General features: G+C 41.1%; 2 protein-coding genes and 1 non-coding gene across 4 annotated transcripts in view; all 3 read left to right on the top strand.

Moving 5' to 3' along the window:
* Nucleotides 1-5,497, top strand: part of LOC110589436 (tyrosine-protein phosphatase non-receptor type 20-like) — a 41,605-nt gene extending 36,108 nt beyond the window's left edge. Inside the window, exon 7 of the mRNA XM_044916216.1 lies at nucleotides 5,313-5,497. Coding sequence (XP_044772151.1) covers nucleotides 5,313-5,497 — 185 coding nt within the window. The remainder of the gene's footprint in view (nucleotides 1-5,312) is intronic.
* Nucleotides 5,498-27,711: 22,214 nt separating this feature from the next.
* On the top strand, nucleotides 27,712-40,761 carry LOC110589706 (tyrosine-protein phosphatase non-receptor type 20-like). Of its 2 annotated transcripts, XM_021700279.1 has the most exons (4): nucleotides 27,712-28,053; nucleotides 31,888-32,103; nucleotides 39,745-39,807; nucleotides 40,696-40,761. In XM_021700279.1, exons 1-4 carry the CDS (start codon nucleotides 27,712-27,714, stop codon nucleotides 40,759-40,761), a joined length of 687 nt encoding a protein of 228 aa, XP_021555954.1. The 2 variants fall into 2 exon arrangements, with proteins under 2 accessions (XP_021555954.1, XP_021555955.1); XM_021700280.1 differs by lacking the exon at nucleotides 31,888-32,103 and having other exon boundaries at nucleotides 27,859-28,053.
* LOC123325221 lies at nucleotides 35,164-35,296 on the top strand. Its single transcript, XR_006540320.1, has one exon. It is a non-coding gene; the product is annotated as a small nucleolar RNA SNORA42/SNORA80 family (small nucleolar RNA).
* Nucleotides 40,762-72,089: the final 31,328 nt, after the last annotated feature.

The raw sequence follows: 72,089 nt of genomic DNA, 5'->3' as shown, positions 1-72,089 counted from the left end.
TGGTTCTTTTGATTGCTTTATCTCTTGACCTTTTTTTTTTTTTTCTTCTTTTACTTGCTTCTTAGTGTGCATATAATTTCTTTGTTGAAATCTGGATGTCTTGTGTTTTAGAGACTGAGGTAAACAGGAATAGACATACCTCTTCCTTTTGTAGGCCTTCAGTTTGATGAGTTGAGTCAATTTAGTCAGGAATTGAGCAGGGTTTGGGTTTTGATGTTGCTGTGCTTACTCTTAGTGTATCACTGTCTTCAAATTCCTGTATTGTTACTTTGTGCTTAGAATGGAAAATGCCAGAGGGTTTATTTCAATGTCTACCCTTTGCTTAAATGTCCCCAATACACCTGCACCTCAGAGAAGGTTCCTGTCCATGACCTTGTTTATTCCCCAGCAATAGAGTGCTCTTATTGGTAACTATGTTACTTGCTCACCTAATTGGGTGTGGGAGTTGATTCTCTGTTGTCCTTGTTCAGCATCAGTTGCAGGCAGGTGCATTGTCTCTGGTTCATCCCTGGTCAGGGATGGTGCCTTCTTAATTACCTGTCCTTTCTTTAGGGGTAGAGGATATGGGCTGAGCAGAGGATGCTTTTCTCCCCTCCTAATTCCCAATGTTATTGTGTCTTAACCTGTACTTTGTGGATAATAGGGTTTGCTGCCCCTTTCCCAACTTCTTATGCTTTTGATCCTTAGGGGAGATAGAGAAAAAGGAACAGAATGAGGCATCGTACTTTTCCTACCTGGAAGCTGCTGCTTCCCTCTCCAAGCTTGTACCATGAGGGGAAGATTTCTTGAGTTCCTCATCCTATCTTAAGTTTTTCTTCTGAACTTCTAATGAGGCCCTTACATGCACTATCTTTTGTATTTTTGTCTTTTCTTCTCTTCATTAATTTATGTACACGTCTTTGTCCTATGAATAAGCTCATTTTCAGCTGTCTACTTTGTTTCTTGTAGTTTTTGATTTAATTATTAATTCTATAATCATGTACTTTTGACCTTTGTTTTCTTAGGTCTATAAACTTATTTTTCACCTCATTCTGTTGTTTTTGTTGTTGTTGTTTTTTAAAGATTTTATTTACTTATTCATGAGAGAGAGAGAGAGAGAGGCAGAGGGAGAAGCAGACTTCCCGCAGAGTGGGGAGCCCGATGTGGGACTCGATCCCAGGACTCCGGGATCATGACCTGAGCCGAAGGCAGACGCTTAACCATCTGAGCCACCCAGGCACCCTGTTGTTGTTGTTTTTTAATTTAATTTTTATTTAAGGTTCTGATTCAGCCTTTCTTGGCTTAGAGCCAGGAACCCCTATTTTCAAGGCACTTCCTAGATGATATTGATACAAATGTAAATGTGGCCTCTTTTCTGATGCCTCCCCATGTCTTACCCGACAGTAGTCAGGGAGGTCACATTTTTGGGGGGACAGGGGAGTAGATGGAGAAGGCATCAGAACTGAGATGTAGGGAAGTGTCACTAGCACTGGGAGCGGACAGCTGGGGAAGGGCTGGAAGAATGGCTTGAATTTTGCACACAGATTTTACACCCTAGTCTGTGCACTTGAGTCAAGGTTGCTGTGGATGTTGTGTAGAGGCAGTAGTGACCACCGTGGCTGATTCTTCAGCACTCCTGTTGTCTCATTTCCATCGAGTTACAGCAAGGCAAGTTGGGGAATTGCTCTCAACTCAAGGTATGACCCTGACTGGTCTGAGGATAAACCTATCCCTTTTACCGGGTATAGTTCAGATACCCAACTTGCCTGAAATTCAAGTAAAGGTTTGTTGGAATCTTTTGGGAAACTTAGTCCTTGCTTTATTAAGAGAGAGCTTGTAAGTAAGAAAATGTGTGGCTCTGATATAGCTGTTGACAATTTTCTCATGAGCGTGAGGAGAATCTAATCTTATAATAGCAGCTGATCTCTGGGTAACAGACTGCAGTGATGCAAAGAATCTCGCTTGTTAGTGGCATCTTAAAAAATTGTGGTAAAATATACAGAACATAAAATTTACAATCTTCACCATTTTTCAGTGTACAGTTCAGTGGTATTAAGTACATCTTTATTGTTGTGCAACCAACACCACCATCCATCTCTGGAACTTTTTCCTCTTCCTCACCTGAAACTCTGTACCCATTAAATACTAACTCCCCATTCTCCCTCCCCCCAGCACCTGACAACCACTATTCTACTTTCTGTATCTACAAATTTGACTACTCTAGGAACCTCATGTAAAAGGTCATTCTGTTTTTTTAATCTTACTTTTAAACTCATTTAAAATAATTTATATTCTGAAGGTGCCTCGGTGGCTCAGTCAGTTAAGCATCTGACTCTTGATCTCAGCTCAGGTCTTGATCACAGGGTCCTGAGTTCAAGCCCTACATTGGGCTCCATCTGGGTGTGGAACCTACAAAAAAAATAATAAAATAAAATAATTTATACTCTTATTACTTCTTCCTACAGATGATAGATCTACAATTTAGGTAATCCATTCAGAATGGATTGAAATTATTTGCATACCATATTGCATTACTCATTTTTTTCTTCATTTTGTGTTTTATTTCCAGCTTGTTCACTAACATATATAGTTCTGCATCTCTTTGATTTTGCTGTTTGAGCATGAATGCTTTTTTTTTTTTAAGATTTTATTTATTTATTTGACAGAGAGAGAGAGTGTGTGTACACAAGCAGGGGGAGTGGTAGGCAGAGGGAGAAGCAGACTCCCTGCTGAGCAAGGAGCCGGATGTGGGACTCCATCCCAGGACCCTGGGATCATGACCTGAGCTGAAGGCAGACGCTTAACCCACTGAGCCACCCAGGCGCCCCGTCATTAATGAATTCTTGTTGATTCCCATTCTATTTGATTTGGTTTGATTAGTTATCTTCTATTATAAACTACGCTTTGAGGGCTGGATTTTGCCTGAGAGGATAATGACAAGTGTTTAGAAGGGTTGGGGGAAAAGAGCAGAAAACTCAATGGGTATGGATGAGTTGTGTTGCAGATGTTAAAGACTAGTTTACTCAACATTAATCACATTCTCCTCCTAGTGTGTCTTTCTGTAGGGTCCAGGCAAGAAAACTGAAAATTACATTTCCCAGAAATCCTGGTAGTTAGTATGGGTTTGGCCAATCATATGCACTTAGCCAAGACTGAAATGTGAAGAGAAGCATCCGTGTTGCTGATACACACCATAACAGGCGTGGCATTCCTAGTGTCTCATTATAACTAAAGTGGTACATTATGAGCCAGCAGGTGTAGTGGTGACTTTCTAATTCCTCCATGGTTGCTAAAGTAGTCGCATCCAGGAGCTAGTGGTTCCAGCAGTGGTGTCCAGCTCCCTCAGATTCCTCATTACAGCAGAGCTAGCTCCTCTTGTGGAAGACCATTTTGTGGTGTTATTTTTGGACCATGATATGGGGAAGAACCTGCTCTTCTAACCTGTCCAATGATGTCAGCACCAAACAGCTAGATAAATCCCTTCCTGTAAACTGCCTTTCTGCAAAAACTCCCCTCCTGCGATGATTGCCATGATCTGTAGCTGAGGCCTGACTTATTAACCTTGATTGGAATTCTTGGGCCAGGCTGCAATAAAAAGAAACCAAATTGAAAATGATGTTAACGATAAAGAAACATATTTTCTCCCATAATGGAAGTACAAAGGTAGGCAGTATTCCAAGTTCAATATGATCACATCGCTCAGTGATGTCGTTAACACCATAGGTTTTTTATGTTTTCTTTTTTTCATATTTGCTGTACTCAGTTCATTCTTTTTATGTCACAGCAAGGCTGCTTGTAATAATCAGGGCCATAATTATACTCTGGACTTATGTCTGGACAATGGATGGAGATGGGAGAAAGGCTTGCTTCTTTTGCCCATAAGCCCTGAGTAAACTTCTCCTTACTTCCCATTGGCTCAAATCACCTATATATTGCTGAATTATTCACTGGCAAGGGAATTATTGTGGAATGATCACATATGGCTCTAACTAACCATCAGGGTAGAATCAGTGTTGGGAAAGCAATGACAGGGTCCATTACCGTCATTTTACGTTTTTATTCCTCTTCTCCTTCCCTGCTCTCAGCTTCTGTTCCAGCAGTGCTGGAATACATGGGGAGAGCTCTAAGGATTTTTCTGTTTGGGATCAAAGATGATCAAAATGGCTTCTACTCTCGTGGAATTTTATTTCCCCCTCTGGGCTTCCTAGACCTCCTCTCATACAAAGGTTAGAGATATTTGTGAGAAATTTTAGGATTTCTGTGACTGTCTTTCCCAACCCAACAGTCCCTTACTCCCACCCCTGTAGAGAGCTTTTGGTTAAATAGGGTTCCAAGACAAGAAGAGTTTTACAGCACTGTGCATATTTTTAGAAGCTTTTATCTTTTTTATGCCCATTCTTTTGTGGAATTGCTTCTTGTATATATTTTTTTTGCTAATATTAACTTGATTTTTGTTCATATTAGTTGGCTTTGGAAAGAGATTTTGAGAACTGGCTTCACTTGAGCACATTACCTCAAAATTCTGAAATTTGAAAAATATTCTTTTAATATTGACTTCTAGATTTATTGCATTTTGGTCAGTGGACATGATCTGTAAAATTTCAGATATTTGGAATCTAGACTGTCAACATGGCCTAAAAAATCATCTTTAAAATAAAAAACCTCCATGTGTACTATTAAATAGCATGTATTCTCTTCTATTATTATTGGTTATACATGTGTAACTATATAATGTATATCAAAATATTTATTATATATAATTATGTTGCATATTATATATATTTTTAGTCTTATTAATTATATAGAGCCTCTCTATCCTTGGCGGATATGTGTATGTGTGTTGTGTGTGTGTCTGTATGTGCATATGTGTGCTTGATCTGTTTTAGAGTAAGAGGTGTGTTAGACTGTCCACATCCTCTCATCTAAGGCTCCAGGGGCTTTCAAATACTTGGTCTGAGGGAGGGCAAAAGTTCTCACTTTTTCCCATCCAAGTCTTGTTTGTATATGCTTGCCTTGGCACAATTGTCAGTACATATACTTAATTCACACTATAAAGCAGAATACTTCTCAGTCTATAGCATCTTTTATATTTATAGCACTTAACAGTTTTTTCTAAGAATAGTGGGTTTTGTGTAATTTCAAGGTACATAGTCATGATTTTTCTAAAACAAGGATTCTTTCTTTCAAGGTAATAGACTCTTCACTTCTGGAAAAATAAATTTCCATTAATCCTTAAGTGGCTGTGCCTTCACTTAAGAGAAAACACAACAAAATAAAATCTTCCTTCACATACATATGAGTAGCTTAAAAATGTGAATTTTTCTTTTTCTTAGGTATACAAATTGTTTCTGAAAGGGAGCTAGCTCAGTTGGCTCAGGTTCGACCATTACTATTCAATTTTCATGAGCAATCAGTCATCAAGGATTGTTTTAAAATGCTTGAGAAAAAAGTAGCAGAATATGAAATCCTCCAGGAATTTATGGTAAATATTTTGGTCTTAACAAAAGTCTGTATGTGATTTTCCACATTACTAACAGAGGGGTTTTTTCTTTTTCCTTTTTAATCTTTTCTTTTAGGTTGAGTACTTTGTTTTTTGTTTTTAAATATTGTTTGTTTTTAAAGTAATAGGTTTATATAGTAAAAGAAAAGTTAAATAGCATAAAAGGTTATAAAAGGATAGTCTCTTTGTTTTTCTCTCTTGAGTTCCTAGGCCCCCTTTCCACTATTTAAGTTTGTCATATAAGTGTCTAGAAAACTATCAGCATGTACTTTGGTAACTATTCTACCCTTTCTTTCCTTTTTTTTTTTTAGAAAAATATTTCACATAGGAAATAATTTCCAAATATATTATTGGTACATATAGCTCTATCTCATTTTTTTATCTCATTATTTTTAAGTATTTCATAGTATAGTTAATTATATAGATAAAGACTTTTTTTCTTTAAGTAGGCCCCTGTGTTGAACATTTAGATTTTTCTAGTCTTTGTTATTTATGAGCAGCAATTACCCCTCTTCATATGGCTGTGCATATGTATGAGTATTCTTATAACAAGTTACTAGAAACACAACCAGTATTTTGTGCTGTCAAATTTTTGGATCTTTGCTTATGTCTTATATGACAAATGATTCCTTGTTGATTTATATTGACACTTATTTGAGAACAAAGGAATAGCTTTCCATATGTTTTTAAGCTTTTTATATTTATTTTTGGTGAACTGTTCTGATTCTTTGCCCAATTTTCTGTTTATTCTTTTTCTTATTAATAGTTTTATATAATGAAGAAACTGTCTCTTTTGCATGTGCTATATATGGTAAAATTTCCCCCTTGTTTGTGCTACACAGAAGTGTGCATGTGCACATATACACATTTAGTAAGAAGAAATAGCTAATTTGTAGTGGCCAGATATGACAATCTATTGGGACTTCAGGGTTTTCTGTATCCTGTAGGTGCCCTTTTCACTCTAGGATCATAATAATTACTTCATGTCTTTTTCTAATATTTTTGTGATTTTTTAAAATGGATCCAGCTAGAATTTAAGGTATTTGGTAGGGACTCAGCATTATATAGCTATCCTGTTGTCCCCAGATCCTCTTGAAATTGTTCTTCAGTGATGTAAAAGGCCACTTTTATTACATACTGAAGTTCTACATAAATTTTAATTTATTCTTGGACTTCTTCCATTGATTTGTTTATTCATGTACTAGTACCAAGCTCTCTTAATTAGTGTAGCTTTATGTTATCTTTTACTGTTTGTTAATACTAGTCTTCCCTCAGTTCTCTTCTTTTACAAAATTGTTCTAGTTTTTCCTACAGATATTTTTCCAAATTAATTTTATAATTGGCTTGCATAAAGATAAGAAAGGTAAAAATCTGATCATATTATCCTACTTAAAACCTTCACTAGCTTCTCATTTGCCACGCCAGTAGTTGCCAACACTTATTTAAAGACTGGTGGTGCCAAGTTGGCTACCCAAGGGTTACTGAAGAGCTTTTGAAAAGTACGGATTCTCGGCTTTATCCACAAATATTCTAATAGACTAGGGCTGGATACATCTCCACTTCTTTTGTATATGAAACAAGGCCTTCCTAGGTAGTTTTAGTTTCCCTCTGGGCTAGATCATGTTCTCTCTGCTCTTGTTACCATGCTATTCACTGTTTCCCCAAGAGGAGATGTATGCCCCCCTGCCTTTATTCCTGTCCTTTCCACCTGGTGTGATAACCTGCTCACCTCAGCTCTCCTTTCCTTCCACACATACAGACTTTCATATGACTAACTTCTGATGGCAGTCATCAGCACTACCATTGTACTAACATCTCTGTGGCATTGATTACCCCTCAGACTGCTCTGATAGCTCCTTAAGGAGGGGGCCATTTTCAGATTCATCTCTTTATTCCAATATCTAGAAGAGTGCTAAGTATGTATTAAATGTTCAGTCATGTTTATTGAATTCATACTTGGTAATGAATTTTTTTTGAAAGGAAGAAATCTTTAATTGGTATCCTGGCTATAATTCCTTCATGGGGCAAGGAGTAAATTATGAGACTTTTTTTTCTTTTTGGTTTATATATTTATATATTTTTCTTGCTGTTATTTTATTATTTTTGTTTATAAAATGATAGATTAATGAGTAGGTCCTAAGAGGTGAATGTTCTTTATTGTTTTTTTTTAATGAAAAGGAAAATACTGAAGTTCAAGGGAAAAAGTATGTCCAGAGAGATTAGTATTTTCTTTTTTTTTTTAAAGATTTTATTTATTTATTTGTCAGAGAGAGAGAGATACAGAGAGAGAAAGAGCACAAGTGCGGGGGGGGAGCGGCAGGCAGAGGGAGAAGCAGGCTCCCTGCTGAGCAAGGAGCCTGATGCAGGAGCCTGATGCGGGACCTGGTCCCAGGACCCTGGAATCATGACCTGAGCTGAAGGCAGATGCTTAACAACTGAGCCACCCAGGCATCCCAAGATTAGTATTTTCATATCAAGCAACTTGTTGATTGACATCTCAAATTTGAGATATTTTATTATTTTTTTCTTTCTTTATTTTTTTTAATTTTATTTTATTATGTTGTGTTAGTCACCATACAATACATCATTAGTTTTCGATGTGGTGATCCACGATTCATTGTTTTCGTACAACACCCAGTGCTCCATGCAGTATGTGCCCTCCTTAATACCCATCACCGGTCTAATCCATCCCTACCCCCGTCCCCTCTGAAACCCTCAGTATATAGTATTTTTAATGGGATTCTGACTTCACTTATCATACAACACATTTAACACCAGGTCATGCCATATAGAGGTTTAAGGATCATGAACACTAAGCAAGAGCAGATTTTTTTTCTTTATCTTTTTGTTATAGTAAATACATGACTTATATTTCTTACCTTTTAAAGACTTTAGATTATAAGAACATACCGGATGCGTTCAACTCTGGGAATGAACTACGCAACAGAGAAAAAAACAGATATCGGGATATTCTTCCATGTAAGCTAAAAATGGTTTTGATTATTTTCCTGTTTGCATTTGGGAAAAGATGGGTTGTATGGCTTTCAGTACTAGGCATTTTGACCTGTGACCATGATGAAGAGCTCTGATAGCTAGCAGTGGGTAGCCTGGGCATATTCTTGAATATGCTAGAATACATGGTGAATTTCAAGTCTTACATTCAAGCAACTATCATAGGGTTATTTATAGAAGTCCCTCAACCTTGTCCTTATGCACGTGCTACTTCTCAGAGCATGAGCCATCTAAAATATAAAGTCTAGTAGCCTAAGACATTGTCACTTTTGGTAACCCAACCCCTGATCACCTTTCTTGGCTGTTTTGTTTAGACATACAGAGGCAATGGGGCTATTTATATCCTTTCTCCTGGACAATAAAACTGCCAATCTACCCTCCCAACAGGAGGCTGCTCTTTGTTTGTCTCTAAGGGCCCTCCACATTGCTTCCCTGTGCTGGGTGAAGCTAGTGCCCCTCTCCTCCCCAGCCAGTTACTTACAGGATTTCTCTATCCCAGGCCATCCAAAGAGCAGAAACAAAATACACCGCATTTTTAATCTTAGGTAGGAAATCTCATTTTATGCCTCACGTTCCTTTCAAAGTAAAAAATTTTCCAAGTTACTTTACCATTTTTCCTCCTCCATCTTGACCTTTCCTCCTTTATTCTCTATCTTATTTAATGTAACCACCCCATTGTCCAAGCCAGAAAACTTTGAGTCACCAGTGATATTTAAAAGTGGTCATAAAGTCCTTTTGATTCTACTTCCTTAATACCTCCAGAATCCTCCCCCATCTCTCAGTTCCCACTGCTGCTAACTTAGATTGAATCTGCCTGTTTCATCTCTCAGCTGGTCTGTCTTCACTGCCTCCATGCCCATCTACTCACAGTGGCTACTGAAATGATTTTCCTAAAACACAAATCCCTTTAAAACTCTTCTTTGGCTCTCTGTAATGATCATGGTAAAGCTCTTTAGCATCATGGCATAAATTTCATCTTTCTTGTCTCAGCTCTTTCACAGACTTCTTTTTGTTTCTGGAATTCATTCTCTTTCTCCTGTCTCCAAGCCTCTGAACCTGCAGTTCTTGCAAGAACCATACATTCTCCCTTTTTTGCTGAGGTAATTCCTGCTGTCTTTCAGAGCTAGCTCAGCCAGACCTTTCTTGTTTTCCTCAAAGCTAGGTTTGACTGTTTCTCCGATAGCCTCATACTGTCTTGTGACTGCTCTTCCCAACTTAACAAATTATATTTTAATTATCTATTTGTGTTCGTTTCTTGCACTAGACTTGAGGTGGTTATGATAGAAATTAGGGTAAGACAGTGACTGCCATAATTGGATCAATACCTTTATGTTTAGTTGGTTCATTCAAATCTAAGACAACTTTATTTTTTTAAAGATTTTATTTATTTATTTATTTGAGAGAGAGAGAGAGAGAAACAGCATGAGAAGGGATAGGGTCAGAGGGAGAAGCAGGCTCCCCGCCGAGCCGGGAGCCCGATGTGGGACTCGATCCCAGGACTCCAGGATCATGACCTGAGCCGAAGGCAGTCGCTTAACCAACTGAGCCACCCAGGCGTCCCTAAGACAACTTTATGATTATAAAAGTAATGAATACCTTCCCAGATAATTAAAATAATTTATTCTACTACCTTCTGTGGGGAGAATGTACCGAAATACATTGATGAATATTTCTGAAATCATGGTAATGAACCACTATTAGACATTTTAAGAGATAATGCCAACAATTTGGTGCTACTCTGAGAGTCAAAGTTCCCAATTATATAATTCCCATCCCTGCATGTGCAATTAGCCCCCAAGAAACCGAATGCAAACAAGCCTTTAAAATGAGGCTCCGGGGGTGCACCTGGTTGGCACAGTCAGTTAAGAGTCCGACTCTTGGTTTCAGCTCAGGTCCTGATCTCAGGGTTGTGAGATAGAACCCCACATCGGGCTCTACGCTCAGGGTGGAGTCTGCTTGAGATTCTATCTCCTTCTCCCTCCGCCCTTTCTGCTCGTGCTCTCTCTCTCTCTCTCAAAATAAAATAAAAATCATTTAAAAAATGAGGCTCCGGGGATTGTAAGAAGCTTGTTTTAGGATATGGGGTACATTTAACATTTGATCTGGCTTGAACTCTTTACTCTGGGTACAAGAAGAATAATAACTATAGAGAAAAGAGATGCAAAGATATGAACAATAAAGTTCAATGATTAAAACTGGGGAAAATCATGTAAACCTTTTTACTTTTCTGTTAAAATCAACAGTTATTAAGCCAAATTCTGTTTTAAAGTCCACTGATTTATCTACCTTATACCACAGTGTAATTTAATCTCAATAAGCCTCCTTAAGTGACAATCATAGAAAGTTTCTTTGATTTCTTTACCACACATTTCTTGAATTAATAGAGAAGTTTCCTAAGGAATCACATCAAGAAAGCCAGAGAAATAGTTAATTTTTCCCTCTTTTTAAATGCTGAGAAGACTAACTGGAGGATTCATACATCTTAGGACATTGCAAGTGTATGTGGTCCTCACTTTCCATGGCTCCGGTATGCAAAAATTTCAGTTAGTGTGGTTTAAAGAACACCAGTCCCTCAACAATACAATTCAAATTTCAGTAATCACAAGATATTAAGTGAGAGTAATTGCATAAAGTACAAATGTCACGTCTAACTCTTCAGTCTGCAAATTACTATGTAAATAACAGGTGCTCATCATGATCACTGACTAATCATGTCACTTCTTTTCTTCTTTTTTTTTACTCCTTTTAAAATAGGTCTACAGTTGGTCACTCTGTGTCTGTTATTCAGCTCACGCACAGATAGCAAAGCATGTAGTTGTGTTGCCTCCTTATTTTTCGGTGATAAGCCCCACATTACATTTTATAAAAATGGATTATCAAAAGTTGATTGGTCAACAAAGATGAAATTGAAGCAAAGAAAGGAAAAGTAGTAATACTAGGAGTGAGATTCTAATAGAATGTGAATAGTTATAGAATAAATAGCTGCCCTGGAAAAGATTATGGAACAATCATAATTTGTCCTATTGATTATTAAGATCTTTTGTACAGCTTCAGCTTGCACGGTCATATTTATGGCCCTATACTACTATGCAAGGCAGGAATGGGCCTCATTATGTAGTCCAGGGATTTTTAGATATAAAGACAACATCTTGGATTTCTATAATGCTTTATAATTTGCAAAGCATTTTAAAATGCATAATCTTATATAATCTTCATAAAATATCTCTGAAGTAAACCATTGGATACCATAATTCCTACTTCACAGAAGAGGGAATAAGTTCTGGGATAAAAGGTGTTTTGAAGGCTAATAAAGGAGTAGGGACAAACCACAGGTCATGCTCTCTGACTTCTGGCCTAATACTTTTTCTGTTACTCATCTTTGGGTTAGGATCTACTCAGAACTAACTAATAACAATAGTGACTTAGATTTCTAGTAGTTTTCCACTTCACAGAGCATGCTTACAGATATCTCATTGAGTGCTGTCTACAGTCATTCAAGGAAGGCAGCGTAGATGATAATGTCTGAATTTAAGGATGTAAGCAATGAGGAAAGGAGAATTTCAACAAATGGTTCTGGACAACTGCATATTCCTATATTAAAAAATGAACCATACCGTTACCTCACACCTTATATAAAAATTAACTCAAAATAGATCATAGGCCTAATTTGAGTTAAAACCATAAAACTTCTGAAGAATACTTGAGAAAAATTTAGTGTCCTTGAGTTTGGAAGAGTTTTTCTTAATAGGACAAAAAACCCCCAAACTATAAAAGAAAAAAACAAATTAGACTTCTGTGATTTAAAAAAATATATATTGCCCTTCAAAGTACACTGTTAGGAAAATGAAAAGGCAAGCAACAGGCTGGGAGAAAAATACATTCAAAACATTTATTTGACAAAGGACTTGCATTTAGAATATATAAAGAATTTCTACAACTCAGTAAGAGGACAAATAACCCAAAAATAAGTGAGCAAAAGACTTGAGTGGCCACTTCAAAGAAGATATATGGGTGACAAATATGTGAAAAGATGTTCAACATCATTAATCATTAGGAAAACACAAATTAAAACTATAATAAGATACACTTCACACCTGCTACGATGGAAGAGAGTTTAAGTTTCTTATAGTATTAAGCATATATCTACAACATGAGTCAGCATTTCTACTCCTGTGTATTTACCTAAGAGAAATTGAAACTTGTATCTGCATATAGACATGTATATGAATGTTCATATCAGTTTTCTTTGCAAAAGCAAAAACCTGAAAACAACCCAATATCCATCAACGGGAGAGTGGATAGACAAATTTGATATGCCCATATCATAGTAAACTAATGATATAGGCAGCAACATGGATGAATCCCAAAATAATTATGTGGAATGAAAAAAAGCAATTGAAAGAATATATACTGTACATTATCTACTGAATTGTGTTCCCTCAAAATTCCTATGTTAAAGTCTTAACACCCAGTACCTCAGAATGTGACTGTTCTTGGAGATAGGGCCTTTAAGGAGGTAATTAAAACAAAATGAGGAGGGCGCCTGGGTGGCTCAGTCATTAAGTGTCTGCCTTCAGCTCAGGTCATGATCCCAGGGTCCTGGGATCGAGCCCCGCATCGGGCTCCCTGCTCGGCGGGAAGCCTGCTTCTCCCTCTCCCACTCCCCCTGCTTGTGTTCCCTCTCTCTCCCTCCCTTGTATCTCCCTCATTTGTATCTCTCTCTCTGTCAAAAAATAAATAAAATCTTAAAGAAAAAAAAGATTAAAAAAACAAAAAACAAAATAAGGCCCTTCAGGTGTTCCCTGATCCAATCTGACTTTTTTTCTTGTAAGAAGAGGAGTTAGGACACTCAGAAGACACCAGGGATATATGGACACAGAGGAATGTGGGGCCACATGAGAACATGACAAAAGGCAGGCCTGTTCAAGCCAAGGGGAGGCCTTAAAAGAAACCAACCCTTCTGATGCCTGGATCTTGGACTTCTAGCCTCTAGCCACCAGAACTATGAAAATAAATGTCTGTTCTTGAAGCTATCCAGTCTGTGGTATTTTGTTATGGCAACCTGAGCAGACTAATACACCGTATTACTCCATTTACATAAAATTCTAGAAAATTCAAAGTAATTCATAAAGTTTATCAGTGGTTACCTTGAGGGCAGGAGTGGAGCAAGCAGGATAGATCACCAAAGAGCATGAGAAAATTTTAGCAGTGCTGGAGAGGTTCAATGATCTCTCTTGTAGTATTGGTTTCATGGGTGTGCGTGTATAACAGTTATACCACAATACACTTTTAAAAATGGTTCATGAGTGAGTATAAAAGATATATCACACTTTTAATATTTTGTATAGTTTACCATTATAATATATAGACAGCTGGGAAAATACAGCTCTCTAAGGGAGAGATTTAACAAGCATCCACACGCATACATTAGGTGAGGTCACTATATGTTTGTTTGTTTCTTTTTTTTTTTTTAGATTTATTTATTTGAGAGAGAGAGAGCAGGGGAGGGCCAGAGGTAGAGGAAATGAGAGAGAACTTCCAGCAGACTCCCCACAGAGCTCAGAGCCCAAGTGGGGCTCAATCCCACGACCCCAAGATCATGACCTGAGCCGAAATCAAGTCAGACATCCAACCAACTGAGCCACCAGGCACCCCAGTATATTTGTTTCTATTATTACCACCACCACCGCCACCAATAACAGCAGTAGTAGTAGCAGTAATATGTTTGTATGTTCTCAGTGCCGATCTAAGTCCTTCATAGGTAGTAGCTCATTTAATCCTCACCACAAACCTATGATGTTGGTACTCTTAGTATCTTTGCTTTACAAAAAAGTCTAAAATAAATTAATTACCTTCCCCCCAGTCAACACTGCAAATAGGAGGCAGATCTAGGATTCAAACCTAGGTTTAACCACTATGCAATAGTGCTTCTCTTTGTTCTTTTTCTAGACTATTAAAAGATTTTCTTGTGCTATATGTTATTTTCTATTTCAAGAACGATTTTTAGCACTTAACAATAGATTCTCAGTCATTCTTTATATAGATATAAAACTATATTTTGCAAAGCTTGTTGCTCTCTATTATTTCCCTTTCTTTCCATCTTCCCTTAATTTGAGGTCTCTGTTCTGATTCATTAGTTGTTTGGTTAGAGATAGGCTATGTAGTTGATATAGTTGCCTCAGACTCTATCTGCAGCTCTGTCTCCCTTCCCCCCCAATAAATGAATATCTTTGTTGATTTTAGAATTGTGGGATTCCAGTCCTTTTGTCTTAAGTTCTTCTGAGTGTTACTTCATTGTCCTCCAGCTTCCAGTGTTTTAGGTGATAAATACAATGGTAATGTGACCTTATTCTATAAAAAACATATTCTTTCATTCTGAAACCTTATAACATTTTAATTTTTTCTTGAAGTTTGGGAACATTACCATGTATGTTTCATTTCATTGGTCTTACCTAGAATCCATAGAGCCTTTTAATCTTCAGATTCAGTCTTCCTTTAGCTATAGGAGAGCTTCTTCAGTTATTTAGTAATTGCTCTTCCTCTCTCTACTCTGTTTTTCTTCTTCTGGAGCTCCTATGATTTATAGGGCAGGTCTCTTGGATCTGTCTTCTAAGGCTTTCATCTTTTCCCTATTTATTTCATTACTTTTGCCTCTTGGTAGTTTGGCACATGCTCCCCCCACCCCCATTTTTATTGTTAACTTTCTTTCACTTGGTCTTCTAGGGAACTAATTTAAGTTTCAAGAGAGCCCTTCCTCCTTCAAATCATCCACTAAAATTTTTAGCTTGTGTGATGCTTAGTCCTATGTGTCAACTTGGCTAGGCCATACTACCCAGTTACTTGGTCAAACACTGGTCTAGATGTTGTTGTAAAGGTATTTGTAGATGTAATTAGTATTTAAATCAGTGGACTTTGAGTAATTCAGATTACCCTCTATAATATGGATGAGCTTCATCCAATCAGTTGAAGGCTTTAAGAGAAAAAGATTAAGGTACCCCAAGAAAAAAGCCATTTTGCCTCCAGATTGCCTTTGGATTTAAGACTGCAGCATCAACTCTTTTCTGGATCTCCAGCCTGACAGCCTGCCCTGAAAATTTCAGACTGGCTAGTCCTCACAGTCGTGTGAGCCAATTCCTTAAAATAAATCTCTCTTATTTGTGTGTGTGTGTGTGTGTGTGTGTGTACATACATAGCCTATAGATTCTGTTTCTCTGAGAACACTGACTAATACAAATTTTGATACCAAGAGTGATTCTAGAGGAACAGAATCTTAAGGATGAGTTTTATGAATTGGTTTTGTACTCTGATAAAATTTAAAGGCATTAGTGACTCTATTTCCAGTAATAAAGAGAGCAGTGATAATCCATGGTGCAATAATGGCAGTAGAGATACACAGAATCTCATCACTGGGTATTCCTTCTCAAATACGTATAAGAAGCAAGGTCTGGATGACTGTGCATTCCATACCTTAGAATGTTTTTGTCAAACTAACAAGTGTAATGAGATTGGCTGGTTGCTTCTAATTGTGCTGGGCAAAGTAGGGAAAGAAAAGGATGGTCTCAGGATGACAGTAGATTATTATAAACATAAGCAGGTGGTGACTCCAACTGCAACTGTTGTACCAGATGTGATTTCGTTGCTTTAGAAAATTAACACATCCCCTAGTAGCTAGTGTATACCTATTGATCTGGCAAGTGTTTTTCTCCATACCTCTTGGTAAAGACCACCAGAAGCAGTTTGCTTTCAGCTGGCAAGGCCCACAGTACACCTCCACTGCCCTATCTCAGGAATAGATCCATTCTCCAGCCCTTTATGTCATAATTCCCAGGGATCTTGATTACATTTCCCTTACTTAAGACATCACACTGGTCCATTATATTGATGACATTATGCTGATTGAGTCTAGGGAATACGAAGTAGCAATTAACTACTCCAGACTTATCCATAAGACATTTGTGAGTCACAGTGGGGAAAATGAGTCCAATAAAAATTCTACCTCATTGAAATTTCTAGAGGTCCAGTGGTGTGGGGAATGCCAAAATAATCCCTCCTAAGGAGAAGGATAAGATGTTGCATCTGGTCCCTCCTATAGTCCAAAGAGGTAAAATGCCTAATGACCTCTTTGGACTTTGTAGACAACATATTCCTCATTTTGGTGTGCTGCCCTGGCTCATTTTACTAAGACTCATTTTGAGTGATTCCCAGAATAAGAGAAAGCCCTACAACAAGTCCAGGCTGTGCAAGTTGCTCTGCCACTTGGGCCATATGATCTGGTAGATGCAGTGTCAGTGGCAGCCAGGGATACTGTTTGGAGCTTGTGACAGGCCCCTACAAGTGAATCTCAGCTCATGCCATGGGCTTTTAGAACAAAGCCCTGCCAATCTCTGTGTATAACTACTGTTGTTTTAAGGAACAATTTTTGCCCTGCTATGGGGTATTAGTAGAGACTGGACACTTAACCATAGGCCATCAAAATGGAAAGTAGAGTGTGCACAGCAGCATTCCATCATCAAATGGAAGTGGTATATACAAGGTTGGGTTTGAGCAGGCCTTGAAGGCATGAGTAAGTTAGATGAAGAAAGCAAAATGTCTGAGGTCCCCTTTCCTGCTACATTACCTATTCTCTTCCAGCCTACATCTGTGGCCTCATAAGGAGTTCCCTATAATTAGTTGACCAAGGAAGAGAAAACTAGGATGTGGTTTACAGATGCTTCTGCACCATATGGAAGCACCACCTGGAAGTAGACAGCAGCAACATTACAGCCTTTTTGGAGGGGACATCCCTGAAGGACAGTGAATAACGGAAATCCTCCCAGTTGGTAGAACTTTTAGCAGTATACTTGGTTGACCATTTTGCTTAGAAGGAGCAATGGCCAGAGGTATAAATCTGTACCAGTTCAGGGGCTGTGGCCAATGGCTTCACTGGATGGTCAGGGACTTGGAAGGAACATGATTGGAAAGTTGGTTACAAGGAGGTCTGAGGAAGAGGTGTGTGGGTAGACCTCTCTGAATGGGCAAAAAACATGAACGTATTTGTGTCATATGGGAATGTTCACTGAAAGGTGACTTAAGGAGAAAATTTTAATAATCAGGTGTATAGAATGACCTATTCTGTGCATACCAGTCAGTCTCTTTCCCAGCCAATCCTGTCATTACCCAGTGGATTCATGAACAAAATGGACATGCTGGTGGGAATAGAAGTTATGAATAAATAGGGTCAGCAATATGAACTTCTAGGCACCAAGGCTGACCTTGTTATGGTCACTGCTGAGTGTCCAGCGTGCCCACTGCAGATCTCAACACTGAGGCCCCAACATGGCACTGCTTCCCAGGGTGTTCAGCCAATACCTGATGACAGGTTGATTATATTGAACTACTTCTATCATAGAAGAAACAGTTTTTTTTTCAGCGCTTCTCTTACAGAATAGACACTATATGGATTTGCCTTCCCTGCATGCAGTACTCCTACCAAATCTGCCATTCATGGACCCACAGAATGCCTTATCTAACATCATGGTAGTCCACACAGCATTGCTTCTGTCCAAGGAGCTCACCTTAAGGCAAGTGGTTTGTGGCAGTGGGCTCATGCTCATGGAGTTCACTGGTCTTAACATATTCCTCATCCTTCTGAAGCAGCTGGCTTGATAGAGCAATGAAGTGGCTTTTTACAGTGCCAGCTAGGTGGCACTACCTCAAAGGGCTGGGACAGTGTTCTCTCGGAGGTTGTATATGCTCCAAATTAGCATCCAGTGTACGTTGCTATTTCTGCCATAGCCAGGATTCAGGAATTGAAGACTGGAAATGGGAGTGGTACAACTCATTGAGACCTCTAGTGATCCAGTAGCAAAGTTTTGCTTCCTGTGTCTGGGACCTTATGCTCTGCTAGTCTTGAGGTCTTAGTGGCTGTCTTCAGTAATTTTGTCTGGCTTTTGATGTGGTCTTTCCATCTGCAAACTTGGTCTTCCTTGAGGGGCAGCAAATCATGGACTTATTTGTGGACTGTGGCGTCTAGAAGAATTGCTACATAATACGGAACAAATTACTTAGCCACTTTGAGTAAGGGTTTCTCATCTGAAAAGAATGAATAATGTGCTTCATTCAAATGGTTGTTTTGAAGTTCCAATGAGGTGATGTATGCAGAGTACATACAGAGTACATACATACAGAGTACGTACATTGCCTGGATCCGTGCATATTTGCACTAAATTGTACAATTATCTCTTCTCTCGGGGGAACATTTCTCCTGTGATCACTTGAGTTATTTCTTTCCTGCTGTGTATTCCATAGTTTGCTTCTGAAATTCCTTCTATGTATTTTCTTTACATGCTCTGTACCCTTTAACATTTTAATATTATCATCATGTTTTTCATCTTTTTTCCTGAGTTCTGGGAAAATTCCTTAAGCTGGTTTTATAAATCACTGATTTTTTTTTCCCCATTCACTTCTCACTTTAGGGGTTTTAAATGAGTAATTGTGGTTTTTATTTGAAAGCAAGCTTTTAGACAGGGAGCAAGATGGCGGAGGAGTAGGAGACCTGGATTTCGTCTCCTCTCAGGAATTCAGCTGGATAGGGATCAAACCATTCTGAAGACCTACAAACTCAACAGGAGATCGAAGAAAAGAATAGCAACAACTCTCTGAACAGAAAAGCGACCACTTTCTGGAAGGTAGGACGTGCGGAGAAGTGAATCCGAGGCAATATTCGGGAGGATAGACGGTGGGGAAGGGGCCTCCGTCGGCCGCTTCTGGCAAGTGATAGAACCACGGAACACAAAATCGGAACTTTTAGAAGTTGGCTCCGCTGAGGGACGTCACTCTGGTGGCTAAGCGTGGGGTGGAACCCTCATGGGACAGTGTGGTCTCAGGACCCTCGGGGTCACAGAAAGACCAGGGGTGCCTGAGTGTGGCAGAGCTCCCAGGTACCAGAGCGGGGAAGCCGGCTGCAGAGACAGAGCCCCAGGCGCGGGCTCTCAGCTCGGCGTTGCCATAAACCGTGATCCGTGGCAGAGTCGGGCCACTGCTCTTCCAGGAGGGACCCAACAAACGGCAGATCCGGGAGGCTCACCTTCTTCCCCTGGGAGGAGAGGTGCGGGAGTGCACCGCAGGGATCTGCTGGGTTTGGAGACTCCACACGGGGTCAGGTGCCAGAGATAGAAACGCGCGGTCACAGGCTGGGTGAGCATGGAGAGCGGACGGAGACCGGGGAGACAGGAGTGACTGACGGCTTTTCTCTGGGGGCTCACTGAGGAGCGGGGCCCTGAGTTCTCGGCTCCTCTGGGGCGGAGATTGGGAGGTCGCCATTTTCACTCTCCGCCTCCAAAGCTGTACGGAAAGCTCGCAGGGAACAAAAGCTCCGGAGAGCAAACCCGAGCAGATTACTTAGCCCGGACCCGGCAAGGGCGGGGGAATTCCGCCTCCGGCAAAGACTTTTGGAAACCACGGCAACAGGCCCCTCCCCCAGAAGATCAGCGAGAACAGCCAGCCAAGACCAAGTTTACCGATCAATGAGAACGGCAGAACTCCAGCGCTAGGGGAATACTGGACATAGAATCCATGGCTTTTTTACCATGATTCTTTAGTCTTTCAAAGTTAATTTTTTTTAACTGTCTTTTTTCTTTTTTTTTTTTTTGAATTTTTCTTTTTCCCTTTTTCAACCAACATCTTATCAATCCCTTTTTTAAAAAACATTTTTATTTTTCATTTTTAGAGTCATATTCTATCCCTTCATAGTAGTTACCCGTATTTTTGGCATATATATATATATAAGTTGTTCTCTCTTTAAAATTTTGAGATAGTTTCTTTTAACAGATCAAAATATACCCTAAATCTCTAGTGTATGGTTTTTTTCTACTCCCCTGCCTGATCACATTCTCTCCCTTTTTTTCTTTTTTTTTTTAAATCCTCTTCTTTCTTTTTTCAAACAACTTCTTATCAATTCCTTTTATAAAATTTTTTATAACTTCCATCTATACAGCATATTCCATCCCTTCATCATATCAACCCTTATTTTTGTACATATATAAGTTTTTCTTTCTTTAAAATTTTGGGAGGCACTTTCTTCTAACAGACCAAAATACACCCAAAATCTAGTGTGTGGCACTGATCTATATACCAGCCTGATCATATTTGATCACATTCTGTTTTTTTTGTTTTGTTTTGTTCTGTTTTTATCTTATCTTTTTCTTTTTCTTTTTTTTTCTTTTTCTTTTTTCTCTCTTTCCCTTTCTTTTCCCACTGCTTCAGGTCTTTTCTGATTTGTTTAGAGTATATTTTCTGGGGACGTTGTTACCCTGCTAGCATTTTGTTCTCTCATTAATCTATTCTCCTCTGAACAAAATGCCAAGACGGAAAAAATCACCTCAACAAAAAGAACAAGAGGTAGTACCGACTGCCAGGGACCTACTCAATACAGACATTAGTACGATGTCAGATCTAGAGTTCAGAATCATCACTTTAAAGATACTAGCTGGGCTTGAAAAAAGCATGGAAGTTATTAGAGAAACCCTTTCTGGAGAAGTAAAAGAACTAAAATCCAACCAAGTAGAAATCAAAAAGGCTATTAATGAGGTGCAATCAAATATGGGGGCGTTAACTGCTAGGATAAATGAGGCAGAAGAGAGAATCAGTGATATAGAAGACCAAATGATGGAAAATAAAGAAGCTGAGAAAAAGAGAGCTAAACAACTACTGGATCACAAGGGCAGAATTCGAGAGATAAGCGATACCATAAGACAAAACAACGTTAGAATAATTGGGATCCCAGAAGAAGAAGAAAGAGAGAGGGGGGCAGAAGGTATAATGGAGCAAATTATAGCAGAGAACTTCCCTAATTTGGGGAAAGAAACAGGCATCAAAATCCAGGAGGCACAGAGAATGCCTCTCAAAATCAATAAAAATAGGTCAACACCCCGACATCTAATAGTAAAACTTACAAGTCTCAGAGACAAAGAGAAAATCCTGAAAGCAGCTTGGGTCAAGAGATACGTAACCTACAATGGTAGAAACATTAGATTGGCAACAGACCTATCCACAGAGACCTGGCAGGCCAGAAAGGACTAGCATGATATATTCAGAGCACTAAATGAGAAAAATATGCAGCCAAGAATACTATATCCAGCTAGGCTGTCATTGAAAATAGAAGGAGGGATAAAAAGCTTCCAGGACAAACAAAAACTAAAGGAATTTGCAAACACGAAACCAGCCCTACAAGAAATCTTGAAAGGGGTCCTCTAAGCAAAGAGAGAGCCTAAAAGCAACATAGACCAGAAAGGAACACAGACAATATACAGTAACAGTCACCTTACAGGCAATACAGTGGCACTAAATTCCTATCTTTGAATAGTTACCCTGAATGTAAATGGGCTAAATGCCCAATCAAAAGACACAGGCTATCGGATTGGATTAAAAAACAAGACCCATCGATATGCTGTTTGCAAGAGACTCATTTTAGACCCAAAGACACCCCCAGATTGAAAGTGAGGGGGTGGAAAACCATTTACCATGCCAATGGACACCAAAAGAAAGCTGGGGTGGCAATCCTTATATCAGACAAATTAGATTTTAAACCAAAGACTGTAATAAGAGATGAGGAAGGACACTATATCCTACTTAAAAGGTCTATCCAAGAAGAAGATCTAGCAATTGTAAATATCTATGCCCCGAACATGGGAGCAACCAATTATATAAGGCAATTAATAACAAAAGCAAAGAAACACATCGACAACAATACGATAATAGTGGGGGACTTTAACACACCCCTCACTGAAATGGACAGATCGTCTAAGCAAAAGATCAACAAGGAAATAAAGACTTTAAATGACACACTGGACCAAATGGACTTCACAGACATATTCAGAACATTCCATCCAAAGCAGCAGAATACACATTCTTCTCTAGTGCCCATGGAAAATTCTCCAGAATAGAACACATCCTAGGTCACAAATCAGGTCTCAACCAGTACCAAAAGATTGGGATTATTCCCTGCCTATTTTCAGACCACAATGCTTTGAAACTAGAACTCAATCACAAGAGGAAAGTCAGAAAGAACTCAAATACATGGAGGCTAAAGAGCATCCTACTAAAGAATGAATGGGTCAACCAGGAAATTAAAGAAGAATTTTTTAAAATTCATGGAAACAAATGAAAATGAAAACACAATTGTTCAAAATCTTTGGGATGCAGCAAAGGCAGTCCTAAGAGGAAAGTATATAGCAATACAAGCCTTTCTCAAGAAACAAGAAAGGTCTCAAGTACACAACCTAACCCTACACCTAGAGGAGCTGGAGAAAGAACAGCAAATAAAGCCTAAACCCAGCAGGAGAAGATAAATAATAAAGATCAGAGCAGAGATCAATGAAATAGAAACCAAAAGAACAGTAGAACAGATCAATGAAACTAGGAGCTGGTTCTTTGAAAGAATTAACAAGATTGATAAACCCCTGTCCAGACTTAACAAAAAGAAAAGAGAAATGACCCAAATAAATAAAATCATGAATGAAAGAGGAGAAATCACAACCAACACCAAAGAAATACAAACAATTATAGGAACATTTTATGAACAACTCTATGCCAGCAAATTAGATAACCTGGAAGAAATGGATGCATTCCAAGAGATGTATCAACTACCAAAACTGAACCAGGAAGAAATAGGAAACCTGAACAGACCTATAACCACTAAGGAAATTGAAGCAGTCATCAAAAATCTCCCAAAAAACAAAAGCCCAGGGCCAGATGGCTCCCCAGGGGAATTCTACCAAACATTTCAAGAAGAATTAATACCTATTCTTCTGAAACTGTTCCAAAAAAATAGAAATGGAAGGAAAACTTCCAAACTCATTTTATGAGGCCAGCATTACCTTGATCCCAAAACCAGACAAAGACCCCATCAAAAAGGAGAATCACAGACCAATATCCCTGATGAACATGGATGCAAAAATTCTCACCAAAATACTAGCCAATAGGATCCAACAGTACATTAAAAGGATTATTCACCACGACCAAGTGGGATTTATCCCTGGGCTGCAAGGTTGGTTCAACATCCACAAATCAATCAACGTGATACAATACATTAACAAAAGAAAGAACAAGAATCATATGATCCTCTCAATAGATGCAGAAAAAGCATTTGACAAAGTACAGCATCCTTTCTTGATCAAAACTCTTCAGAGTATAGGGATAGAGGGTACATACCTCAATATTATAAAAGCCATCTATGAAAAACCTACAGCGAATATCATTCTCAATGGGGAAAAACTGAGAGCTTTCCCCCTAAGGTCAGGAATGCGGCAGGGATGTCCACTATCACCACTGCTATTCAACATAGTATTGGAAGTCCTAGCCACAGCAATCAGACAACAAAAAGAAATCAAAGGCATCCAAGTAGGCAAAGAAGAAGTGAAACTCTCACTCTTTGCAGATGATATGATACTTTATGTGGAAAACCCCAAAGACTCCACCCCAAAACTGCTAGAACTCATACAGGAATTCAGTAAAGTGGTAGGATATAAAATCAGTGCACAGAAGTCAGTGGCATTCCTATACACCAACAACAAGACAGAAGAAAGAGAAATTAAGGAGTCGATCCCATTTACAATTGCCCCCAAAACCATAAGATATCTAGGACTAAATCTAACCAAAGAGGCAAAGGATCTGTACTCAGAAATCTATAAAATACTCATGAAAGAAATTGAGGAAGACACAAAGAAATGGAAAAATGTTCCATGCTTATGGATTGGAAGAACAAATATTGTGAAGATGTCAATGCTACCTAAAGCAATCTACACATTCAATGCAATCCCCATCAAAATACCATCCACTTTTTTCAAAGAAATGGAACAAATAATCCTAAAATTTGTATGGAACCAGAAAAGACCCTGCATAGCCAGAGGAATGTTGAAAAAGAAAAGCAAAGCCGGTGGCATCACAATTCCGGACTTCCAGCTCTATTACAAAGCTGTCATCATCAAGACAGTATGGTACTGGCACAAAAACAGACACATAGATCAATGGAACAGAATAGAGAGCCCAGAAATGGACCCTCAACTGTATGGTCAACTAATCTTTGACAAAGCAGGAAAGAATGTCCAATGGGAAAAAGGCAGTCTCTTCAACAAATGGTGTTGGGAAAATTGGACAGCCACATGCAGAAGAATGAAACTGGAGCATTTCCTTACACCACACACAAAAATAGACTCCAAATGGTTGAAAGACCTCAATGTGAGACAGGAGTCCATCAAAATCCTAAAGGAGAACACAGGCAGCAACCTCTTCGACCTCAGCCGCAGCAACTTCTTCCTAGAAACATCGCCAAAGGCAAGGGAAGCAAGGGCAAAAATGAACTATTGGGACTTCATCAAGATAAAAAGCTTTTGCAAAGCAAAGGAAACAGTCAACAAAACCAAAAGACAACCGACAGAATGGGAGAAGATATTTGCAAATGACATATCAGATAAAGGGCTAGTATCCAAAATCTATAAAGAACTCATCAAACTCAATACCCAAAGAACAAAGAATCCAATCAAGAAATGGGCAGAAGACATGAACAGACCTTTTTCCAAAGAAGACATCCAAATGGCCAACAGACACATGAAAAAGTGCTCAATATCGCTCAGCATCAGGGAAATCCAAATCAAAACCTCAATGAGATACCACCTCACACCAGTCAGAATGGCTAAAATTAACAAGTCAGGAAATGACAGATGTTGGCAGAGAAAGGGGAACCCTCCTACACTGTTGATGGGAATGCAAGCTGGTGCAGCCACTCTGGAAAACAGTATGGAGGTTCCTCAAAAAGTTGAAAATAGAGCTACCATATGACCCAGCAATTGCACTACTGGGTATTTACCCCAAAGATACAAAAGTAGGGATCTGAAAGGGTATGTGCACCCCGATGTTTATAGCAGCAATGTCCACAATAGCCAAACTGTGGAAAGAGCCAAGATGTCCATCGACAGATGAATGGATAAAGAAAAAGTGGTATATATATACAATGGAATATTATGCAGCCATCAAAAGGAATGAAATCTTGCCATTTGCAACGACATGGATGGAACTGGAGGGTGTTATGCTGAGTGAAATAAGTCAAACAGAGAAAGACCTGTATCATATGACCTCACTGATATGAGGAATTCTTAATCTCAGGAAACAAACTGAGGGTTGCTGGAGTGGGGGGTGGGGTGGGAGGGATGGGGTGACTGGGTGATAGACACTGGGGAGGGTATGTGCTCTGGTAAATGCTGTGAATTGTGCAAGACTGTTGAATCTCAGAACTGTACCTCTGAAACAAATAATGCAATATATGTTAAGGAAAAAAAAAAAGAAGAAGAAGGTAGCAGGAGGGGAAGAATGAAGGGGGGAAAATCAGAGGGGTAGATGAACCATGAGAGATGATGGACTCTGAAAAACAAACTGAGGGTTCTAGAGGGGAGGGGGGTGGGAGGATGGGTTAGCCTGGTGATGGGTATTGAGGAGGGCACATTCTGCATGGAGCAATGGGTGTTATGCACAATGAATCATGGAACACTACATCTAAAACTAATGATGTAATGGATGGGGATTAACATAACAATAAAAAAATTTAAAAAAAAAGAAAGCAAGCTTTTATTATTTTAAATTGTTTAACTTTCACACATTTAACCTCCCTTTTAAAAATAAAAAAATGCGGGGGCATCTCGGTGGCTCAGTCCTTAAGCGTCTGCCTTCGGCTCAGGTCATGATCCCAGGGTCCTGGGATCAAGCCCCGCATCGGGCTCCCTGCTCGGCGGGAAGCCTGCTTCTCCCTCTCCCACTCCCCCTGCTTGTGTTCCCTCTCTCGTTGTGTCTCTCTCTGTCAAATAAATAAAATCTTAAAATAAATAAATAAATAAATAAATAAATAAATGCTTTTCTGCTATAAAATAGTATATGTTCACTATAAAAATTTAGATAACAAAATAGCCCCTGCTAACATTTTGGTGAATACTTGCCAGGTTTATTATTATTACATGTTTATATATGATGTATTTGTATATATGTGTGTATATATATATATGTACATACATGATGAAAGATCTCACTGTAACGCTTTTGTTACCTCCTTTATAATTTAACAATATGTCAGTAACCATAGATGTATGTTATTCTTTTAAATAATGTCCTTTCAGATTTTGTTTTAAATAAAAATAGGAGTTTCAAAGTATTCTTCTCTCTTATAGAAAGGAAAACATTTGCTGTGATTTTTAAAAATTGTCTCCTTTTGTGAAGAACTGGCTATCTTTATATATCTAGTGATTGTTTTTCCAATTTATTCATATTTACAAGGGGAAGTTTACATTTGCTGTGTTGGAATCTGAAAATGGTTCTGTCAGAAACTGTGTAAGGCCCTGTTCAGTTATCTTGGTCATACCCTATTGGCCAAATAAGTGGTCCACAGGACTCTTGAGTAGTAGAGAGGAGCTATTGGTGAGACCGCTGCATGTCAGGGAAGGTCCATCCTTTACTGAGGGCATTTATTGTCTGTGTGGGAGCAGTGGTTGAACCAGAGGTCCAGCTGTCTATGTAAAATGAATAAAGAGCTCCGGGGCCAAGTAGCGGGCTTCCTCTTTCATATTTGTTGCAAGAGTCCATGTTAGATGAGTTCCATGTTACTTGGACCAAATCCCTTCATAGCATCATTTGCCACAATATCTTTGCTTTGATTAGCATGCTGTTTTACCCAGTGAATGCTGAGGATGGACATAAAAATTGGCTGGCATGTATTTGGGGCATTGGTAGAATTCCATTAATCCTTGGGTTTGTAACTGATCAGCTATCACAGTCAAATTTTTTTTTTTCCTGGCCCCTACTGCTCTGGGCTTGCAAGTTCTCTGGATTTGTAGGAGAATGGCATTCACTTACTCCCTCAGAGGGTTCCTCCTTTGCTGTGTTCAGTTGCAGACTAGTAGGTAACTCCCTTGGCCTAATCCTACCTGTGCCATATCTAATAGAAATCTCCCAAAGTGTCTGGACACTGATGGCATCCTTCTCTGTTTAATAGAAACAGATGAAAACAAAAAACACTCCTCATTGTGTATTTTGTAGGTCATGCCAATAGTTTTGGAGGAGGGAAGAATTGAAATTCATGGACTCATGTGATTCCTCCTGGTCAAAGAGAGAAATGGATTTACCAGTGTGAAATACATTCATGAATCCAGGGTATATTGTATCTCCTACTTTTCCTTTATCTACCAGATATTTCTGTTTTTATGATAGATGATTCAACACGTGTTCCTCTTGGAGAAAACAAGGACTACATCAATGCTAGCTATATTAGAATAGTCAATTCTGGAGAAGAGTATTTTTATATTGCTTCTCAAGGACCACTGCCAAGTACCACAGATGACTTTTGGCAAATGGTTTTAGAGAATAACTCTAATGTTATTGTCATGATAACCAGAGAGATAGAAGGTGGAATTATCAAATGCCACCATTACTGGCCCATTTCTATGAAGAAGCCTTTGGAATTGAAAAACTGTCATATCTTCCTGGAAAACTACCAGATACTTCAATATTTTATCATCCGAATATTTCACGTTGTGAAGAAGTCTGTAAGTTTTAAAAAATCAGCATGAGATATATATTTGCTTAGATAAGCCACATGTCAGGATGAGAAGTTAGGATTAGGATGTGTTACAGACTGGGGATACTTTTTTGAGTAATTTGTTTTTAATTCTCACTGGTATCAGAAACTAAGACACCACTGTATCTGCTTCTGCTTAACCAAACTCTGACTGGAGAGATGAAAAACCTAAACAGGGGAGGTGGGGCAGGGAGTGACAGTATTGGAAGTTGCCTAATCCTGGAATATCCTTTGGCTGCTTCTGCTGAGTGTGACAGAGATGTATTGAGTCTTTAAAGTATATTGCTAACCACTGTGCCAGGCACTATCACCACCTTACTTATTGGAGATTTGGGTATGCTTACTGATACTTCCAGTTACTGTGCTCCATGATAATATGGGATGCTTTGAGGGTCTGGAAGGGAAGTACGTAGCTTCATGTAGGGCTTAGGGGAAGGTTTGCTGGAGGAGGGAACATCTGGATTGAGAACTACCCAAATGACAAAGATGGAAAGAAAAAGTAGGTAATCAAGATCTAAAATAGCATGGGGTATATATAGAGAATTGTAGGTAGTTAAGTGTTTCTGGAATGTAAAAGTTTAATGCCAGGGAATAATGAGAGGTGAGATGAAGCTATATAAAGTAAGCAGGGACCAGTCAGAACATGAAATATCTTGGATGTTGACTAAGGAGCATGAACTTCATTATGAAGATAATTGGGAGATGAAGAATTTCAATAAGCAGGTGCCATGATTAACCAGGGCAGTTGGCATTGAGATGGAATGCAGAGACTTTGGTGTTTTTTCATATAAAATTGGCAGACTTTATATGTGACTTATGACTTGTGGCTTACAAGTGACCAGAAGGAGTGGTCAGAATTAAACTATTCAATACAATAGCCACATGTGGCTATTTAAGCTTAAATTTAAATTATTTAAACTTATATGAAACAACAAATTCAGTGTCTCACTTGCAGTAGCCACATATCTGGTGTTTAGTTACATGTCACTAATGGCTATCATACTGGCCAGCACAGAGGTAGAACATTTGCATCATTGTAGAAAGTTCTGTTGGGAAGTGTTGATCTAGAATAACTCCTAGATTTCATGCTTTAATAGATTCAAAAATAGAAAAGGAATGGTTTATAGGAAAAAAAGTGATGAGTTACATTGCTCTAAGTGGATTTGATTAGCAAGTAGGTGATACATGTGTTCAACAGGAATGAAGGGGATGGGTGTTAAACAGGAAGCCTGACAAGAGTGACGAGTCATCACCAAAGAAGTTGATTGGAGTCCAAACAGTAACTAGGAAAAGGGTTGCTGGAAGCGCTGAAGTTGGAACCCATAAATTTTCAATAGCAATAAAATATGTACCTACAGATTATTTTCTTCCCAGCATCCTAACTATGGGATTCCTGAACACAGGTTATGGGACTGACCCAGGGTAAGACTATGTGTGGTAAAATTCAAAGGATGAAAGGTCGTAACAGTTTGGTAAGAAAATGATTCAGATAGTCAGCCATGAAGTCTAAATTTAGGGGGACAAATGGAACCAGGAACCAGTCAAGTAGGAGTAAGGGGAGGGCGTAAAGGACAGAGGGGCTCCATTTGGTCACATTGTTGTTGGAGTAGAAGTGGGGCACAAATGAGATGGTAGCATATGAACTTCTGGTCAGAAAGTGATGTTGGAATTTAAGAACTGGAAGATTTTTAATACTGGACATTATAGGTAATGCTAAGTTCAAGGAGTGACCATCACTGTGAGGACTAGAAGAAAGAAGTAGTCTCTTCTGCAAGAGAGAAATACAAATGCTGTGAGGTTAGAGTGTCTGTTGGGCTGTTGAGACCCAGGTTTGCCCTGGATGATGTCAGAGTCTGTGGGAGAAGGAAGGTCAGGGTCTTCAGTGAATGTGGCAGATTGACTGGAGGCTAAAGCCACTTGGTAATAGTAATGAGAGGGTGAAGGTATGAAGCTAAGAGGTATGAAACTCAAAAGGGAAAGGGTTTTTACACAAGAAGAAATGATGGATTGGAAACAGGACTGGGCAGCAAGGAGTACACAACCTAATCTCTATGCTCTGTGGGACCTGGAGAACGGGAGAGTAGGTGGCCTTCATGGGAGGGAGGGGCTGCAGAGAGTGAAGTGCTGTAGAAGGCAAGGAAGGAAATGGAAGGAGCATTTAGGGAAATGATGAGGGTTTCGAAGAGTTTACTATGGGATGGGGCACCTGCTTGCAAAGGGAGAAGTTGATGAGTTAAAGGAGTAGGATCGGAGGGAAAGCTGGAATTGAAAAGTATGAGGAGGATCGGCGCATGGGTGGTGACCAGGGAGGCCAAGAATGATGGCTGACACTTGCTAGCTGTGTGCTAGGCCTTGCACTTGGTTGTGCACTTGGGGACTCGCCTCAGCCCTCACTCCCCTTATACTTGTTGATTCCCTCCTGTATTAACCAGGTGTTGTGCCAGGTGCTAAGACAAAACGCATACACATTCTCAGCTCTTAGAGTGCTTATAGTCTAGTGGGAAAGGAAATTCCAACTGACTTGTGAGGCACATGTTATGGCAAAAGAAAGACAGCCTGCTTGAAGAGTATAGGCAGGTGGGAGGTACAGAGGAATGATCTGTTTGCAGGGACTCAAAGGCTGGGGTCCACCTGTGGAGCCTTGGCAAGGGGTTGAGGCCCACAAGCTTCAGAACCATGGGGTTCATGTTTGAAGAATCTGCATCAGGATTTCTGTCTGAATGGTATTAGGTCAGGAAAGTGGTGAGGTCCCCCTTTACGAAGATGCTTAGTGGTCACCAGTGGCAGGAGAGATTTAACCCCTAAAATACGTGGTAGGGTTAGAGCTGTCCTCAACTTGGTGCCTTCACAAACTTTGCAAGGGTTGTTGGCATCATTCAATTTCATGTACCAGTGATTCAAACTTGAGTTTTCTATTTGGGACTTAGGAAAACTTATTTCTGTTTGGAACTCAGGAAAAATGGGTGCATTAGGGAGAAGCAGGGGAGGAGTAAGAAACCCATCCTGAGTTTTCCCACAAGGGTTCCCAGTGAAGTAAAATGAGGGCTTCACACTGGGAAAGGCTCCCACTTTGGAAGGGACAATGTGTAAACTCAAAGTGCTTTATCTGTCAACTCTGAGGAGAGTTTCATGACTGTATTTTCAGGGGGCTCAGCACGAGAGTGGGGGCACAGTCCACTCACTTGGTCATCACCTACCCTGTCCTCATCACCAGAAGAGGTTGGGGCCCCACTGGTCAAGCAACTTGGCAGCACCTACCTGTTTTAAATTTGTATCATAGTATTTAAGCTAAGATAGAATGCTTTTCTTAATGTGTTAGCCCATCTTTCACTCTGAGTTTTTTGGGTTCTTGGTTTTTCTGCAGTACCATGGTCCAGAAGAAAGATGATAGATTTGAATTCAGGAGGCCTACATTATAGTTCCAGCTCTGAACATGCGAGCCTTCTGACCTAGCATGCATCTCCCAATCACCCAAATCCTTACTTTTTCATCTGTAAGATGGGGATGAAACAGTACCTACCTCCCAGAGTTGACGTGAGGATTAAATGGAAAGAATGCATGTGAACTTTCTAGCATAGTACCTGGCACATCGTGAGGGCTTAAATCATGCTACCTCTTTGTATTGTGATTTTCATTATTGTATGACCATAGAGCCATTATTATTATTAGTAGTAGTAGTACTATATTAGAAATTCAATTTAGATCTTTAATATAAGAAGTTGATAAATCTCTCTCTTCCCCTCCTTCCTCCTCCCTCCCTTCCTCTCCCTCCTCTTCTCTTCCTCCCCTTCTCTCTCCACAGACAGGAAGTAGTCACTTTGTAAAACACTTGCAGTTCACCAGCTGGCCAGACCATGGCACTCCTGCCTCGGTAGATGGCTTCATAAAGTACGTGCGTTATGTGAGGAAGAGCCACCTTACAGGACCTATGCTTGTTCACTGCAGTGCTGGCGTGGGCCGGACGGGGGTGTTCCTATGTGTGGATGTTGTGTTCTGTGCCATTGAAAAGAACTTTCCAGTAAGTGTGTGAATTAAACAGATAACTGATGCTGTTAGTGAACACTCTACTCGTAACAGCCTTCTAGGGCCTGGAGACTAAGATTTGGCCTTCAGGAGAACTCAGTAAAGAGAAAGCCTGTGAACTTTGGGGACCTGCTTCTAAATTCAGTGCCGCAGGTTCCTGGAGGTGGCCATGATGCTCACAGCACAGAAAGCACACGAAGGATATGGGACAGTGTTGGGGACACAGTAGATGCACAGTGGATGCGACTTCATTTCCCTTTCCTCCCCTCTACCCACACATAGAGGTTTTTAAATCTGGTTAAAGAATGTTGATGAAGTATGCCTGTTTTTAATGAACAGAAATGCATGCACATGAGCACATTGGAAAACATGTAGACTTTAGAGTTTTAATGAGAGGTCCCTAGCTTGGACTGCCAGTTTTGCCTCATACTTTAGATTTTGGTGACTTTGTGCACATTGCTCATCCTCTCTGAAACCCAGTTTTCTCTTGTGTAAAATAAGGATAATAATATTGTTGGGTTTGAGTCCGTCATTAACAATTGTTTGCTTTCCTTCTAAAATTGGAACCAGCTGAGAGATAGACCCAAGAATTAGACACATATTAATTATACTATTACCTTTACTGTTGATTAAACTGCTTAGAGAACATAACCTGAGATTTGTGGCCAGAAAGGCTGACTCACTGAACTGTTTTTCCTGTGCTGTGGAAGTGCAAAGGGGAAGACATCTGTTTATTAGCAGGCACGAGGGGGTTCTGGCGGGGGGGGGGTGTGACTCTTACCACCGTGCCATGACCACAAGGAATGCAAAAAACCACACCCCCCCCATGAGAAAGCCTGCTACCAGGCATTTGCCTTACCAGGCAAATTCTGCAGTTAGATTATCATCACAACAACTAAATCTCTGCTCTCTTGGGCCTTCCCTAGTTAAACCCTAACAGTGGGAGGCTCTCTCCCATGGCAGCAGAATGGCTGTTTTGGTTCCAGAACTCAGCATCCTCAGGCCATATTATATGGGAGGGTGGGAAAATGGCTTCTCCCCATAACTCCTTGGAGGACAGAGGAAATTTCTTTTTGTCAGAAACTTGAGCCAGTATCTCCCAGCATTTCAACTGCTTCTGAGTTGTAGCCCCTTCCCTGAACAAATCACTGTGGGAGATGCTGGTCTTTTTAGGCCAGTCAGGACTATTCCAGGGCATAAGGCTGAGAGTGAGAGAGGAATGGTTTTCCAAAGCAAACTCAGAGAATGAATATAAACTGGAGAGTGCCCCCCATCCTCCCAAAAAAGACCAATGTGCTGAAAAGGGCTGAAAATTTAAGTAGTATAAGTCTGATATTACCCATTCCCATAACTAATGTTGTTTGATCCTTTTAGCAGAAATTTGTTAGTATAACTTTCTTTTATATATTCCCCATCATAATTTCTTAAATAATTGGTTTATGTTTGTCCTTATTTTATTTTCCTTGTAGAAACTGTAAAAACTGTAAATATTATACTTCATGATCCTAAGGAGCACTGTTTTCTCCCACATTATTCCTTCTTTAAACTCGGAATGTGTTTTATAATGAGTCACGTTTAGTTGACAGTGTTTTTCTTAGTGTACATAAAATAATGATGCATTTTGCAATTAAGGATGCTTAGATTTGAGAGAGTAATTCAAAAATAGAAAACACATCCATTGTTTCCTTATTGGCTTTCCACAGAACCTTGAACTGTCAAATGTTCCTCCTGATGCCCCTTTCTACTCTTTTCAGAAATTTTGTCCACCAGAGCTACTAAATGTGGTCTTAAACCAGCCCCAATCTGTGGATGTCTGTCATCTACAGTAAGAGAATTTCCTAGAAATTGAGAGTAAGCATTTAGAAACTTCCAGAGCAGTTTGCTGTATTGCTGTGACACCCAAGAGCATGACCAGTGAGTGGATTGGTCTTGACGAACAGGGTGTAGACCAGTTTGTGTGTTGTGGAACTCACATGGGGAGTTGTACATGCAGCAAGCTGCATGCCAGCTATGTGAGACTGGACAGTTGTGACCTGCAATGCTGTAAGATTCCTTGATCAATTATAACTCTAAAGGGTATGAAAAGCTGAGAATATGTAACCATTTATTTCTTTTTTAATTGTTATTTTTATAGTCATTTTCATTTTTAATCACTCCTGCTTAAAAATCCGTAAAATGTTGGGAGCAAACTGGCTCTTATCTTGCAGAAGAACTGAGATTGCTCTGTACTTCAGACATTCTCAATTGACCTTTCTCCTCTAAGTCTTTGGTGCACAAGAAGGGCTGTTCATTATCAGTTAATCATATTATCACATATTAAAGTGAATAATCCAGAATTAACACATTAGCCTTTACATAATTAAAAATTCTTACTACACCACTATGCACACTGTCAAGTTTACCTGGCAGGGTTTTGTCTTTTTGTTTGTTTTTGTTTTTGTTCTTTGTAGTAAGATTCTCTCTTTTTTTTTTAAGATGTTATTTATTCATTTGAGACACAGAGATACAGAGAGAGAGAGAGCACGAGCAGGGGGAGAGGCAGAGGGAGAGGGAGAAGCAGGCTCCCCGCCGAGCCAGGAGCCTGACGTGGGGCTCGATCCCAGGACCCCGGGATCATGACCTGAGCCGAAGGCAAATGCTTAACTGACTGAGCCACCCAGGCGCCCCTGTAGTAAGATTCTCTTGATGAAGCAGTGTGATTTATCTTTGGGCACAAATTCCTTGATCGGTGTAATACCTCAGACAGCTTTCTTGTCCTTGCTGCTCTGCTACCAGAACATAATCCTACACAAAGCCCAAGCTCCAAATCACATTTGGTGACAATGTAATACTTGCATTTCTGCACAGTTTAGAGCTAGTTGTTTGTCAGTAATCAAGCAGAAAAAAGGAAGAATTCTTCCTTCTTGACATATCATGTTCAAATAACACACATCCTGAATCACTGTTAGCAATATCTCCGTATTCATTAAGTTGCAGTGGTGAATGCATTGATACTTTTATTTGCTTCATAAGTTGGCACCACTTCATATCATTAGCCAGTCCCTGAATTTGTCAAGCTGTTGTGTCATTAGAAAACGGTACTTTCTGTGGGCCTCTCCTAGTGAACCTGCCATAGGAGCATGCAGCCCTGAACCATTGCCCAGCCTTCTCGCAGGTGGGCTGTGAGCACTGAAGGGGGCTGTACAGTGTGGGGGGGGAAAAAGAAAAGAAAACGGTACTTTAACTGTCCTTTTTGCCACATATTTACCCAAATTTTCCAAAACATCTTCAGTAGTCTTTCATCGTTGTCCTGGTAATTGTATATGGGTTTTTTTGTTTTTTTTTTTTAAAGATTTTATTTATTTATTTGACAGAGAGAAAGAGATAGCGAGAGCAGGAACACAAGCAGGGGGAGTGGGAGAGGGAGAAGCAGGCTTCCCGCCGAGCAGGGAGCCCGATGCAGGGCTCGATCCCAGGACCCTGGATCATGACCTGAGCCGAAGGCAGACGCTTAACGGCTGAGCCACCCAGGCGCCCGTATATGGGTTTTTAGTCTTAGCAATTCAAGTGCTATTTTGTAAGTCTGCAGAACATTGTTACATGTGAAAAATAATGAACATCAGCTTCTGTTTTTAAATTTAATATTCTTTTAAATAATTCTTTTGTCTTTGAACTTATTTCTTCTTTTTGTAAATGACAAGTAAATTTTAATAGTTCCTTTGCTTTATTAGCCAGTACATCTTTGCAATTAAAACAGGTGTGGCTTTAGCAATTCACAATCAATAATGGCTATAAGATACAACACATAAGGAATCATAGTTCCAAGTAAAATGAACATGAACTCTTTTTGCCTTCATTTCTTTGCAGTTATTTCCATTATCATCATTGGGTTAACCACTATAGCTACCTTCAGAAAGCTGTGTTTTTCTTGACAAGACAGTCCACTGAAACTTGTTTTGCCATCATTAAATTAAGATGAAAAATGAATAATACAAAATTCATTTCAATAAGTTGCCTAATCTTAAATTATAAATTAAAAAACAGGCTTTCAAAGAAGTAACAGTCTTTAAATTCAGTGAGATTTCATTTCATTAATATTTCCTCTTATGGATCATGCTTTTGGTTTCAAGTCTAAGAACTCCTCGCCTAGCCTAGGTCCCAAATAATTTTTGCTATATTGTTTTCTAAACATTCTGTGTTTTAAAATGTTTTTTTTTTTTTTTCAAGATTTTATTTTATTTATTTGAGAGATAGAGAATGAGAGAGAGAGAGCACATGAGAGGGGAGAGGGTCAGAGGGAGAAGCAGACCCCCTGCCGAGCAGGGAGCCCGATGCGGGACTCGATCCCGGGACTCCAGGATCATGACCTGAGCCGAAGGCAGTCGCTTAACCAACTGAGCCACCCAGGCGCCCTGTGTTTTAAAATGTTTTATATTTAAGTCCATAATCCATTTTGAGTTAATTTTTGTATAAGGTATGAAGTTTAAATCAAGGTTACTTTTCCTTTATTTTTATTTTTTGCCTATAGATGTCTAATTTTCTAGCACCATTTGTTGAAAAGCTATCCTTCCTCCACCAAATTGCTTTGCACCTTTGCCAAAAATCACTGGGCATGTTTGTATGGGCCATTTTCTGGTTCTGTATTCTGTTCCATTGATCTGTGTGTCTATCCTTCTGCCAGTACCACTCTATAGATTCCTGTATCTGTATATAACATCAGGAAGAGTGATTCCTTTATTCTTTTTGAAAATTGTTTTAACTCTTACAGGGTCTGTGCTTTCCCACATAAATTTTAGAATTAGCTTGTCTATGTCTACAAAAAGCTTGCAGGGATTTCGATAGGAATTGCTTCAAATATGCAGATCAGTTTGGGGAGAACATCATGACATCTTTGCTATGTTGAATCCTCCAATCCATGAACATGGTATGTCTTTCCATTTATTTAGGTCTTCTTTAATTTCATTCATCAGCATTTTGTCATTTTCAGCATATAGATCCTATATGTGTTTTTTTAGATTTATCCTATTTCATTTTCTTTGGAGCAATTGTAAATGGTATTGTGTTTTTACTATCAGCTTCCACATGTTCATTGTTAGTATGTAGAAATATGATTGATTTTTGTGTGTTGATCTTGTATGCTATGATTTTACTGAACTCACTTACCAGTTCTAACAGGGTTTTTTTTGGGGAGGATTCTATTTTGTTCTGTTTTTAGCTGCCTTGGGATTTTCTATGTAGACAATCATTCTAGTTACAAATAGGGACAGATTTATCTCTTCCTTTCCAACCTGTGTGCCTCTTATTTGTTTTTCTGGCCTTGTTAAGCTACCTAGAACTTTAAGTATTGGGTTTAATACATGTGGTGAGAGCAAACATTCTTGCCATTACTAATGTTAGGGGGAAAGCAAATTAAAATAATTCGTTTTGTAAGAGACCCTGTGAGGAGAAAGAAAAGACAAGCTAAAGACTTGGAGACACTGCAAATCACATATCCAACAAAGGTCTTACATTTATAATTATAGAAGCCATCCTCAAAACTCAGTAGTAAAGAACAAAAAACAAAAAAGCAGCCCAGTTAGAAAGTGGGTAAGAGATATGAACAGACATTTCACCAAAGAGTATAAAAGGATGACAAATTACCACATAAAAAGATGTTCAGCTTCATTAGCTTTTAGGGAAATGAAATTAAAACTATGATGAAATATCACTAGACATCTATCAGAAAGACTAATACAAAAAATAGTGACACCACCAAGTGCTGGTTTAGAGTTGAAGAAACTAGATTAATTATTTGTTGCTTGTGGGAATGTAAAATGGTATACTCATTCTAGAAAATAGTTTTACAGCTTCTCTTCTTTTCTTTTTTTTAGAGAGAGCGCACAAGTGCTGGGTGGGGGGAGGGGCACAGGGAGAGAGAGAATCTTAAACAGGCTCCACAGTCAGTGCAGTCCCCAACACAGGCCTCGATTTCATGACCCTGAGATCATGACCTAAGCCAAAATCAAGAGTCACATGCTTGACCAACTGAGCCACCCAGGTGCCCCTACAATTTCTTTAAAACAAACAGAAACAAAACTAAACTAAATTTACCATATAACTCCAGCAATAGCACTCTTGGGTGTTTGTCCCAGAGAAATGAAAACTTACGTTCACACAAAAGCCTGTATATAAATGTTCATAGTAGATCTATTCATAATAGCCAAAAACTGGAATCAACCTAGATGTCCTTCCACAAGCTGATGATTCAACAGACTGGTACATGTCCATGCCATGCAATACTACTAAGCAATAAAAAGGAATGAACTATTGATTTGCACAACAATTTGGATAGATCTCAAAGCAATTATGCTGAATGAAAAAAAAAGTCAGTCTCAAAAGGTTAGATATTATGTGATTCCATTCATATAATCCTCTTAAAGTAACAAAACAGTCGATATGGAGAACAGATGAGACTGGTTGCCAAGGGTTAGGAACTGGGTTGGATGAGTAGTTCTAATGGATAACATGAGAAAGTCTTGTGGTGGAACAGTTATGTATCTTGATTGTGGTTGCAGTTGCCTGAGTCTTCACATGTAGTAATACTGCACAAAACTACACAAACACATACACACAAACTCACAAATGATTGCCTGAAAAACTGGCAAAATCTGAATAGGCTCCATGGATCATACCAATGTCAGTTTCCGGGTTTTGATATTATACTATAATTATACAGGATGGCATAATTGGGGATATTGGGTGAAGGGTACATAGGATGTCCATGTACATTTTTTTTGCAACTTACTGTATATCTATAATTATTCCAGTATAAAATTTTTTAATGGCTCAATTAAAATTTTAAATTATTATAAAAATGAAAAGTTATATATATAAGGGATTGGTTACATTTTCTCTGATTTTCATATATTTTGGGGTTATAGATAATAAACCTTAAAATTTCATGTATTGATGCGGTTTTGCTGAACATGACTGGTCCTCAGCTTGCACCACTTGTGGCTCTTAGGCAAGTTCAGCATCACCTGAGATGGTCTATATCCTGTTCTGCTAGTGATGCTCCTTGATGCTGCTGTCAGATTGCCAGAAGAGTTTCTAAACACTTAACTACCAGTTTCTGGACTTATCTTATTGTGGAATAGCAACAGCTCCTTGCAGACCTGCACCAGCTCAGCAACCACACTGGCTAGGCTGGTCTCCACCCACAGGTGCAGACTCTGGTATCAGGCCAACTGTTGCTCGGGGTCTCCATTTGAGTTGAGAGGGCTCTTTAGATGAGAAACAGCTGTGTTACTATGTGGCCAGAGAAAGTATTCTATGCTTCAGACTTTTCCAGAATTAGAGCGCTGCTTTAAGTTTTCCCTTTGGAGAACAGAAGAGTAGACACCAGGGCAAATTTGTTGTTATTTCTTTTGGAGAGCATTTCTTATTATAAATGATTGCTTCCTGCTTTTTCCTGGAAACCTTTTAAACTAAAGTCTTCCTTCTCCATTAGAGTAGGTTAAAAATAGTACATTCTCTTATTGCTGGAAATGAGACCTTTCTGGTTAAATCTTGACATCTCTTTTACTGGAAAGAATTATGGAGTACTCATTTGGCAATCTGTGGGTTTGTGTTTTCCCCCTATGTGAATAATACAAAAATCACTGTCATCCTGTTGCAGTTCAACATCAAGAATATAGTGACCCAAATGAGAGAACAGCGTTATGGCATGATTCAAACGAAGGTAAGCTCTCACTACATAAATTCTAATAAAAATAATGAATATAAAGATTAACATGTATAGCATGTTACAATTTGTAAATCTCTTTTACCTATATGATGTCATTGAATTCTCACTGCTTGGGGTAGACATTAATTTTCTCTGATATTACTGATGAAGTACTTCACGTTCAGAATAATGAAGTCTGTTCTGTGAGGTCATTCATATAGTACGTGGAGGAGCCAGGTGGGAAACTGAAGTCTCCTGATGCCCAAACACATGCTTTGTCCATCCATGATGCTATGTTATTTAAGTAACGTATCTAAAGTTATTCATAGGTTTCTGGATAGAAGTTTTGGGATATTTACTTGCCACTAAATTATCGAAGTCATTGGCATGTCATAAAAAGATAGCATTGATGTTACAGATTAGTTATTAATCATTGGCAGAGGGAATCAAAAGTATGGTGGATAATGAAAACAAACAGGAACCCCTAAATCCTTAGGTTGACCTGTTTTTAGGCCAATGTTGAATGATAGGAAGCATTTTCTTTGAACTTGGGTTGCCTGAGAGACCTGAGGCTACACCTAAAAAAAAAGAAAGAAAGAAAGAAAAGAAAAGAAAGTTTAAATGTGATGTATCCAGGGAAATATAAGGAGATTGAGATTGAGGGTCAGTTTCCCCTCTGTTCAGCTAAGCCTTGAGTTAATTAATTCTAGACCAAGCACTATATTACCATTTTTCTTCCTGATATTTAAAAAATATATGTTTTCATAAAGAAGTTCCTGGCTAAACGTTTGCTCTTTTTAGGAACTTTCCTTTATGGTTGAAAACTACAACTATGTTTTCTGAAAGTGGATATTGGTATTCAACTACTTAACATTCTGTTGTTTTTCATATATATGTATATAGGAGCAGTATTTCTTTTGTTATAAAGTTGTGCTTGAAGTTCTTCAGAAGCTTCTGACTTTAGATTAAGAAAGACTTCTGTTGCCTCACATTTGAAATTACCAAGTGCCTTGGAGCCTCCTCATAAAGAACACGTTCCGGTTGTGCTGAAGGGCTTTGCTTACGTGTACCATGTGCCTTCTGGGTGTATCATTTGCCTTTCTTTCTGACAACTCCCTGAAGGCAGCATCATTTGGTTTGGGGTGAACAGTGTTTATCCATTCATCTTACTTCGATAATAGCAAAATACACTCCCACATTTTCCAGTGAAACAAAAGTTGCATAAAACAACTGCAGCCCATGTGGTTAAAGGGATTACAGAGCCCAATAAAGGACTTGAACTATATTCATTAAGATGCCATTTGGACAGGCAGCTAAAGGAAGCTGAGGATTTCCAGGACCTTATAAAGCCCTTACCTTATTCTGGAGAACACAGGGCTAGTAAATGCAAGATCACATCATGAGCTCTTACAGGCCTTTTCAAGACAGATACTCATCCATGTTTTTTAGCTAGAGGCTGCACTTTTAGCTCGTATTTGAATAACTCAGTTCACTAATTAGGAGAATTAACTTTCCACACAAATTGGATTCCATTTTCCTATAGTTCCATACTCTCGGGGGCCCCAGGGACCTCAGAGGACAAGCTGCCCTTCTAGAGCAGCTGCACAGGGACCTGCTGGTTGGGGAAGTATTTGTGGGTGGGCAGAGTTCCTCTGCTCCATCACATGAGCACACTGGTGAATGGTCCAAAACTAAAATAGATGTTTATATAGAAAGTCCAAGAGGAGATTTTTGCCCAGCTTGAGTTCTTTCCTATCCCACCCTAACACTTAATGTATTACTCAGTCTGCTTTGTTAAAAGCACATACTACATTTTACTTGCCTCTTACTCTTTGCCCTTTAGCTAACCAATAAACTTTGATATAAGCATTATTACATAATTCTGTGTATCTCTTACGCCAGATATATTTCTCAAACTAAGATCTATGGTAGTTATTTTTTTCTTCAGAGTTCCATTAAATCATTTCTTTCCATTACTGCCCCACCTCTGCTGTAACATTTAGAAGTTGGCTTTGGGAACTAGGTTTTGGAAAACCAAAGTCATAGTTGTGAAAATGAAAACTTCCATATTCTCTTTTTGAAAAGATGTGGCCATTATTATATCCATCTTATTATAGGACTTTGCCTCATACAATTACAGTGATATTTGGTCAAGGAATTTTAGTGACCAGTTATACCTGATTATAAGCTATATAGCAATTGCTACATGTCTTTGTACAGTGTAATTCAGTGGAGATCAGAATATTCTATGTATCATATTGAGAAAATTTCTAATATTAATGTAAATCTTGAATTTATAAGAGGCTTATTTTATTCCCTTGGCTGAATGAATATTTGAATTTGTTGAATTAAACTTGATAATTTTATTCCAGAAATGTATTTTATATTAAATCAAATTGATGATTCTACCTATTTACATTGTTCATATAAATAATAGTCTATGCTATTAATTTCATTTTGATGATTGGCCTTTAATATCTGTATCCCTAATTTTATTTTCTCTCCATTATTGTAAAATAATAAATATAATGTACAACAGTATTCCTGAGAAGGTTCTATGCTGTTATTTAAATGAAAAGACTTACTGTGTATTGCCTGAAGTATTTTTATTATCTAGGCCTTGAAATGTACTTGTAAAGAAAAATGCCACAATTTTGATGGTAAACATGTTTCTTCTTTAATGTGTGCCTCATATTTGTATAGCTGGACTAATTTTTAGTTTTTCAGGGAAATTAAATAAGTCAATATGGAAATACTGATTGCACTTGTTTTATTTCATTTTTGGAAAGTGAATTCCAAATTGAAAGCTTTTGACTAATTGAAATACTAAGTTTCCTACCAACAATAAATCAATCTTAGCCTAGAATATGAATATGAAACTCCCACTGACACCTTTGTAAGTATATGAATGCTTATTTAGAGGAAAGTTTAAACTATTTAGATAAAAGCATATATGCATTTATTAACTTTCCTTAATACATATTTTTAAAGTTGCATTGTGCTTGATGGACTTACATGTTGGACCAAAGCTTTTCAGAAATAAACATTGTAGGTTTTATTCTCATATAAGTCTTGGTAATTTATTTTTCCTTGAGCTTTTCACCCCTAATCTATCTAGAACATCATTGAATTTTCAATTAACTTTACATTTACTACTCAAAGGTCATTTCAGTGATTTATTCTTATTGAAAAGTCTTAAATAAAAACGCCTGAGGTAACTCTAAAACAAAACAGTTTCATTTCCTACTTACTTTTTCTTAATCCCTGGGAAGAATTACTTTTCTTATATGTTGTCTTGAGGATTAAGTAATTGAACCAGAAGATCTGGAAAGTATTCATTAAGTAGAAACAGGTCAGTGGCACTCAGTGGGGGTGATGTACTGCTCAGTGGAGTACCCCCTTTGTCTACAGCTATAATCAAAAAGCAGGAAGTAACGACCTCGTCATGAAACAATTTGAATTACAAGGGATCTTAAAACATACCTAATGTAACTACCATATCTGAAACTTGAACATGATAAAGAACATTTTTTATAAACTAATAGCATCATCATATTGGGAAGTGAAAAAATAGAGCCTTCCCATCAGCAAAACAGTAACTCCTGTTAGCACCACAGCATTGCTCTGGAGTTACCTCGTCAATGCAGGAAGACTACAGAAGGGAATAACTGGTATAAATATATTGGAAAGTAACAACAAAACGATCTTTTGTTTGTATGTTTGCCCACATAGAAATCATAGACGCAACTAAAATATAGTATTAGAAAAACCATCATGAAGTCTGGAGACAAGATAACTGTAAAAATTAATTTTTTTCTATATCAGGGGTCATCAGATTATGGCTCACAGGCCAAATCTGATGTGTTGCTTGCTTCTGTAAATGAAGTTTTATGCCCATTTGTTTATGTATTGCCTATGGCAGCTTTTGTGCTATGGTGACAAGAGCCAGGTTAGCAGGGGCAGAGATCATAGGGCCCATAGAGCCTAAGAATATTTACCATCTGGCCCTTTAAAGGAAAAGTCTGCCACCCTCTGTTCTATATCTTCAATAGGAAAAATGCCTCTGAGCAACAGGGAGATGTGAAATGTATAAAATACTTAAGATTTAACTCACCAAGAACTTGACCCATTGATGCTCGCATTCTAAATGAACAATAAATACATGAAAAGAACCAAGATATTTTTGAAAAAGAAGAGGTTAACTAAATTGAATTTAAATAAAAAATTTTTAAAAAAGTAAAGATAATTGTGGGGAAGAGAGACTGTTTGCCTTAGCAATAATCAAAGTATTACCTAAAGTCACAGTTAATTCAAACAACGTGATTCTGGCTCAGGGATATACAAATGGATCAATGGAATGAAATAGGCAAGAAGGAGACTCAACAGACTCATATATATTTATGAATTTATTGTATGCTAAATGTAGCATTTCAAATCCAGAGCTTCAAAATTTATGACGCAAAAACTGACAGAACTGATAAAACTAGAAAGGTAGACAAGTCCACAATTGTCTTTGGAGATTTCACCATTCCTGTCTTAGTAATTGATAGAATAAGTAGACAGACAAATCAGTAAGAATATAAAAGATTTGAATAACACTACAAACCATTTTGACCTAATTGACATTTCTAGAGCACTGCACCAAAGTACAGCAGGATACACATTTTTTCAAGTGCATGTGGGACATTCACCAAGAGTGATCATATTTTGGTGATCATAAGCCTTAATATAATTCATAGGAAAGGAACTATACAAGTATGTTTATGGAATTAACTAGAAATCAATAACATAAAGATGTTTCAAAAATCCCAAAATATTTGGGAATAAAACAGTATACTTCTAAATAACTTATGGTCAAAGGGAAAAAATCACAAGAGAAATTAGAAAATATTTTGAAATAAAATAAAAACATAACATGTGGGATGCAGTGACAAAGTTTTTGGAGAGAGTCATGTGCTTAGTTTGTACCGTGCTGAATTTGTTATGCTTATGGGACCTCCAAGTGGCTCTACAAGCCTGGGCTGAAGACCTAGATCTGGAGGAATGTCTTCCTTGAAGTCAGTGCTTGAAAGTATGGGAGTGGATGAGCTCCCCCAAAGAAAGTGAGACGGAGGCCAATGGCAGGGTCCTGGAGAATGTCAACATTCATTCCTACCTTGACTGCCCTTCATGGCCCAGCCTAAAATCCACCTCTTTCACGAAGCCCATGAAGCCTCCTAATACTCATCTGTCCCTCCTCTGATTCTTTCATCAGCACTTCTCAAACTCTCTGGTGAAGGACCCATTTTATTTACAAACAGATGGATCCCAAAACAGCCAAAATACCCATCACATATTTTTTTTTTAAGATTTTATTTATTTATTTGAGAGAGAGAGAATGAGAGACAGAGAGCATGAGAGGGAGGAGGGTCAGAGGGAGAAGCAGACTCCCTGCCGAGCAGGGAGCCCGATGTGGGACTCGATCCCGGGACTCCAGGATCATGACCTGAGCCGAAGGCAGTCACTTAACCAACTGAGCCACCCAGGCGCCCTACCCATCACATATTTACTGGAAAATGTGGTGGGCTAACTTGAGGACAACAGCTAAAGCTAGAAGATTGTCCCACTTAAAAAGTGAGTAAGTGCAAGGAGCACTTGGTGAAGCCTAGAGGGGTTAAAACAATCTAGCTTTTATCCACTCTAAAAGCTGATGAGCTGAGATTCCTTTCTGGAACCAAGTCCCACACTGAGGAGAAACTGTAGAATCAAAATTGAGCAAAACAGGGATAATAGCGGTGAAGAAAAGAGAAGGCCCACATAAAAGTGAACAAGGGGAGCAGAGGCAAAACTTCAGACGGTGAGCTCAGTCAAGTTACTGGAGCTATCTGAGCAAACCCCTTAAAAGTTCAGGAAAATTAAATTCACATAAAAATGAGTAACCGAAAAGTATGATTAAATCACATACAAGTTACTACAAGGGGGAAAAAATGCTGGGAAACTCAATAGCATCCCTACAGACAATGAAGGTACACCAGAAAGACGTGATCAAAAAACAGATCAGAACTATAACCTAGTATTTCAAAATTAGCTTAAAGACATTAGGAAAATCACATAAGATACACAAACTACAAAAATCAGTATGAGAAGAATTCAAAGTTGTTTGACAAACTGAGGATTAGAGACAAAAGTTTTAAAAATGAAGACTAAATTAGAAAGAACACAAGTAAATAAATACAATAACTGATGCCTTGATAAGAAATAGGTTTCAGAGGAGAACCATTTTCAAAATAAAATGAAGGAAACAGCTTGAGAGCATGACAAATATCAATGATAGGCAAAGAAGACTACCATGCAGATAATATGACTTTTATTGTTTAAAATATTTTATTTATTTATTTGACAGAGAGAGAGAGACAGCGAGAGAGGGAACACAAGCAGGGGGAGCGGGAGAGGGAGAAGCAGGTTTCCCGCAGAGCAGGGAGCCCGATATGAGGCTCGATCCCAGGACCCTGGGATCATGACCTCAGCCGAAGGCAGATGCTTAACGACTGAGCCACCCAGGCACCCCAATAATAGAAGTTTAAAGAAGAAAACCAAAGAAAGGGTACAGAGGAAATACAATATAATTTAAGAAAATATTCCTGAAATAAAAAAAATATTTAAAATTACATATTGGAATACTACAGTACATACCTGAGACTATCAAATGAGCTTGACCAATGCCAAGGAATGTTTTAGTAAAATTAGTGAAGTTTGAAGAAAAAGAAAAAAATCCTTTGGGCATCTATGCAAAAAGAATATGAGGAAAATGAAATTAGGTTACTATCAGTCTTTTTGACAGTAACATTTTATGACAGGAAAAATAGAGTAATATATTTAAGATTTTCAAGGAAAAAATATGAGCCAAGGATTTTATATCTGGTAAAACTTTGATGTATAAAGGGTGTAAATTAATGTCAACATGGGAGAAAAAATTGTTCCCAAGTTCCCTTTCTGGAGAACCTACTAAAAAAAACACACTTTAAATAACCAAAATACTTAGAGTCATTTACATAATGACATTATATATATGTATTCTAATTATATATATAATATGAATTATATATGTTTAATGCTAATAAATGTATGGATATATGTGTTTTAAAATAAAAGGGAGAAATTATAGTATACAAATATCTATATTACCTAACAAAGTAGATATAATCTTTTAAAAATGGGAGAGAATAGTATAACATGGGTATAATATAGGCAAAACATGTTTAAGTGTTTTTGGTAATAACTGGTAGAGTAGTATTGAATTGTTATTTTGACACTATCGTAATGTTGGGGAAAGCAAATGAGTAATTATGGAATATTTGGATTCAATCATCCTTTGCATCCTGTGAATGAGGACTCTCAACGTGGAAGAAAAAAGATACAGGTGTAATACAGAAGTTTAGTAAAAACCGTATAGTTCTCACTTAGAAATGACAATATGAACTAAGAAACTGTTTAGATGATGGATAGATAGATGATTCGTTGGTAGGGGATTGGTATGTAGATAGATAGATAGATAGATAGATAGATAGATAGATAGATATGATAGATAGATGCTCTGTCAACTTAAATGCCCTAGAAAAAGTGACCAACCAGTAAAAGTGAACATCACTAGTGCCCAGATTTCAGTTTCTAAATCTTGCAGGAGTGAAAGTGATAGAAAGACATTTTCAGACACAACAAACTAGAGAGTTTGCCTCAAGCAGAATACCCTAAAGGAAATTCTAAAATGAAAATGGTAGAAAATGATCTCAGGGGCGCCTGGGTGGCTCAGTTGGTTAAGCGACTGCCTTCGGCTCAGGTCATGATCCTGGAGTCCCTGGATCAAGTCCCACATCGGGCTCCCTGCTCGTCAGGGAGTCTGCTTCTCCCTCTGACCCTCCCCCCTCTCATGTGCTTGCTCTCTCTCATTCTCTCTCTCTCAAACAAATAAATAAAATCTTAAAAAAAAAAAAAGAAAAGAAAATGATCTCAGATTAATGATGGAATTAAGAGCAGAGAATGGGTTAAATATGTTGTTGAGTTTAAAATACACATACTGAATTTAAATACATTATAACACTAGTATATTGTTCAGGAGTGATGTAGATAAATTTAAAATGTTCTAAGGTCTTTACATTATTCAAGAGAAGGGTGAATTTACCACTCAATGTTAGATTTTGATAACTTTAAAATGCTTTTTATAATTTCTATTATAGCTACTAAAAGAATAGGAAAAGAGTATATAATCTCCAAACTAAGAAAAAGTAACAATGGGCAAGACAGAAAAAAAGAAAGAAAGAAAGAAGAAAGAAGAAAGAGAAAAGAAAGAAAGAAAGAAAGAAGAAGAAAGAAAGAAAGAAAGAAAGAAAAGGAAAGAAACACAGAGGGTGGTGCAAATAAAAAGCATCTAAGAGAATAGCTTGAAGCCCAAAGATACCAGTTATTACAATAAGTGGTAAGTGGATCAAATGCTTAAGGTAAATGATGAAAAACATCAAGAGACAAATCTAAAACACAAGGATATGAAAAGGTTGGAAACAAAAGGGTGTAGGGGAGCCTGGGTGGCTCAGTCGTTAAGCGTCCGCCTTCAGCTCAGGTCATGGTCTGAGTCCTGGGATCGAGCCCCGCATCGGGCTCCCTGCTCAGCAGGAAGCCCACTTCTCCCTCTCCCACTCCCCCCTGCTTGTGTTCCCTCTCTCGCTAGATCTCTCTCTGTCAAATAAATAAATAAATAAATAAAATCTTTAAAGAAAAAAAAAAAAGGGTGTAAAAAATGATGCAAACACCAGCCAAAAGAAAGTTGGTGTAGTATATTACTTTTAGACAGCATGGAATTCAGGCGAAAGGCATTAATCAAGAGGTTCACTGGGAGTATATGACCATTCTAAATTTGCATACACCTAAGAGCAGGACCTTAAAATATATAAGGCATATATACAAAACAAAGCATATATATAAATTGAAAATTCTACTTGTAGACTTGCAGTTTTTGTTCTCTCAGACCTCTGATTGATTTCTTGGGGGTTCAGAATGATTTGATAACTATTTAGCTGTGTTTGAGGGATGAGACAAGCTCAGGGTCCCCCTACTCCTCTGCCATCTTAACTCCTTTCTCTAAAAATTGAAATTCTAAAGAGACAGACAAGTACAAATAATAGATGGAGATTTTAACCCATCTCTCTTAGTAATTAATAGGCCAAGTGACAAAAATCATTTAAACTATAGAAAGAAAACAGCCCTCTACTAGCCAAAGCCAGAGGCCTCAGAAGAAATCGACCCTACCAGCACCTTGTTCTTGGACCTTCAGCCTCCAGAATTGTGAGGATTGTCACTTACCATAGGGGGTAGGAAGAAGGACCAGTTGTACCTCCACTGGGCAGAATTAACTTGCATGTATACAAGTAAGAATCATTTGCATTGCTGTTAGTTATGTACAATTTACAGAGTTGTAAAATAGCTCAAAGACTACAAAAAGTATAGTTCCCATAAAATCAGAAAACCTAAAATTAGAAAATTTCCAGTTTACCTTTGAGAACATCAAGTAATCCTTTTGATTCATTTCAGGGCCTTTCACAAACTCATAGATCTAGAAAACAGATTGGTGGCTGTTAGAGGGAGAGTTGGGGGTGGGCTAAATAGGTAAAGGGGGTCAAAAGGTACAATCTTTCCATTATAAAGTCTGGGGGATGTGATGTACAGCATAGTGATTGGAGTTAATAATACCGTGTTACATATTTGAAAATTGCTAAGAGAGTAGACCTTAAAAGTCCTAATCACAAGAAAAATAATTTTGTAACTATGTGTGGTGATGGACATTAACTGGACTTACTGTGATGATCATTCTGCAGTATATACAAATACTGAATCATGATACTGTATATCTGAAACTAATATACTATTTTATGTCAGTTATATACCTTACTTTAAAAAACTGAAAAAAAGAAAATAAGAATATTATGAATAAGTTTATGCCAATAAATTTGAAATGGACAGATTCCTGGAAGAGTATTAAAACTAACACAATCAAAATGGAAAACTTGCAATAGGTCTAAAATTTCAAGGAAACAAATTCATAATTAAAAACATTCTACAATAAAAAGTTCAAGCCTAGGTGGCTTGACTGGCAAGTTCTCCAAAATAATGAAATAGAAATGATTTCAATCTTATACAATTATATGAGAGAAAAAGAAATTAGGTTGGCATAACATCCATACCAAAACCCCAAAAGGAAACTGTGAGAACATGACAGGTCAATTTCACTTAACGAGTATGTATGCATGTAGCTTAAAGCAGCAGCAAATTGAATCCAGAAATAAAATGTTAGAAGATAATTTTCAAAGAAGGTGTAATTATTACTCTCATAATATTTTTTTAAAGACTTTATGTATTTATTTGACAGAGATTGAGAGATGAAAGCACAAGCAGGGGAAGTGGCAGAGGGAGAGAGAGAAGCAGGCTCCCCGCAGAGCAGGGAGCCAACAGGGCCCTGGGATCATGACCTGAGCCGAAGGCAGATGTTTAACTGACTGAGCCACCCAGGCGCCCCTCTCATAATATTAAACATACACAAGTCAAAGATTTTATTTAACTCATCAATTAATGAGGGAACCCATAGCTGTTTCATAGGAAAATTCCAAAGAACCACACATCAACACTGAAATTTACAAATAGATAATAAACTGACTTTTACCATAGGGGGTAGGAAGAAGGACCAGTTGTACCTCCACTGGGCAGAATTAATTTGCATGTATACAAGTAAGAATCATTTGCATTGCTGTTAGTTATGTACAATTTACAGAGTTGTAAAATAGCTCAAAGACTACAAAAAGTATAGTTCCCATAAAATCAGAAAACCTAAAATTAGAAAATTTCCAGTTTACCTTTGAGAACATCAAGTAATCCTTTTGATTCATTTCAGGGTCTTTCACAGTTTTTCCTGGCAATATAAAAAGGGTAATATATCATAATCAAGTTGGGTTTATTCTAGGAATGCCATATTGATTTAACATTGTAAAACCAAAGAATATAATTCATCACACTAATGGATTAAAGAAAATCCTATGGACAGCTCAATAGATGCAGAAGAAAAATTCTGATGAAATCTGATATCCATTCTTGATTTTGAAAAAGAAAAGAAAATACTTAGCAAGTTAGGAAAAGAAGAGAATTACCTTAATCTGGGAGCAGATAGCTACAGCAAACTTAGAGCGGACATTCATTTATTTAATAGTAAATACTATTCCCCGCCTATAAACCAAGTATTGTCTTGGACTCATCTTCTGAAAAGTATGGGGAGCGGGGAGTGGAACCGGGGAGACTGAGTCCACCGCACAACCAGGCTTGGATATTCACCCCAAGGAAGTGACAATATGTTCTTATGCAAAAGATCATGCCTTCCTCACTGGTGATGATTCTTAAGTTCTTTCTCAGATATGGGGGGAGGGAATTTGGTTCATTATACCCCATAGAACAGCTTTAAAATCCTCTGCCAGTGTCCTTGCTGCTCAGGATCACCACTAAGTTGTCAGCAACCCAGAGCCAATCCTTTTAAAAACCCAACGTATAAAAGGCACTTCAGGCCAAACAGAAGGGCCTGTGTTAGCAGTATTTTGTTCTCCAGGAAAATACATCTCCCGAGGAGTACAGCGTTCTCGTGTTAGAGTGCTTATTCACAGGGGATTCTGCCCTTACGAAGCAGAAAACAACGTGGAACACTGAAGCCCTTTGCAACGACGGGCCCAGCCGACGAGGCAGGCTCAGCATTCCCGAGTGTGCGCGTTCCGGGCCCTACAGAACAGAGTGGTGTGCGGCTCTCTTTGCCGTGGTCCAAGCTGCCTGGCCGGCGAGGGTGGGGGCAGGTGGGCCTGCCTAGCATGCCTGGGCGGGCGTGCTTGTGGGGACCCTTTACTTTTTCGAGAGTTCCAAGGACCTGTTGGGGGAGATAAGGCTTGCGCCCACTGGCACTGCCTGCCGCCCCCAGAGCGAAGTCGTACTCTTCCTGCCAGGGCATTCGGGCACAAAGGCCAGCCCCTCACTTCTCAGGTCAGGGTCTGTGGGGGAGAGTCGGCGGGGGGGCGGGGGGGAGACGCCGCCAAGGCTCTGGACAGAGCCAAGGACCATGAGTAAGGGGTTTGTTAGGGAGGCCTGCTCCTGAGCACAGGGCGGGGGCTTCTCTTTCCTCTGGCGCCAGACCTTCAGGGGAAAGGCCCTGGCGGGGGGCGCAGCCAGGAGTGACTCCAGAACACCTGGATGCTGCTGGGAGGCGGCCAGAGGGGCCCTGGGCTGGGGAGGCTGGTTTGACTGAGGCCTCTGCTCCCGGGACTGCCCGAAGATAGACTTCCGGCGCGCTCCCGTCTGCCCACTCGCGCGCTCCCTGGGTGCGCACCCCCGACACACGGACATTCATGCGGGTGTCCCTGCCGGCTCCACACCGTGCTGAGCAGGGCGGGAGGGAGCAGCGTCCTATTCAGTCACCGCCTTCTCCTGCCAAATGTGAGGACCGTTAGGAGACACAGGTGCAGGTGCGTGAAGCATCATTATGTGCTTTTGTCCGCTCTGGCCCCGGTGCTCACGGTGAGCGTTTGTGCACTGACCGCAGCAGACATCACATCAGGCAGTTACGGACTGAAGGCTTTCCCAGGAGCTCCTTGCAGGGCTCGCTTGCGCTTTATTCTGTTTTGAGACACGATTACCTAGCACGATGCCCAAATGGAGTAGGTCCTCAGTAAAAGTTAGGTGAATGGAGAGTGAGTGAACAGAGCAGTTGTGATTACTTACCTGTATGTAATGATGTCAGTAGTTTGGAGTGTGGTTCACACCATAGACATTGGTTTCCACATGAGCATACCTGCCCCAAACCCTAAGGCTGTTCCACAGAAACGTCCGGTGAGAGTCAGTACGAGAAAGCTTCTTTGATCAAAGAAGTTTGGGAGGGGCACCTGGGTGGCTCAGTTAGTTAAGTGTCTGCCTTTGGCTCAGGTCACGATCCCAGGGTCCTGGGATTGAGCCCTGAGTTGGGCTCCCTGCTCAGCAGGGAGTCTGCTTCTCCCTCTCCCTCTGCCCCCTCTCCTCTCAGATAAATAAAATGTTTTTTAAAAAATAAAAGAAGTTTGGGAAACACTGCATTCCAGAGGCCCCTCCTGGAGTTCCATAGAGCACCTTAGCATGCTCGCGTCTGATGGGCCTGGAAGGGAGTTTGGATGCAAACATGCCATCTCTCTCTCAGCCTCTGGTATGAGATCGTGGCTGGAGGACAAAGGAGGAGTGAATTAAATATCCGAATGCAGTAACAAACTTGGTGTTGTCTCTTTAGTGGATCGATAGAAATTCCATAGGCCCATGAGAGTTCATCCTCCAATGGTTTTTTTCAAGATGCGCTCATGAGTTCCACGTTCCTGGATTTCTGGCATATCTGACAATGTTTTTATGCGTGTATGACATTTTGGCTCCGTACAAAATGCACGTGCCTTCTAGTATCTTTGACCAGCTTCCATGGTCATTCCTCTCCCCTTGGAAAGGAAGCCCTTCTCCTTCCAGCTAATGGCGGTGCTGGGGTTGAGTCAGGGCTGAGGGCTGGCTCAGCTGGCAGCTGGGACTTTGCTCTGTCATCTTTAAAGTCTCTAAATGTGTCCTCAGCAATGCTGTCCCCTGCGTGTGTCCCTGCTGCTCAGTTCCAAGCAGTGTGTAGTTTTGCATGGGTGAATGAAGGCAAATACGTTATTTTTCACGATGCATTTTCCTCGTGTTTTGGTGAAGCAGGCTGCCACCCATGCTCTTTTGCTCTTCGAAAAACCAAGTGCCACTGCAGGGCCAAGAATAAATAGCTTAAGTCTTGTCACAGAGGGCCCTTAGGACTTTTCCTTTATGGGGTAACGAAAAGGGACACATTGAATTTTCATTCTGCCGTGCCCACTGGAGTTAAGTAGATAACATCTGACAGGCCAAATGGCACCTTAGGCCTCGTTCTCTCCCAGGCCACTTTCAAGAGAGGCAAGCCAGTAATAATGAAAGTACAGTCACCATTTGGACTCCTCTTGTTTGTATAAGGCATTTGGGGAAACCTCTGTGAAGCTAATCCTTCTGAATGTTGGCATTCCTGTTTTGCTTAGCAGCTTCGGCTGATAACAGATAAACCAAGGTTACTGGTTAAAAATAAGCTGCAGTGGACGTCGACCCCAGGATTCTGCTCGCCACGTGTGGAGCGGCGCAAATGTTCACACCCCCTTGGCCCGTGTGTCTCAGGTGCTTACGATAAAAGGTGGGCCCTGTTCATCCTGGAACCTGACCGCTGACCGCTGACAGCTCACTCACTGAGAACACCTGGAACAAGAAACCGAAGGGACCAGGGAGAACAGAGAGAGAAAGTAAGAATGGGCAGCGGGGTGAGTTCGTCCTTACTCAGTATTAGTTGAATGCTGATTCTTTGTGTGACCCTCAGGGAGAGTGGCGCCAGCCTCCGTGGAGTGTGAGGTCTGTGCTTCCCTGCAGAATAAGGATCACAGCGCAGAGACGCCACCCATCACCTCATCTGAAGCTCAGCTCACAGTGACTCCTGAGAGAGACAGAGACAGAGAGACATAGAGAGGGGGTGGGAGAGAGAGAGACAGGGGGAGAGGGAGACAGAGAGACAGGGGGAGAGGGAGACAGAGACAGAGACAGGAGACGGGGAGAGAGAGACAGAGAGAGACAGAGGGAGAGATAGAGACAGAGGGAGAGAGGGAGAGACAGAGAAGGAGCGAGAGACAGGGAGGAAGAGGGAGGTTCGTTGGTTCTTGTTTGGAGGTGAGGACTCACGCTCAGCTGGCTGCTCCCTCCCTCCTCCTGGTGCTCAGCGCTGGCTCCCCTGGAGGGGCTGAGCGCTCCCCTGTGGACTGGGCTGAGAGAGGGGGAGGGCAACGTGGGTGTGTGTGCGTATGAGAATTAAAATTCTCTTGCTGGAGCCATTCCCTGCTTGGCTTTGGAGCTGAAAGTGAGCCTCTCATTGGGCAGAAACACTGGACTCTGGCGCTTCCCACGCACCTGTCACATTACCTGCCTGGAGCCCACAGGACCCGGAGCCCGGCGCCTGTCCTTTGCTTCAAGTGGCTTCTATGGCCCCGGCACAGGTGGTGGGACTGGGCACTGGTTCGCACCGTGCAGGCCCCTCCTGCTTGTCTCCAGTTGGGCCTGACCCAGAGCTGTCGGCATGCCGCTGCCGGGGGAAGGGGGGCCTGCAGGGGAGCTCTGAGAGAGCGGAACAGGCTCTACCAAAGACAGAAGGAGGGAGGCCACCAGATCAGGCCTCGTGAGACCCTTTCTAACCACCTTTAAATGGTCTTCCTGCCGCTAAGCCCTGTCCCACCTCCGTCATGCCCCACTGCATCCCACCCGCATGTCCACACACAGCAGTCATTGTGCTGGCCCGTCCTGGCGAGCCAGTCTCTAGAGGACACCTCTGATAAGGTTACTCGGCTCAAAAGCCGGGCATGGCTCCCCACTAGGTCACCAGTAAGCTGAAACCGGGAAGCCGAGAAGTCTTCTCCACCGGCATAGCCTTCTCCCTCCTGAGGAAGGAAGCCAGAGGAGAGCCGCCCTCACAGCTAGGTGTGGAAGAGGGCTGCCCTCACAGCTAAGGGAGCTGGCAAACAAAGTCTCCTTTGAGGGCCCTGGGTTGGCCTCCAGGACAGACAGGCCCTGCTCGCCCTGGGCCCAGGCACCAAGTTGGGGCGAGGCTGCCGAGTCTTGGGCCAGGAACAGCTGCCCACAGGCCTTCCAGCTCAGGAGGCCATCACTCAAGCCGAAGAATCTCCAGGAAGCAAGACCTGAGCTCTCCTGATGGATCGTTACCCCCTCGCTGAGACTGCAACAGCAGGCCAATAGCTCAAAGGGCTTGGAGAAAGTTCCAGCATGTGGGGAGTCCTGAACCCACAGGGGAAGCCCCTCAACCCGGAGGGTCTCGATGGAGGTTGTACCTGTGGTTTGGGGTGCAGTGTGGGACTCCCCCTCCCAGGCCCCCTCGTGGAGCCGAGCACGCTGCTGACACTCAGCAGATCATAAATCACCATCCGCCAGTGCCTTCAGCTGGGATAACTCCACAGCTGGAAGAATTTTCTTTCTTTCCCCAAAACTTAACACATCATAAAACACAGCCGTTTGGGGAATGAGAACAACCAGGAGGCGTTTTCGCCTCTGAGCCGGTATTCTGGGAAAGCCTGGGAGGTGAGGTTTGGAGTTTGATACGTCTCCGCACCTGACCAGCCACACCAGCAAGCACCGAGCACGGCCATTTCCTCAGGTCCCCAAGCCTCTCCTGGACTGGTGGCCCGGTTGCTGTGGCCCAGTGCTAGCTGGACTGAGTCAGACTGATGTTGGAAAAGGCCAAGTCTCCCTCCCGGGGCCATCTTGGATTTGTGGCATGTGGGCTTATAGTGAGCAAGTGTTAGTTTGTCCTAGGAGTCAGCACTGAATCTTCTCATCCCTTTCTGAGTCTGTCAGCACCTGCATCTATCTGGGCCAGGTATGTCGAATTCACATCTTGTCCAAGACCCCGCGGGTGTCTGATACCCGCTCCCTAGCCCGAGTGAGCAGAACACCTACCAGCAGCTCCTTCCCAAGGCAGAACCTCCAGGTTCAGGGTGGACAGTAGGTAGTCTCCAAAGACAATCACCTTCAATCCTTCCCTCCCTACAAAGTGCTCTATAATGAGAGTATTATCAATCCCTGGCACCTTGACTTGGGGCCAGATCTTTCACTAGCCTTGACCAGCAAGATGCGGACAAGGTGATCATTTTAAGCCAGTTCTGAGTCTGGTTCTTAAGAAGACTGGCGGCTTCTGCTTCTTCTGGGGAGGCCTGCACCCTGCTATAAAGAAGCTGGGGCTAGACTAATTGCTGACAGGCCGTATGAAGAGAGGGACCACACGCAGGAGCACCCAGCTGGCAAACCCAGTGAGAATATCTTGTTAAGGAGGATGCTGTCAAGATGGGGTGAGTTCACATGGATAGAGTGCTTAACATAGAGCCAGGCACCTGGTAGCTGTTAGACCAGTGTTCACTCCCCTCCTCTGCTCTCCAGTTCCCTTGCCCATCTGATTCTAGAGGTGCCATGTCTGATTCCAGTAGCCTGAGGGCCAAGAGGATAAATATGGATCAATAACACTTTGTCACTGCGGGAAGTGTTGCTCTGGCATGATGAACCACACAGTGTTGGCTCCTGCAGAAGTGCCTCGGTGGGCACACATAACATGGTGACAGTCACCTTCCTGCTCTTCAACAAAAGCCCTTCCCCAGATACTCGAGTGGTCAGCATGTCCACGATGATGACCTGGAATGCTTGAGTAAGACTTGTCCAAGTCAGCTGAGTGAAATCCAGACTGGGGTCTCTGTATGCACATGTATGGCCTGTGAGAGAGAAATTGCACCGGACATTTGTTAAAAACAAGACAGATTTCATTCGAATACCTGTAGTAGGGACGAGAGACTTCACTGCAGACCCAAGCCCAACTCCAAACAGAGCAGAGAAAGCGAGGGATGTATCTATCACCAAAGGGCAGAATGAGAGTTCATGAGAGGTCAGTGGATGGGAAATTTCTGAGAGGAACTGATTAGACATCAAGAGTTGGGGTGGTGGGAGTCTCAGTAAACTGGACCCAGCACACCCAAGTCTGCTCAGAGAGGGTGTTTGCCAAACCACAACTTCTGTTCTCCAATATTGGTGTCATAAACTTGCTTTCACTCGCGCATTCGTCCATTCACTTACTCTCTTTTTTTCCTTTCTGTCCTTCATTGAGTGTGTTGTCGAGCATTTCCTAAGGGGACAACCTCATAAGCAGAAGTAGATATAGTGCTGTTCACATGGTGCTTTGAGACTCGGCTGGAAGATTAAAATGTACATGTTTATAAAATCTCACAGTGGATGTAGCGGAGCAAGATGGCGGAGGAGTAGGAGACCTGGATTTCGTCTCCTCTCAGGAATTCAGCTGGATAGGGATCAAACCATTCTGAACACCTACAAACTCAACAGGAGGTCGAAGAAAAGAAGAGCAACAACTCTCTCATCAGAAAAGCGACCACTTTCTGGAAGGTAGGACGTGCGGAGAAGTGAATCCGAGGCGATATTCGGGAGGATAGACGGCGGGGGAGGGGCCTCCGGCGGCCGCTTCTGGCAAGTGATAGAGCCGCGGAGCACAAAATCGGAACTTTTAAAAGTCTGCTCCGCTGAGGGACGTCACTCTGGTGGCTAAGCGGGGGGTGGAACCCTCCGGGACAGTGTGGTCTCAGGACCCACGGGTCACAGAAAGACTGGGGGTGCCTGAGTGTGGCAGAGCTCCCAGGTATCGGAGCAGGGAAGCCGGCTGCAGAGGCGCAGCCCAGCTCGGGGTTGCCATAAACCGTGATCCGCGGCACAGTCGGGCCACTGCTCCTCCAGCAGGGACCCAACAAGCGGCAGATCCGGGGAGACTCACCTTCCTCCCCCGGGAGGAGCCGTGCGGGAGTGCGCCGCAGGGATCTGCTGGGTTTGGAGACTCCACCCGGGGTCGGGTGCCAGAGATAGAAGCGCGCGGTCACAAGCCGGGTGAGCACGGAGTGCGGCTGGAGACCGGGGAGACGGGAGTGACTGACGGCTTTTCTCTGGGGGCTCACTGAGAAGCGGGACCCCGAGTTCTCGGCTCCTCCGGGGCGGAGATTGGGAGGCCGCCATTTTCACTCTCCGCCTCCAAAGCTGTACGGAAAGCTCGAAGGGAACAAAAGCCCCGGAGAGCAAACCCCAGCAGATTACTTAGCTGGGAGGGGGCAAGGGCGGGGCAATTCCGCCTCCGGCAGAGACATTTGGAAACCACGGCAACAGGCCCCTCCCCAGAAGATCAGCGAGAACAGCCAGCCAAGACCAAGTTTACCCATCAATGAGAACGGCAGAACTCCAGCTCTAGGGGACTACTGCACATAGAATTCATGGCTTTTTTACCATGATTCTGTAGTCTTTCAAAGTTAATTTTTTTTTAACTGTCTTTTTTTCTTTTTTTATTCTTTTTGAATTTTTCTTTTTCCCTTTTTCAACCAACATCTTATCAATCCCTTTTTTTTTTTTTAAAAAAAAACATTTTTATTTTTCATTTTTAGAGTCATATTCTATCCCTTCATAGTAGTTACCCATATTTTTGGCTTATATATATAAGTTGTTCTCTCTTTAAAATTTTGAGATAATTTCTTCTAACAGATCAAAATATACCCTAAATCTCTAGTATATGGTGTTTTCTGTTCCCCTGCCTGATCACATCCTCTCCCTTTTTTTTTTCTTTTTTTAAATCCTCTTCTTTCTTTTTTCAAACAACTTCTTATCAATTCCTTTTATAAAATTTTTTATAATTTCCATCTTTACAGTCATATTCCATCCCTTCATCATATCAACCCTTATTTTTGTACATATATAAGTTTTTCTTTCTTTAAAATTTTGGTAGGGACTTTCTTCTAAAAGACCAAAATACACCCCAAATCTAGTGTGTGGCACTGATCATATTTGATCACATTCTGGTTTTTTTGTTGCTGTTTTGTTTTGTTTGTTTTTGTTTTTATCTTTATCTTTTTCTTTTTTTTCTTTTTCTTTTTTCTCTCTTTCCCTTTCTTTTCCCACTGCTTCAGGTTTTTTCTGATTTGTTTAGAGTATATTTTCTGGGGACGTTGTTACTCTGCTAGCATTTTGTTCTCTCATTAATCTATTCTCCTCTGCACAAAATGACAAGACGGAAAAAATCACCTCAACAAAAAGAACAAGAGGTAGTACTGACTGCCAGGGACCTACTCAATACGGACATTAGTACAATGTCAGATCTAGAGTTCAGAATCATCACTTTAAAGATACTAGCTGGGCTTGAAAAAAATATGGAAGTTATTAGAGAAACCCTTTCTGGAGAAGTAAAAGAACTAAAATCCAACCAAGTAGAAATCAAAAAGGCTATTAATGAGGTGCAATCAAAAATGGGGGCGCTAACTGCTAGAATAAATGAGGCAGAAGAGAGAATCAGTAATATAGAAGATGAAATGATGGAAAATAAAGAAGCTGAGAAAAAGAGAGATAAACAACTACTGGATCACGAGGGCAGAATTCGAGAGATAAGCGATACCATAAGACGAAACAACATTAGAATAATTGGGATCCCAGAAGAAGAAGAAAGAGAGAGAGGGGCAGAAGGTATAATGGAGCAAATTATAGCAGAGAACTTCCCTAATTTGGGGAAGGAAACAGGCATGAAAATCCAGGAAGCACAGAGAACCCCTCTCAAAATCAATAAAAATAGGTCAACACCCCGACATCTAATAGTAAAACTTACGAGTCTCATAGACAAAGAGAAAATCCTGAAAGCAGCTCGGGAGAAGAGATATGTAACCTACAAGGGTAGAAACATTAGATTGGCAACAGACCTATCCACAGAGACCTGGCAGGCCAGAAAGGACTGGCAGGATATATTCAGAGCACTAAACGAGAAAAATATGCAGCCAAGAATACTATATCCAGCTAGGCTGTCATTGAAAATTGAAGGAGAGATAAAAAGCTTCCAGGACAAACAAAAACTAAAGGAATTTGCAAACACAAAACCAGCCCTACAGGAAATCTTGAAAGGAGTCCTCTAAGCAAAGAGAGACCCCAAAAGCAACATAGACCAGAAAGGAACACAGACAATATACGGTAACAGTCACCTTACAGGCAATACAATGGCACTAAATTCCTATCTTTGAATAGTTACCCTGAATGTAAATGGGCTCAATGCCCCAATCAAAAGACACAGGCTATCAGACTGGATTAAAAAACAAGACCCATCGATATGCTGTCTGCAAGAGACTCATTTTCGACCCAAAGACAGCCCCAGATTGAAAGTGAGGGGGTGGAAAACCATTTACCATGCTAATGGACACCAAAAGAAAGCTGGGGTGGCAATCCTTATATCAGACAAATTAGATTTTAAACCAAAGACTGTAATAAGAGATGAGAAAGGACACTATATCATACTTAAAGGATCTATCCAACAAGAAGATCTAACAATTGTAAATATCTATGCCCCTAACATGGGAGCAGCCAATTATATAAGCCAATTAATAACAAAAGCAAAGAAACACATCGACAACAATACAATAATAGTGGGGGACTTTAACACCCCCCTCACTGAAATGGACAGATCATCTAAGCAAAAGATCAACAAGGAAATAAAGACTTTAAATGACACACTGGACCAAATGGACTTCACAGACATATTCAGAACATTCCACCCCAAAGCAACGGAATACACATTCTTCTCTAGTGCCCATGGAACATTCTCCAGAATAGATCACATCCTAGGTCATAAATCAGGTCTCAACCGGTACCAAAAGATTGGAATCATTCCCTGCCTATTTTCAGACCACAATGCTTTGAAACTAGAGCTCAATCACAAGACAAAAGTCAGAAAGAACTCAAATACATGGAGGCTAAAGAGCATCCTACTAAAGAACGAATGGGTCAACCAGGAAATTAAAGAAGAATTAAAAAAATACATGGAAACCAATGAAAATGAAAACACAACTATTCAAAATCTTTGGGATGCAGCAAAGGCAGTCCTAAGAGGAAAGTATATAGCAATACAAGCCTTTCTCAAGAAGCAAGAAAGGTCTCAAGTACACAACCTAACCCTACACCTAAAGGAGCTGGAGAAAGAACAGCAAATAAAGCCTAAACCCAGCAGGAGAAGAGAAATAATCAAGATCAGAGCAGAAATCAATGAAATAGAAACTAAAAGAACAGTAGAACAGATCAATGAAACTAGGAGCTGGTTCTTTGAAAGAATTAACAAGATTGATAAACCCCTGGCCAGACTTATCAAAAAGAGAAGAGAAATGACCCACATCAACAAAATCATGAATGAAAGAGGAGAGATCACAACCAACACCAAAGAAATACAAACAATTATAAGAACATATTATGAGCAACTCTATGCCAGCAAATTAAATAACCTGGAAGAAATGGATGCATTTCTAGAGATGTACCAACTACCAAAACTGAACCAGGATGAAATAGAAAACCTGAACAGACCTATAACCACTAAGGAAATTGAAGCAGTCATCAAAAATCTCCCAAAAAACAAAAGCCCAGGGCCAGATGGCTTCCCAGGGGAATTCTACCAAACATTTCAAGAAGAATTAATACCTATTCTTCTGAAACTGTTCCAAAAAATAGAAATGGAAGGAAAACTTCCCAACTCATTTTATGAGGCCAGCATTACCTTGATCCCAAAACCAGACAAAGACCCCATCAAAAAGGAGAATTACAGACCAATATCCCTGATAGACATGGATGCAAAAATTCTCACCAAAATACTAGCCAATAGGATCCAACAGTACATTAAAAGGATTATTCACCATGACCAAGTGGGATTTATCCCTGGGCTGCAAGGTTGGTTCAACATCCGCAAATCAATCAATGTGATACAATACATTAACAAAAGAAAGAACAAGAATCATATGATCCTCTCAATAGATGCAGAAAAAGCATTTGACAAAGTACAGCATCCTTTCTTGATCAAAACTCTTCAGAGTATAGGCATAGAGGGTACATACCTCAATATCATAAAAGCCATCTATGAAAAACCTACAGCGAATATCATTCTCAATGGGGAAAAACTGAGAGCTTTCCCCCTAAGGTCAGGAACGCGGCAGGGATGTCCACTATCACCACTGCTATTCAACATAGTATTGGAAGTCCTAGCCACAGCAATCAGACAACAAAAAGAAATCAAAGGCATCCAAATTGGCAAGGAAGAAGTCAAACTCTCACTCTTTGCAGATGATATGATACTTTATGTGGAAAACCCAAAAGACTCCACCCCAAAACTGCTAGAACTCATACAGGAATTCAGTCAAGTGGCAGGATATAAAATCAATGCACAGAAGTCAGTGGCATTCCTATACACCAACAACAAGACAGAAGAAAGAGAAATTAAGGAGTCGAGCCCATTTACAATTGCACCCAAAACCATAAGATACCTAGGAATAAATCTAACCAAAGAGACAAAGGATCTGTACTCAGAAAACTATAAAATACTCATGAAAGAAATTGAGGAAGACACAAAGAAATGGAAAAACATTCCATGCTCATGGATTGGAAGAACAAATATTGTGAAGATGTCAATGCTACCTAGAGCAATCTACACATTCAATGCAATCCCCATCAAAATACCATCCACTTTTTTCAAAGAAATGGAACAAATAATCCTAAAATTTGTATGGAACCAGAAAAGACCCCGCATAGCCAGAGGAATGTTGAAAAAGAAAAGCAAAGCCGGCGGCATCACAATTCCGGACTTCCAGCTCTATTACAAAGCTGTCATCATCAAGACAGCATGGTACTGGCACAAAAACAGACACATAGATCAATGGACCAGAATAGAGAGCCCAGAAATGGACCCTCAACTCTATGGTCAACTCATCTTTGACAAAGCAGGAAAGAATGTCCAATGGAAAAAAGACAGTCTCTTCAACAAATGGTGTTGGGAAAATTGGATAGCCACATGCAGAAGAATGAAACTGGACCATTTCCTTACACCACACACAAAAATAGACTCCAAATGGTTGAAAGACCTCAATGTGAGACAGGAGTCCATCAAAATCCTAAAGGAGAACACAGGCAGCAACCTCTTTGACCTCAACCGAAGCAACTTCTTCCTAGAAACATCGCCAAAGGCAAGGGAGGCAAGGGCAAAAATGAACTATTGGGACTTCATCAAGATAAAAAGCTTTTGCACAGCAAAAGAAACAGTCAACAAAACCAAAAGACAACCAACAGAATGGGAGAAGATATTTGCAAATGACATATCAGATAAAGGGCTAGTATCCAAAATCTATAAAGAACTCATCAAACTCAACACCCAAAGAACAAAGAATCCAATCAAGAAATGGGCAGAAGACATGAAAAGACATTTTTCCAAAGAAGACATCCAAATGGCCAACAGACACATGAAAAAGTGCTCAGTATCGCTCGGCATCAGGGAAATCCAAATCAAAACCTCAATGAGATACCACCTCACACCTGTCAGAATGGCTAAAATTAACAAGTCAGGAAATGACAGATGTTGGCGGGGATGCGGAGAAAGGGGAACCCTCCTACACTGTTGGTGGGAATGCAAGCTGGTGCAGCCACTCTGGAAAACTGTATGGAGGTTCCTCAAAAAGTTGAAAATAGAGCTACCATATGATCCAGCAATTGCACTACTGGGTATTTACCCCAAAGATACAAAAGTAGGGATCCGAAGGGGTACGTGCACCCCGATGTTTATAGCAGCAATGTCCACAATAGCCAAACTGTGGAAAGAGCCAAGATGTCCATCAACAGATGAATGGATAAAGAAGATCTGGTATATATATACAATGGAATATTATGCAGCCATCAAAAGGAACGAGATCTTGCCATTTGCAACGACGTGGATGGAACTGGAGGGTATTATGTTGAGTGAAATAAGTCAAACAGAGAAAGACAAGTATCATATGATCTCACTGATATGAGGAATTCTTAATCTCAGGAAACAAACTGAGGGTTGCTGGAGTGGGGGGTGGGGTGGGAAGGATGGGGTGACTGGGTGATAGACACTGGGGAGGGTATGTGCTCTGGTAAGCGCTGTGAATTTTGCAAGACTGTTGAATCTCAGATCTGTACCTCTGAAACAAATAACGCAATATATGTTAAAATCTCACAGTGACTGTTGAAGAGAGAAGCATGAAAGGGACGGTGCCGTCAGGACATAGGGCAGAGGAACCTGCCTGGGCTCGTGGTTCAAGGCAGGTGCAGTGGCCCCGCTGACATTGGGCTGGACTGCAGGACCAGCGAGGGCTCCTTTGCGGGGGCGGGGCGTTGGGGTAGGTGGGTGGGTGGGGCACGCAGGAGCCCAACAGGGGAGGCGGCGCCCCCTGCAGACAGCCCGGGGCACGGAGCAGGCCCGTAGGACCGAAGGAAGCCCGGGGGAGTTCCCCCAGGAAGTGGGGCAGGGTCACCGCCTGGGGCCAGGGGGTGCAGGCAACGGGAGATTTCAGGAGGGACAGAAGTTAGAAGCGGTCATTTTGGAGGGCAGGAGTGCAAGCTGAGAAGAAACACACGGTAGGTGTGACAGGTAAGACACTGGAGATGTTGCAAAATGGATCCGTTGCCAAATGCACGTGACCTGTTGTGTTCACTTTGTCCACTTTGGCTCTTTCTCCCTTGTAGGTATATACACCTACACATATATAACCGAATACATATGCATCTCAAACCCGTGGATATACGGTTTATGTTGTCTGTGTGAGGCTTTGCATGGACTGGGAGAGGCACTTGTCTGTGATTTTCGGCTGCAGTCAGTAGTGTGGGAACCCGCAGAGGCCACAAGCCACGTGGTGCGTTCAGGAAACCGCAAGCTCAGTCGCCTGACTGGAGCCAGGGCGAGGGGAGAGAGCCGGCTTGGCCTCTGTCCCTGGGGGAGACCAAGGAGAAGGAGCAGATGGGACATATTAGCTGTTCTGGACAAAGGTCACCTTAATTGGGGCCCAGGGATGATTGCACACCCGTGAAACAGGTGACAGTCCAGCTGATGTGACCTGTGGGGGACCCATCTGCACACGCACGGCCCCAAGCCTCCCGAGAGCATCTCGCTGAGACTAAAGCAGTGCTTTTTCAAAACCACCAGTCCCATGAGCCGGAGAGAAAAAAGCCAAGTAAGATGAAAAAATTAAAAAAAGCTGCAAACTCCCCTCCCCCCTCCCCCTTGGGAGGATTGCTTTTATTAAAGGCTCCTTGGTGTGGAAAGTGGTGAGAAGTGTCGCAGTTCAGCCAAACTGTAGCTCTGCTTCACCCGGAGTCCAACTTGCTTGTTCTGCATAATGCACGGTGCCGCCTGGGAAGCTCGGGTTCCCCGGAGCAGAGTAGGAGAAACACTGGCTAAAGAGACCGGTTCCCAGAGGCTTCTCCTCTCATTTAAATGTTGCCAGGGAGTGACCCATTGGCACATCAACACGCACACATTACTCGGGAGGAATGCAACAGAATTCAGTCTCAGAGCACCTGTGTTCAGCAGAGAGACCATCCCCCACCCCCGCTCCCGCGCACATGACCCGGGAGGAGGCTCACGCACCGTCGGGGCGGGGTAGAGCTCCAGTTCAGGGGTAGGGGGTACAGAGAGCCTAGGGACACAGGTTTGGAACGGAGGTGTGAGGTGTGTCAAGTCAGCCTAAGCGGCGGGGGTGGGGTGGCGGCAGATAAAACAGAGGTTCTGGCGTTTCCTTTTCTCACACACCCAGGGTGGTGGTGGCGCACGCATCTGCGACGGGGCTCACTGAGGCAGTCATTCCTACCTGGGCCACTAGGAAGAGGGTGAGGGTGGAGTGGTATGTACTTCTTGGAAAAATCTCTTCAGGGACCCTGATAGACCACCATATTCATCACGCCTTTTGTTTTCGGTGTTCTGATGCTTTGACATCTGGGGGCCCTGCTACCCCTTCTAGGACTAGCCCGAATTCCCGAAGGTACTCAACCACTCACCGAAGAGTGGGCTTTTCAAATGCAAACCTACCCATCCAGAGCCCACTCCCCAACCACATCCTTCATTGGCTCTCACGCTCTGGGTCGCTGTCCACCTGCCCCCATCGCCCCAGGGCCAGATACCACACAACTCGGACACCCCATGCCCCAGAACCTGCTGAAATGATTCAAACTAGCCAACCCTTAGCCTGCTCACCCTGCCTTATCTGATCTCTCCATGGAAAGCACAATAAAGCCTCCTGCCCCCATTTTCACCTCTCCATCTGCCTCCTGACCCTGGTCCTTTCTCAAGTGGTCCTGCATGGCGGGCTCTGCCCTGTTGTGGAGCATCTGTGAGGGGAACGAACTTCTTCCTTCATGACAATCGTTTTGGGGTCTGCATGTCTTTGATCATTTTCATGTCTACACGTCTGATTAAAACAAATCCCGACTACCCTTACAACAACCCCTGTGGGTAGGGTGAGCCGTGGGTAAGGTGACCGGGACATTCCCGCTCGACACCTGTTGTCCCACATAATTATTAATGGCACTCTTTCACTCTCAAAAGCTTGGTTTGGATGATAAATTTTAAAGGGCTGTACCTCCCAGTTGAGAATCACAGGTGAAATGTAGCAAGAGAGGTGGGTCAAAGTCAGAATTCCAGATGTTCCCAGGAAGGAGACTGAGGATTGATGTGAGGGAGGGGGAGAGCCCGCGCTTGTCACATCAGAGAAACTGTGATGGGAAGGTCACAAGTCACATGGGGAAGGCAGAGGAAAGGAGAAGCAGGACGGCACCACGCCGCCTGGTCTGCGGTGAGTGTGGGCAGCTCAGACCCTGCCTGCGGCTCGGACCCTGCCTGCGGCCGAGGGTGAAGGGAGAGCAAGGTGGGAAGTGGTGATCAGTGGCGATTGCACGGTGAGCCATTCAGCTTTATGTCATGTAGGGAAGCAGGGAAGGAGATGGGACAGGAATCTGAAAGGCAACAAGGCTGAGGAAGTATTTTCAGTGAATAAACTGAGTTTTCATGAGTTATGTGGAGAAGAGACAAGACAGAACACTCAGTGGGGAAAGGACAGTCTCTTTAACAAATGGTGCTGGGAAGACTGGACAGAAGAGTGAAACCAGACTCCTACCTTACCCCATACACAAAAATCAACTCAAAATGGAATAAAGACTTGAATGTAAGACCTGAAACTGCTCAAAGAGAACATGGGGGTGGGGGGGAACTTCTTCACAGTGTTCTTGGCAATGACTTACTGGATTTGACGCCAGAAGCACAGTCAACAAAACCAGAAACAGGGCGCCTGGGTGGCTCAGTTGGTTAAGCGACTGCCTTCGGCTCAGGTCATGATCCTGGAGTCCCTGGATCGAGTCCCGCATCGGGCTCCTTGCTTGGCAGGGAGTCTGCTTCTCCCTCTGACCCTCCCCCCCTCATGTGCTCTCTCTCTCATTCTCTCTCTCTCTCTCTCTCAAATAAATAAATTTTAAAAAAATCTTAAAAAAAAAAAAAACCCAAAAACAGACAAGTGGAACTATATCAAATTAAAAAGGAAGGGAAAGAGCAAACAAATCGAGTGAAAGGCATCCTATGGAGTGGGAGAAAATATTTGCAAACCATCTATCTGATATGGGGTTAATATCCAAAACATTAAAAAATACAAGATCTACAACACAATAGCAAAAAAAAGAAAAACCCAATTAGAAAATGGGCAAAGGACTGAAATAGACATTTTCCCAAAGACGATAAACACATGGCCACCAGGTATATGAAACGATGCTCAACATCACTAATTATCAGGGAAATGAAAATGTAAATCACAGTGAGATATCACCTCACACCTGTTAGGATGGCTATTATAAAGAAAACAAAAGAAAATATGAGTTGGCAAGGATGTGGAGAGATTGGAACTCTTATACACTGTTGGTGGGAATATAGAATGGACAGCTGCTATAAAACACAGCACGTAGGTTCCTCAAAAAATTAAAAATGGGACTGCCACATGATCTGGCAATTCCACTTCTGAATATGTATTCAAAAGGGTTGAAACCAGGATCTCGAAGAGATATCTGCACCCCCATGTTCATTATAGCACTATTTACAACAGCCAAGGTATGGAAAAAATCCAAATGTCCTTCAACAGGTGAGTGGATAAAGAAATGTGATATATCTACACAATGGAATATTATTTAGCCTTACAGAAGAAATCCTGCCATTTTTTGACAACATGGATGGACTTAGAGGACATTATGCTAAGTGAAAAAAGCCAGTCACAGGACAAATACTGTATGATCCCACTTATATGAGCTATCTAAGATAGTCAAACTCATAGAAGTAGAAAATAGGGGCGCCTGGGTGGCTCAGTTGGTTAAACATCTGCCTTCAGCTCAGGTCATGATCCTGGGGTCCTGGGATCAAGCCCTGCATGGGGCTCCCTGTTCCGAGGGGGGCCTACTTCTCCCTCTCCCTCTGCCTGAAGCTCCCCTTGCCTGTGCTCTCTCTCTCTCTGCCAAATAAATAAATAAAATCTTTAAAAACAAGCAGAGAATAGAATGGTTGTTGCCAGGGGCTAGGGGGAGGGGAAAATGGAGAGTTTTTCAATGGGTACAGTGTCCGCTATGCAAGATGAGTAAGTTCTAGAAATTTGTTATACAACAAAGTACTACAAGTTAACAGTCTGGTATTGTAGTCTTTGAAATACGTTGAGAGGATAGATCTCATGTTAGTGTTCTTACCAAAAAATAAAAATGAAAAAACACAAGGAAAATGTCTTGGAAGTGATGCATATTTTTAGTGCCTTGCTGACTTGATTGTGGTTATGGTATCCCAGGTGTGTGCCTATGTCCAAATGCATCAAGATATTTAAATTAAATGTGTGCATGATTTATCAATTATTTCTCAACAGAGCTAAAAAAAAAATTAAAAGGAAACTCTAAGACAGGAAAATGGAAAGAGGTCAGGAAGGAATCAGGAAGGCGAGGGATCCAGAATCCAGGGGGAAAAGTTTGTCTTGAAAAGAGGAAGGATATTTTTCAATAAAGACCCCCTGGGGGGAAGAGAGAGACACTCTGAGGAAAGGGGGAGAGAAGGTGAGAACGTCATTATCAGATGAAATTCTCAATAAATGATGAAGTGCATTCATCTGGTATGAGTTCAGGAAATGGGGGTGGGTCTATGGACTTGGGGATAGGTGGAAGATTGGGAACAGCTGCTGGGGGAATCTGCTGGAACACCAGCGAGCGATGCAGAACTGGGTTGTGCAGCAGCCTGGAGAGGCCAGTGGAGGTTAGCAAGGACTGGCTTGTCAAGGAGCCACGGCACACAGCTACATGGCGAGAGAGGAAGCCAGGTGGTGGCTTATCACAGTGCTGGGCCTGACAAGGCAGCGATGGAAAAACGTAGGTGGGCCAAGGATTTGGAGCTGTATGGGAGGATAGAGTTCAAAATGATTTCAGGAGGCACTTGCAGGGTGAAAAAAATGGGTGATCTTTATGCAGATAAAAAACAGGTGTACAAGAACTGGGGAAAGGTTGAAGGGTAGGCAGATTGTGGTCAACAAGGGCCACTTGAGAAGGCATGGCCTTGGAGCTGGGGCTGGAGTGATTCTTAAGGGAGAAGAGACCTAAGGTGAGGATATGTCTGTGTGTCACTGAAAAGAGTGGAATCAAAGTCCACCAGAGGCCTGGGAAGTGGAGTTCCAGAAGAGTCATCTGCATGGAGGTTGATGTCCTATCTTCAACCTAGCCTAGACACTGATGGCAGAGGGCAGAGTCAAGAGGAGCACCTAGGGCTCCCATCCTCTGAGAGGACAGGGAGCTTCAGGAGAGTTGTGGATGGCAGGAAAACAGGTGGGGAGATGGTGCTGTCAGGGGGGGCATTATTCTCCAATGATACGGTGAAAATACCACTATGGGGTGGACACCATGGGGGCGCTGTAGCAAGGGAGAGGGTTTCTAAAGTGGAAGGTCAACTCTATTTTCTTTATAAGCTTTCCAAGCCTTGGTACCAAGAAGTCACAGAACAATGTGTGTGATGGGATAAGGTAAATATGAGTAATGGGGTCAGTTATTAATAAAGCTATTGGTATTCCTGAGGTGGGGAGATGGGAAGGTGGTTGGATTTGAGAATGTTAAGCTCCAACATGATGGGAAAAAGATTTTTCACATTCAGGTTGGATAGAGAAGTCTCAAGAATCATGTTTGGAGGAGAGGTGAGAAGGAGAACAGAGAAATAGGGGTTCTGGTTGAAAGACGAAGGGCAAGGTGTTGCTGGATGACTGTGCAGGTATCACCCAAGTAGGGATGCTGAGGGTTCAAGGATGGGTCTGGAGCTTGGGGGGAGGTTAGGGCTACATCTATAAACATAGCCACTATTGACATCAAGGAGATAGGAAGAGCCATGAGACTACACCTGGAATAGAGTAGACAGAAAAAACAAGAGTTAAAAACCAAAGACTTAAAACATAACAGTTTGGGAGATGAGAAAGCTCCAGCAAAGAAGACGAATATGGGGCTGCCCTTGAGGTGGCAGGAAAACCGGATGTCATCAGGGGAATGTGCTTCGGGAGCAAGCGAGAGGACAGTGGTGCCAGATGCTTCTGAGAAATAGAGGAAGCTGAAGGCTGGAATAGAAAATAGATGAAAAAGAAATATGAAACCCACAGTGTCCGGAAAGTGGAGGACCATGTCAAAGACCTCTAACATTTGTGCCATCAAAGTCCCAGAAGAGGAAAAGAAGGTGGGGCTGAGAAAGTATTCCAAGAAAGAGTGGCTGAAAAATGTCCAAATGTGGAAAGTGACACAAATGTTTAGATTAAGAAGCCAAACAAACCCCCAATAGGGTAAAACTGAAAGAAATCCCTGAGAAGACACATCACAGTAAAAACTCTGACAACTAACAAGAACGAACCCCTTGGAAGCAGCGGGAAATGGCACAGTGCATGTAGAGGAGAAGCAGTCAGAGTGGCAGCAGATTGCTCACCTCAAACTCCAGAGGCCGGAAGAAGTAGAGCACCATGATTTTGGGGCTGACAGAAAGGAACCCAGAGGCCAGTGGAGATATCCTTCAGAAATGCAAGGGAAGTCAAACATTAGTAAGCCTCAAGTGTGATAGAGGACTCCTCTCTAGAATATACAAAGATCTTTCACAACTCCACTGTTAAAAATAAGCTAGTCCAAAAATGGGCAAAAGAAACGAAGAGAGAGTTCACCGAAGAGGATAGATGCATGGCAAGTAGTCACTGGGAAGATGTCCAACACTGCCAGCTGCCAGCCACTTGGGCAATGTCGCTTCATACCCCAGTGAGCAGTGTCCTGAGTGAAAGAAGCCAATATCCCAACAGGCACATGAAAAAGTGCTCAACATCACTCGGCATCAGGGAAATCCAAATCAAAACCTCAATGAGATACCACCTCACACCAGTCAGAATGGCTAAAATCAGGAAAGACAGATGTTGGCGGGGATGTGGAGAAAGGGGAACCTTCCTACACTGTTGGTGGGCATGCAAGCTGGTGCAGCCACTCTGGAAAACAGTATGGAGGTTCTTCAAAAAGTTGAAAATAGAGCTACCATATGACCCAGCAATTGCACTACTGGGCATTTACCCCAAAGATACAAATGTAGGGATCTGAAGGGCTATGTGCACCCCGATGTTTATAGCAGCAATGTCCACAATAGCCAAACTGTGGAAAGAGCCAAGATGTCCATCAACAGATGAATGGATAAAGAAGATGTGGTATATATACAATGGAATATTATGCAGCCATCAAAAGGAATGAAATATTGCCATTTGCAACGACGTGGATGGAACTGG

This window comes from Neomonachus schauinslandi, chromosome 6 (genome assembly GCF_002201575.2).
Source record: "Neomonachus schauinslandi chromosome 6, ASM220157v2, whole genome shotgun sequence".
In the NCBI taxonomy this organism is placed as follows: Eukaryota; Metazoa; Chordata; class Mammalia; order Carnivora; family Phocidae; genus Neomonachus; species Neomonachus schauinslandi.
The sequence above is the reverse complement of the archived record's forward strand: the minus strand, read 5'-3'. Positions and strand labels throughout refer to the sequence as shown.

Excerpts from the sequence above, each read along its gene's own strand:
- LOC110589706 (XM_021700279.1), top strand. The coding sequence starts at position 27,712 with ATGATAGATGATTCAACACGTGTTCCTCTTGGAGAAAACAAGGACTAC. Across the intron at positions 28,054-31,887 it reads TTCACGTTGTGAAGAAGTCT|ACAGGAAGTAGTCACTTTGT; the intron begins GTAAGTTTTAAA and ends CTCTCTCCACAG. Across the intron at positions 39,808-40,695 it reads ATGGCATGATTCAAACGAAG|GAGCAGTATTTCTTTTGTTA; the intron begins GTAAGCTCTCAC and ends ATATGTATATAG.